General features: G+C 43.1%; 2 protein-coding genes across 2 annotated transcripts; one reads left to right on the top strand and one right to left on the bottom strand.

Annotated features, from left to right (window-relative positions):
• Positions 1-30,641: 30,641 nt before the first annotated feature.
• On the top strand, positions 30,642-31,870 carry NPY2R (neuropeptide Y receptor Y2; the record flags this gene model as incomplete). The annotated part of the gene is made up of 1 exon (XM_080673969.1): positions 30,642-31,870. The coding sequence occupies one exon, from the start codon at positions 30,642-30,644 to the stop codon at positions 31,785-31,787; it is 1,146 nt and encodes a 381-aa protein (XP_080530095.1). The 3' UTR covers positions 31,788-31,870.
• An 11,531-nt stretch (positions 31,871-43,401) lies between these two features.
• LOC308251653 (phospholipid-transporting ATPase IK-like) lies at positions 43,402-60,350 on the bottom strand (the record flags this gene model as incomplete). The annotated part of the gene is made up of 26 exons (XM_080675396.1): positions 43,402-43,611; positions 44,915-45,042; positions 45,239-45,377; positions 45,556-45,789; positions 46,324-46,407; positions 49,113-49,336; positions 49,423-49,663; positions 49,932-50,016; positions 50,240-50,315; positions 50,853-50,964; positions 51,091-51,255; positions 52,090-52,220; positions 52,298-52,486; positions 52,842-53,236; positions 53,322-53,512; positions 54,050-54,138; positions 54,457-54,615; positions 55,662-55,744; positions 56,209-56,279; positions 56,413-56,485; positions 57,054-57,115; positions 57,436-57,537; positions 58,612-58,725; positions 59,169-59,260; positions 59,703-59,770; positions 60,262-60,350. The coding sequence occupies 26 exons, from the start codon at positions 60,348-60,350 to the stop codon at positions 43,402-43,404; spliced, it is 3,606 nt and encodes a 1,201-aa protein (XP_080531522.1).
• Positions 60,351-68,137: the final 7,787 nt, after the last annotated feature.

A 68,137-nucleotide genomic window follows, 5' to 3' on the forward strand; every position in this document is an offset into this window, starting at 1 on the left:
GAACACCCCACTATCTTGATGTAAACGCCCTGCTTTTAGCATAAGGCACACCGTCTGGCCCACACTGATAAGACACAAGTTGTTTACTACCGGCTATATAAGCATCTGACTTTCTTCAGTGGACGTCTCCTGCCTGATAGAGGAGGACTCCACATCGCTCCATGAGAGGAGCCCCTGACTGACTGCTCTGCTGTGCCAGCCTGAACCAACTGCGGCCGCCTGTCTGTCTCCGTCTTCGTCTCCCTCTTTCGGTGTGCATCGCCAGGTGGCCTTTGCTGGAGCCTAGAACCCACTAGGAATAGGTAAATAAACCTTGTGTGATTGCATACTAATTCTGGCTTGTGTGTTCATGTGTTCCGGTTCGGCTCAGCTGTTTAGACATTGAAGTACCAGGGGATAGGCCGTTATTGCTGACTCCTGGTCACCTGCATTTGTCCCACTAAGTCTAGACAGATAATTAATTAATAGGGGCATAATTGGGACAATAGTTATACAGAATAAGCTAAGTGATATACACCGTGTCTAAAGCATTTATTATTATATAGTTCAATCATCTGCTTAGAGGTCTGTATCTATTACTATACTATCATCACCATGATGCAATAGATCTTTTCATAATCACCTCTTTATCCCTAGCACCTGCTATAGTGTCTCAAAGATGATTAGGAAGGGAAATATGATTGCTCCTGAAAAATATTAAACTGATTATATCACATCTCTAATTAAAATTCTAAGATCTTCGAGCATATATAGGAGGTAGTCAATAAATATTTTTTAAATGCAAGTTAGGCTTGCCCTAAGCCAGTTTGGCTCAGTGGATAGTGTCAGCCTGTGGACTGAAGGGTTCCAGGTTCAATTCCGGTCAAGGGCACATGCCCAGGTTGTGGGCTCGAAGCCAGTGTGGGGTGTGCAGGAGGCAGCTAATCAATGATTCTTTCTCATTATTAATGTTTCTATCTCTCTCTCCCCCTCTCTGAAATCAATAACAATATATTTTAAAAAGTATTAAAATGCAAGTTAGGCTTTTAACATGCTTCTTTGTTGACAAATTAATAATTTTCCTTCATCTCTATCTTTCACAGCTCAAACTTATTAAACTCATGTATTAATTCATGAAATATTTATTGACACCTAATATATGTCTGGCATTTTATGTGCTAACATTCTAACAAGGAAAACAGGATTTAAAACAAATGCAAATATAAATACCTTATAGAATAGATAATACCATGCAACAATGAGCATATATCATGAGTACATTAACCAGCACAAGGGAGCATATCTTACCCAGGATGGAGCACAAGGAAACACTTCAGCAGTGCTCAGTGTTGTACTACGAAGCTGTAATTAAGGGGTAGAAAAGGCAAGAGGAGAAGCGGTCCTGGTAAAAGAAGCAACATCGAATGGATTCAGAGTGACAGGAGACTACAAGGCACATGGAGGGAGAAGGTAGTTTGTAGAGGGTGAGGGGAGTCAAGTACACTTGCCTAGAGAGATGAGGCAAGGACAGGTTATGGCCAGCTCTGCTCCTGACACCAAGGTGCTTGTGATTGCTCCAACAGGGGGTTACTTGGAAGGTAACAAGTAGAGATGAGCTATGATACAATGTTTGTGTTGGACCAAACTGGTCCAGAGCAGTAAAATATGGCTATGGTTATATTGTCTTCCTTCCATCCAGATGTAAATGTTAGAATATATAGGAAGAGTGATATGAGCTTTGTTGCTTATTCTGAATAGGAAATAAAGACTAAACTTTTTATGCATGCACATCACTTCAGCACTGTTTTCTTCCTTGGGAGAAGGGAAGGTAGTTTTGTTGATGAATTACCCTTGTCAATTATTTAATACCATGGTATGCACCCAGTGACTTCTCAGTTTATATTAGTTGATGCTCATGAAGTAATGATCAGTAAATGCATATTTTAAATGCAACATGTTTTTCTGCCTACTCTGGGTGTTTATACTGCATAGATTTTTAGAAGTTCAGTTGTGAGAGAAAATTATTTCTCAGTTTTATATTGCATTTAAAGGGAACATAATCCTTGAGTCTCTTAAAGGTTATTTCCAAAACTCACACTTGAGGGAATTTATTATGTCTTGTGTTTGTTTAAACATGGTCTCCATTGTCTTTCACTTCGTGTTTATTTTTTTTTCCTGAAAATTTCAATCTTGAGTGCTGAGTTTAATAAATCAATTGTTTAATAAAACTGAGATATTGGATGACTAGTGGAAGGCTCCATTGCTGCAAGCCAGAGAAGGAGAGCATTTGCCTTCTCACATGTGACTAAGGACCACACTCCACACAAAGAAAATTGACTGCAAACCTTATCTTTATAAAGGGGAATCCCTAGTCATGTGTAATGTTTTGGAATAGATACCCCTGCTAAACAGATCCACATATGTCACTTTTCTTTTATTGGGAAATCCAAGTTCACATGTGTGGAATCACATTGTCTGATGTGTTGTTATGCATGTCAGATAACAGAGTATAAAAGTTCCATATTTCAGGTAAAATGTCACCAACTTGGGCTCACCCTTATACTAACCAACTGTCCATGTATCAACCACCAATATTCTGGAACCTAAGAGGGGAAAATATAGAGAAATTTTCATATAACCAGGCAGAAAACATTTGCAGAACCAGAGATGGGACCTCTTAGTAGAAGGTGAGATAAAAACAATAGAGACTACAGTCTATGGGTCAGAAGTCCTGGGATTGAATATTAGAGGTAGGCTGAAGGAAATGAAATTTTTTCGTCAGGGCAAAATAAACAGATAATGTTTTTATATCTTGTGACAGCTGTTAGACTACTATACTGATAATGATGCTAGAATACATAGGTGAAGAAACACATTTATTGTCAATTCTATTGATAGTGTTCAGACCCTCTATATTTTTACTGATTACTTTTCAGATAGTTCTACCAATTTTTGAGAAGGCCATTAAAATCTACAGTCATCGATATAGATTTACCCATTTTTTCTTTAATTTCTGTCAATTTTAGTTTCATGAACTTTGAATTTCTCCTACTAGCTATATACACATTTATAATTATGTCTTTCTTATAAATTAACTCATTCATTATTTTGAATTATTTTTAAAATACCTGATAATAATCTTTGTTTTAATATTTTTCACTTTAACTGATTTTAATGTACACACTCAGACCTCCTTAAGCTTACTGTTTGTATGGTACAACTTTTCCCATCCATTTATTCTAATACTAGAGGTCCGATGTACAAAATTCGTGCAAGGGGCTTGGCCTTCGCAGCCCCAGCTGCCTGGTGGCCCCACTGCTTGGCAGCCCCTCGGCCCCGCCTTCTGGTCATTCCGGAAGGTTGTTCTGCTGTTCAGTCTAATTAGCATATTAGCTCTTTATTATATAGGATATCTATGTCTTTACATAAAGCAACTCTGCTAGAGACAAAAAAATAACATCATCTTTTATATGAAAACTAGTGGCCCGGTGCACAAAATTCGTGCACATTAAAGGGGAATTAATTAGAGGAAATATTTTAATATTGCTATTTGCCCTTTCTCTATAATAGAAGTGTGAGAGATTAAAGGAAATTAGTAAAATGTATATGAAAATAATATATAAATTTATTAATAAATAAACAGTAACAAAAGGATATAACAGCAACAGAGGCATGATATAAAAACAACAAAAACATGATATGAAAACAACAGTGATGCAAACAATGACTGATAGAGTGATTAAACTTATTCTAATACCTTCCTGTACACCACATTAAGAGTGAAAACACTTTCAGAGTGCTTGACTAATTTCCCTTCGGATGAAATATTTAGAACTTTAACTTTAACGTCACATTCTCTTCGAACTTGAGAGAAAGCAACATATAACTGACCATGTTCAAAAATGGGTTCAGGTAGAAATATTCCTACTCTGTCTAGAGTTTGTCCTTGTGATTTATTAATAGTCATCAAAAATGCTGGCATCACGGGAAACTGTTGCTGAATCAATTTAAATGGGAGGCCAGTGTCAGATGGGGACAAATCAATCCTTGGAATCAGAACAACCTCTCCCTCTGCATATCCTGTTAATACTTCAGCTTCGATAATGTTAGGTCGTAATCTTTTGATAATAAATCTGGTACCATTACAAAGACCCCATTTACTATAAGATTTCTCAATAGCATGATGATTGCACCCACTTTCAATTTTAATTTATGACACGGCATTCCCAAAGGAGTAATACTATTAAGAAATTGGATGGCAAAATTTTCCTTTTCATCATCATCTGTTGAGTCAGTGGAATCATCACTCAAATATGTGTGAAAATCTCCATCGAGTATATCCAAAATTTCTTCATTTAATTTTTGAATGTGCTCATTTTTTTTTGGCAAAGAATTGCATGTTTAGATATATTTTTAATATTATCTATAAATGTACTATTTCCAAAGGTAGCTTCACTAATAGATCCATTACAAATCATTTCACAGGGGATTTCAATAATATCCATTCCTAAATGAAAACTGCTATCAAGTTTGCCACCTCCAAGTTTTACTAACCATTCACTATAAGCAGAATCCTCTGATCTCATATTTGTTGTATGATACAACTTTCTGAAACATCCCCAAACAGTACAGTACTTTAAACTCGTTTGTACTATGGCTGATTGCATAGCATGCGGTACAATACTGAGACATTGTCGAAAATCCCCTCCAAGAAGGAGAACTTTCCCACCAAATACAACATTGAAATGAATAATTTCTCTTAGTAATCTATGGCATTTATAGCATGACTGGATGCCATGGTGCACTCATCAATAATGAGAAGTTGGGCCCTAACCGGTTTGGCTCAGTGGATAGAGCGTTGGCCTGCGGACTGAAAGGTCCCAGGTTTGATTCCGGTCAAGGGCATGTACCTTGGTTGTGGGCACATCCCCAGTAGGAGGTGTGCAGGAGGTAGCTGATCAATGTTTCTCTCTCATCAATGTTTCTAAGTCTCTATCCTTCTCCCTTCCTCTCTGTAAAAAAATCAAGAAAATATATTTAAAAAAATAATGAGAAGTTGGGCCTTTTTAATAGTTTTAGCAACTTCACTGTTTCTATCGAGTCTAGAAATTGAAGTTTCATTTAATGGAATTGGTAATTTATATTGGGAATGAAAGGTTCTTCCACCGAGAAGTAAATTTGCAGCAATTCCTGTAGATGTTGTGGATAAAACAGTACCACCACGACCTCTAATATAATGTATTAAAACTTTATACAGATGTGGGGAGCAGCTACAGTGTTTGGACAGGTTCAAGCCTTGGACTGATGAGAGGGCACAGTCCTCTCATTGCCACGTGCAAGTCCCAGCTTGGAGGGCAGGGCCCTCCCTGCACAATTATAGCTAACAGCTATGGTTGTGGACTTGAACCTATGGTCTGAACACATGCCTAAGTGATGTGGGCTTGATAAGAGTTCAGATGCATGTAGTTGAGTAGGATTGAAACCCACGAGAATGTTGTAAACATCTTGATCACGCCCTTACTTTGCCTCGTGGCATCTGCTATAAAATAAAGACATGGCTTGTGGGCGCTCTCGCTGTCTCTCAGAGAAGCAGCGTCCCACCAAGACCCAGCTTTCATTCTCTTGTCTGTCTTTTCTAAGGCTTTCACCACTCAGGGTCACCCTTGGCCGTGCAGGCGCAGCACATACAGATATGCAGGTGAATAGGATTCCTAGCTGGCAGGCTCCTGACAGCAAGCTGGCCACCTGTCGATTCCGTGAGGAATGGGGCTCCCTCCTCCCTCCTGCCAGGGTCCAGGGTGCAGGTGAATGGGGTTCCTGGCTGGTAGGCCACTGACAGCAAACTATCCAACAGTGGATTCTGTGAGGAATGGGGATCCCTCCTCCCTCCTGTCAGGGTCTGGTTTAAAGGCCAGCCACGCCCCCTGTTGGGCCAGACCCAGAGTTCTACCATGCCGTGGCCTCTCCCTCAGCAACCCAGGACTGACTGCCGCTGGGCGCTCCTGGGGCTCTGAGGGTGGGTTCTTCTCTCAGGCCTGCAGGAAACAGCTCGGGGAGGGCGCAGCCTTTGCCAAGGCGACCACTGCAGGAATGACTTCCTTCCGGTTGGTCGAACTTCTGCCGTGATGGTGTTACACCCAGGGTTTTTATATAAATAGATATCTTGTTTTTATTCTTCATTTTTGAAGGCTATTTTCACAAGAGTATAGAATTCTGGGTTGATTACTTTTCTTCCAGCACTTTAAAGATGGTTATCCACTCTTTTGGTCTCCATTCTTTTCTATAAAATTCTTGTTGATAATTGTTTCTGTATATTTAACATGTGAATTTTTTTTTCTGATGGCTTTCGAGATTTTTCTCTTTATCATTGCTTTTCAAAGGTTTATCATGTAATTAGGCATGTATTCTGCTTGACATTTACTGAAATTTTCAGATATGTAAATTAATATCATTCACCCCAGCAATTTGCAGGGTGGAGTATAAATTACATAGTTACCTTCTGAAGAGCAATTGGAAGGAAAGGAGATTTTTAAAAATCTGTAGATGAGAATTGAGGAGACTGAGAAGGAAGTGATATATTAGGTAGCTGATTTCAAACAATAAGGACTATTACATAGAAGAGGAATTACACTTCTCTGCGGTGCCAATGAGTAGAACTAAAATATAAAATATACAAGAGGAGGTATTTTAACTTTGAAAAGAACTTTTCATACATCAAAACTCTTTGAAGACAGAGTAGGCATCCCAAATTGAAGTGAGCTCCCTCTCACTAGGAGGATAATGGAGAGACATTCCAGTTTCTCAGTGAGGATGATGTAGGGACAATTCAAATATCAGATGCATGGTGGGGTCAAGTGAATTTATGTTTCCCAAAATATATTCTTATAATATTTAGGTTTTGAGCCATGTGGAGAATCAGAAAAGGCTTTAAGAAATAGAAAATGATTGTCAGGAATTGTACAAAGGTAGTTTCTGGTACAAATAGTTGAAAAAAATTATTTTCATATACTCATTTGTTATGAACCAAAATGTATTATTTGTATTCCCTTTACTGAGTAATGTGAAAATCTTGCCCAATACATTTTGTGTAAAATGAATAACCTGAAATGCAGAAAGACTTCTGATTTATACAGTCCAACCAGTAGAAAACACAGCCAGGCTCTGGGACTGCAGAGCCTGAAGGGGATAGAGCTCCGGGTGCTGTTTGTCTGTGCACAGTAGAATAAGAACCTGGAAAATCTAGGGCTTTCTGTTGCCTTCACAACCGTATTTATTGGCATGCTTTCAAGAACAAGTAGCAGAATCCAACTGAACAATAACGATACAGAGGTCTCCCCTGTGGGTGCCTGAAACCACAGACAGTCCTGAACTCTATTTATTGCTATGTTTTTTTTTTCCTATACATACATACCTATGATAAAGTTTAATTTATAATTAGGCACTTCCTATGTATTTATTATGTTGCACATCAAGAAGCCCAGAGAAAAGCAGTTCCAGGTGTGGAAGATTCATTGGCTAATGCTGTCGGGTATCCAGGTAGAATTCTCTGTGATTCCTTGTGGCTTTCCTCTCATAGCTGCAACCTGGCTGAGCAACACAAACAAGCATGTAAACGGGCTGCAGCCGCCGTATGGATATTAGATATTGTTCTCACACCACAATGTCTAGTGGCAAAAACAAAACAAAACACAACAGTGTAAATACCTGTCTTGTGTTACTTATCAAAACAGAGGGAAAGCTTCCTAGGAGCCGCACAGCAGGGTTATGCTCCAACAGACGCTCACCGCTCACCGGACCTTGCCCTGGCACACTGGCTTGTTTCTTTTCAATGCAGTGTCACCCCCTTGGGCAGGAAGCCGGCTAATAGCGTTGTCTCCCTTGGAGCAGGGCACAGGCCACACTCATCCACTTCAGATGAGGCTAAGGAGGATAAGGGACGAAGAACAAACTCCCAGGAGTTTAAGCTTACCACCACAGAAAACAATGGATAAAAATTTCCTCCCAGAGAGTGGGATCAGTGTCTACTCAGGATACAGTCATTTCTGCTATAGCCTAACACAGTGGTCGGCAAACTGCGGCTCGCGAGCCACATATGGCTCTTTGGCCCCTTGAGTGTGGCTCTTCCACAAAATACCATGGCCTGGGCGAGTCTATTTTGAAGAAGTGGTGTTAGAAGAAGTTTAAGTTTAAAAAATTTGGCTCTCAAAAGAAATTTCAATCGTTGTACTGTTGATATTTGGCTCTGTTGACTAATGAGTTTGCCGACCACTGTCCTAACACATGCGTTCCTTACATCCACTGCGCTGTGCAAAATCCTGCAATAAAAACCCAGGGCTTATGGGGAAAATGGGGCTAAGGCACAACGCTCAAAAACTTTGCCAGTGACATACGAAAAATAAAGAGATAGGAACCTGATAAAAATGGCGCCACGGTTTTACACGTAAGGGGTCCATAAATGCTACAGTAAACTCAGCACTGCTCTTGGAAGATGACCCGCAGTGCTTGTATAAGTGGGCCTTGGAAGGGTTGCAGCTTGTGAGTTGTTTTTTTAAGGGAAAAATTATTACTAGGTAAGATCATGGCTAAGTGTGTGGGTACAAAGGAGACTTTTAGGATTCTAGTAAATATTGTATGTGTAGACAGGTGGTGGTTACAGAAGTGTGTTTACTCTGTGATAATTCATTGAGCTGTATTCTTACAATTTTGGAGGATATAGCTCAATGTGCTGTCTCTTTATGCATATTTTACTTCAATTAAAAAATAAAAAAGAGAAGCTTTACCTCCAAAATGCGCCTTCTCCTACTTAAATGTACTTACACAAGTACAAATATATTTGTTTTCTTTGATCTTATACAAGAAGAAAGTAACTTTCATTGAGTGTATATTGGAGGCATTAGCTGGATCTTATTTTCCTCTGGCTAAAGGTATTTGGATTCCAAACACAAAATTTGAAAGAGAAGAAAATCCTTACCTGTCAATCATCTCCTCCCCATGGTTCAACTGTAAAAAATAATTTAGAGTCCTAGCTAGTGTGGCTCAGTTGGTTGAGCTTTGTCCCACACACCAAGAGGATGCCGGTTTGATTCCCAGTCAGGGCACATGCCTTGGTTTCCGGCTTCAACCACAGGTAGGGGGCATGCAGGAAGCAGCCGATCGATGATCGGTGTTTCTCTCTCTTTCCTTTCTCTCTAAAATCATTAAAAGTGTATTAAAAACCATAATTTGGAGGGTAAAAAAATCAGTGAGTAAATAGCATACTATTTTTCATGGACAAATAGCAAATCCAGAATGGAGAAATCACAACTTCAAAAACTTTGGTAAGAATAGAAAATATAGTCTTCCTTAGTCTGTAGAAAAATCAAAATGAAATAGTTAATTCAGATTTCAATAATTTGTAATAACAGTGACAAGAATAGCTAATATTTTTGAACATTTACCATATGTCATGTACTGTGTAAATTATGTGTAGCTGCATAACAATATTAACGCAGACTTAGCAAGTTAAAAAAGCACACATGTATAATCTCAGTTTCTGAGGATCAGGGTCTGGGCATGGTTTAATAAGGCTTTTGGCTTTAGGGTCTCCAAGAACTACAACCAAAATATCAACCAGGGCTGTTGTGTCATCTGAGGATTAACTGGGAAAGGCTCTGATTTCAAGCTCGCTTGGTTGTGGGCATTATTTACTTCCCTGTATGCTGACAAATTGAGGGCCTCAGTTCCCTGCTGGCTGTTGGCCAGAGTTCTCTGCTCTGTGGCCCTTCCCAATATGGCCCCTTGCTTCCTCAAAGCCAGCAAGGAAGCGTTTCCTCTCAAGACAGACATTACAGTCTTATATAATGTAATCATATACATATAATCACATACTCTCATCACCCTTGCTATACTCAATTGGCCAGAACCAAGTCAAAGGTCCTACCCACACTACAGAGGAGTGTATTGTATGAGGCTATGAATGCCTTGGTGGGCATTTATTCTTCACAATAGCTCTATAATGTAAGTTCCATAAATGCCCCCATCATACTGATGAGGAGATTCTGGTCCTAAGAAGGTTAAATACCTTGTCCCTCTATCTGTGTTGGCATTGTGATTCAAATAGAGGCACCTAGAAATTAAAGTTACTTGCCTTAGGGTTAAGGTTTAATATTCCATAATTAATAAAATTTTTATAATAAAGTATATTACAAAAGTGGACAATCTTTTTATCTACTTTAGAAAAGATATATTTTAATACATTATTAATAGATTATTCTTATCTATTCACAGAAGTGGTATATGTTCTCTCGCAATTAAAAAAATAAAATTCAGCCTGAAATTATATTTTGTTGGATTATTTATACTATATTAATGAAAAACACAGATTTCTAGTATTTTATTAACAAATTCGTATTTGTTATAAGTGTGTATTTTAATGATATAGTTTCACATATAAAAGATATGTTTAAACCAAGAGATTGAACTTAATATCATATTTTTAAAGGGAAAATGAGAGACAGAGATGACCGGATTCTAAGCATTTCAGTACTAATTAGCTGTAGGCTATGTTTAAAGGGGTGTGATAGTACACACTGGAATCATAAGAAGTGAATTCTTACTATGTTAGCCATTTGAGTTCTATGAAATAGAAATTAAATGACAGAAAGAGAGGCCTTAGTATAATAAATTATACTTGTTGCAAAACACAGTTTACCAAGGTACAACACTCATTAGTAGACAATTCGAAGTATTTTGCCCAAATAACCATTAACAGAAAGTGCTGACCCCTATGTTGACACTAGCTTTCACTGACAGAAAGTATCCATGGGGAACATATTGACAGGACACGTGTAGGATTATCTATTTAAATTAGAAAAAATATTTTATAAATAAATGGCATTACAAACAAAACAAAACAAAAAAAAAAAAACCAGCATTATGTTAAGCAGTGAGTAATAACTTGTCACTGAAAGTAAATCTCAGATTGGCTAAATGATTTGCTCAGGTGTATAGAGCAAGTAAAAAACACAGCGGTGCTTTAAACCCTGGCAATTGGACTCTGGAAAACCCTCATCCAGTGCTTTTCAACCCTGGTGGTGCTCGTCAGAATCACCGCACAGCCTTGGCAAAATATGAATGCTTTGGCATATATGAGGCTAATTATATTGAAATCCCAGGGTCTGGAACTTAGGCTTTTATACATATTTTTACAGTACTCCAGGGGATTCTAATGTGCAATGAGGGTCAAAGAGCCTGATTTTATGCTATATATTTTCTTACTCATGCCACGAAATTTTAGTACACTATCAGATTCTCTTAGCTATGTCTCCTTTTCTCCTATCTTACTATTTGTTTGTTTTTGGTTTTTGAATTTCATAGTTAAAAGGACATAAATATTATGAATTTGAAGAACCATATTCATTCAGATTAAGCCACAGACACAAATTGTCATGGCAACCAATCCAACGTAAACAAGAAGCAGAATGTGTTTTCCTTTTTTAAGCAGCACTGTTTAGTTTTGATTAATTTGATTTTACACCCTTTGTGTTCTTTAAAGGACAGATTTCATTTCTCCTGGAGCCCAAATTCATGCCAGTCACATGGATACTTTTTTAACAACAGTGCTCATATCCTATATAATAAAAGTGTAGTATGCAAATTGTCCCCTGAACTGGGAGTTCTTCCAGGAGTTCAACCAGCGGGCAGGGCAGGCTGAGGGAAGGTAGGGAGGCCTTGGCTGGTGGCAGGCAGCTGGGGGAAAGGAGGGAGTATGAATTTTGTGCACTGGGCCTCTAGTGTTTTAATAAATGTTTTAATGCTTCACAAAACAGGAACTTATTTAAATTGCCCAAATCTTTTTTGGATTAAGTACAATTTAATCATTTGTTGAAATGTCAGCACAAGCTGCAATTTTAGGGCATCTTGAGGTGGCTTAGCTCATTCCTGAGAATTAGATAAAATGATTTTCCTGGCTTTCTGATAAGAATTTCATGGTCTTATTCAAGAAAACTCTAGGTTTAAATCATGGAAATAGTAATAACTAACTGTCATTGGTGTTGAAGCAACTAAGAATCAAGTTTGCCTTAATTAATTAACTTCAGATAAAAATTAACAACCATATATAACTAGGTACTGTGCTAGGTTCTTTTACTTATTATCTCATTTATTTCTCACAAATTTTATTCCTATTTTTCAAAGGTTATTGTTTCTATTTTGTGGAATCATAGGCTCTCCTAGCTGGTGAGTGACAGATATATCTAGACAGGGATATTCGGAATAGCATAGGATATATATATATATATATATATATATATATATATATATGTATGTGTGTATATATATATATATGTGTGTGTGTGTGTGTGTGTATATTTAAGCATATATATTCAAATTGAATATACATATATATTCAAATTTGTATTTTTGAATCTGTTTTAAGTCTTCAGATCAAGATAGATTTCACTAAGTACACAGTCTAAGAAAAATACTTTATCATGTAGAGCATAAAGGAAGACTGTGGAGGAAAATAAATTTGGGGACTTGAAACTATGCTGACCCATTCTATGAAATAAAAGTTCTCCTCTGTCCCTAAAACCTCTGAGACATAGCCACAATGAAAAATGATTCTGAGAACAAGAGCAAGAAGTCTGGAAAAGTCTGTTTGAGGAAGTACAATTTGGAAAGTTCAAGAGAAATAAGGCTATGAATGCTAACTTTCTGATATTTGGATATTGTTGTGATTTAAATAATTATCTATAACAACCTGAAAATCATCCCCAATATCAAATTTGGCCTTGACTTACTTATTTTTGATCATTATTATTCTTTTATTCTAAGGGCGTCAAGTTGCACAGACTCAAACTGAGTTATTATGAAACTATTCCCTAAAAGATACAAAATATTTAGATCTTTAAAAATGGATTTGAATCTTAATGAAAGGAGATACCTCATTCTATCTCAGTTTTCCACAGTTAGCTTGAGAGTCTTGTACAGAATATGACTGAAATGTGCAGCGGTAATTTTAGAGCATCATTAAGGCAAATTTGGTTAACCAAGTACCATTTGCAGATAAACTAAGTGCAGTTTCATATTGTAATTCCCAGGAGTATGAAGAAAGAAAAAGTGATGTCAAGTTCTGTAAAATCTGCTGAAGTATTTGTTAATGCAGAAGGGAAACGCAATCAGTGAAAAGTGAATTATTTAAAACATTTTTAAGCTGAAGAGAAAATAAGATTGACCTAGGTGAACCCTAATTAAACCCCAATAAAGAAAATAGTTCCATCTGTATTAAAAACAACCTCAGCTCTGCCATCTGATCATGGCTTTTAATATCTAAATCTACAACCTTGTCTTCAGTCTGCTTTTCTCAGAATTGCTGAGAAACTGGAGAGATAATTTTGCTTCATATGTAATTAGTAGATTTTAATGTTGGTGAAGACAGTTATAACTGACCCTTGAACAACTAGGGTTTGAACTGCGCAGGTCCATTTAAATGGCTTTTTTCCCCCCCCAATAAATACCTGTACTATTACTATGTGTATTGATCTACACCATCTTATTTCATTGACTTGAGCATTCTCAGACTTTGGTATCTACCAGGTCCTGGAAGCAATCCCCTGCAGACACTGAGGGACAACTTAAGTTTTGGAGGACTCAAAAGTTACACACAAATTTCTGACTGTGTTGGAGATCGGCTCCCCTAACCATTGTGTTGTTCAATGTAATATCTAGATGATAGTAACTTGTCCATTTTTATGGGTAATTTTTGTTAAAGGCTAAAGTGTAATTGCTAACAAACATCATAAGATAGTGAACTACTAATTGTTCTTGGGTTACATGACCATGAAAGTGATGTGTATTAGTTTTTTATTTGCTGCAAATGACATAAATTGAACTCACACCAGTTTTAAACTTAGTGAGGACTTTTTTTCTTGACCAGTATATGGGCTATTTGGTTGCTATTTTCCATGATACTTTACACAAATGCGTATTTGAGCTTTTAGGGTAAATTGTTCTACAAATGTCAATAAAGACAAGTTGGTTGCTTTGTTGTTTAAATCTTCTGGAACTTACTGGTTTCTCTCTACTTATTTTATAAGTATTCTGAAGAATGTGGAAATAGGCAACTGTAATTGTATATTTTTCTTTTTCATTTTAGTTCTTTCAGTTTTGCTTCATATATTTTAAAGTCTTTTTGAAGCATATTGGGTACATATGCATTTAGGATTAGCATGACTTCTTGGTAAATAAGAACGCTATCTTTATTTTAGATGTTCCTCTTTGTCTATGTTAATATTCTTTGTACTGATGTCTGCTTTGACTGATATTAGTTTTTAACAAATTTTGAAAACTTTCAGACATAATTTCTTCAAATATTTTTGCTGCCTCTCCTCCTTCTGCACAAATGTTAGACAACTTGATATTGCTCCACAAGTCACTGAGTCACTATGTAACTTTAGTCTTATTTATTTTTAAAAATATATTTTTATTGATTTCACAGAGGAAGGGAGATAGAAACATCAATGATGAGAGAGAATCACTGATTGGCTGCCTCCTGCATGCCCCCTCACTGGGGATCGAGCCCACAATCCGGGCATGTGCCCTTGACTGGAATCGACTCTGGAACCCTTCAGTCTACAGGCCGATGCTCTAACCACTGAGCAAAATCAGCTAGGGCTAGTTTTATTTTTGTTATCCCCCCCTCTTTTTTTTGGCTAGTTTTGGTTGCTTTACCTTCAAATTCACTGTTCTTGTTTTTTTGTTTGTTTGTTTGTTTTCCTGCAGAATATAATTTGCTGGTTATTTCTTCTAGCAAATTTTTATTTCAGATACTGTATTTTTCATATCTAGAAGTTGCCTTTTTCATATATTACATTTCCCTCTTAATTATGACAATAAGATATTTCCATTTACATCCCTGAGAATATTCAACATACTTAAAACATACTTAATGTCCTTGTCTTCTAATTCTATCATATTTGCCATGTCTGTGTCTGCTTCTATTCATTGATTTTTCTCCTGGTTATGGGCCACTTCTTCCTCTCTCTATGTCTCTTTTTGACCCAATGCCAGATATTGTTGAGTGCTTGATTTTGTTTTATGCCTTTGAATAGTGTTATATGAGTGCCTGATTTTGTTGTATACCTTTGAATAGTGTTATAATTTGTTCTGGTAGGTAGCTGAGTAACTCGTGGGACAGCTTGATGCACTTAAGGCTTGCTTTTAAACTTTTAAAAGCTTTCCTAGCCCTAGCTGGTTTGGCTCAATGGATAAAGCGTTGGCCTGTGGACCAAAGGGTCCTGGGTTTGATTCCAGTCAAGGGCACATGCCCAGGGTTGTGGACTGATCCCCAGTAGGGCGTGTGCAGGAGGCAGCCAATCAATGATTCTCTCTCATCATTAATGTTTCTATCTCTTCCTCTCCCTTCCTCTCTGAAATCAATAAATATATATATATTTTTAAAAAGCTTTCCTAACTTGTTTAGAGTATCCTCTACCCTTGGTAATTATTGTTACCATTTCTAAGACATGACCATTTTGGAATCTCTATTGATTGTTCCAGTGAGTCCTCTAAACTCCGGCTAGTTGGAACTCAAGTCATTCTCAGCCCCTGCAACATGGGCTCGAGAATTTTCATCTTATATTTCTCTGGTAATTGTTCTCTCCAAGGAAGCAGTTCTTTTTCTGTTCTCATGAGGCCTCACTATGTACGCACAGATTGGTGTTTGATCAAAGACTCAAGAGATCCCTTTGCAGATTTTGTAACTCTTTCACTGCTAAATTCCCTTTTTATTGATATTCTGTCACATAAATTCTTGACCTCCCCAAGCTCTGATCACAGTTTCCTCATCTAATTGAGGCCAGTGGACCATGTTTAGAATTTCCTTCCATCTGCCGCACTCTGGAAGTTTTCTCTGGGAAGAAAGCTGGAGGAACCCTAGTGCTCACTCATTTGGTTAATTGCCATCAGAGACCCCAGTCTTGCACTGTTTTCTAATCTATAAGTATAGTTTTTTCCTACATTTTGTTCAGTTTTCTAATTGTCCACAGCAGGAAGGTAATCCCAAACTCCGTGGCTTCAGTATGGAAGTGGAAATGGTGCTCTCAGTAAATAACATTTTCTGTTTTTCTTTTAATTCTTTATAAGCCCCGCATATGCAAATTAAGGAATATTTTTCGCCCTTTTAGCACAAAGGGTGCTGACGTCCACTTGCCATAAAAAGTTTGCTTGGAGGCAGTTCCTTATGTATAAGATGATGATTTGGTATATTTTTCTTCATCTTAAAACATAATAATCACTCAGTGGGATAGATGGAATTAATTTATTTGGACTTTTTCACCATCATACTTCTCATATGGCTGGCAAGTTTCATTTTTCACTAATTTGTGTGGAATTCTTTCTGTTGTTTTGTAAGAAACAATGAAATCTTTATCCTTCTGACTAAATTATTTTTAATATTCCAGGGGGAAAATGTGATATGCTAAGTCTTCTTTTAAGTATGGGAACTTCAATCCATATGTTTGATTTTTCATGAGTATTCTTTCTTTTCAAAACATTAAGCTTCATTTCATAGTTACTGTGAGAATATTAGAAATTGTCCATTTTTGTGCAAAATTAGAAAACCTGATTTTAAATATTTGTTTGAATATTGACATTTTGTCCTTATATTTGACATTTTTAATTATGTGATAAGATAGATATATGATAGATAGGAGTCTGGATAGATGGACAGATAGATTCTCTGTGACAATGACACCTATAAATTTGAACTAATGAAATTACTTTATGGTAACTTAATAAATAAATAAGCAGCCTAATAGTGCTGAGATTTACCAAAATTGTGAGCAATTTTTAATAAAGTTAAGAACATAAACAAATTACACTATCCTCTCAATTTATATGTCTCACACTCTTCATGTGCTGTGCCTATTTTGTGAACCTGATACCTCTCAGTACATATTTATGGCCTAATGGGGGCAGTTCTCTATGACAAAGTGATGAAAAATATGAGCTTATTTCCAAAATTATTCTTCATAATAATTGGCTCCATCCCAAAGTGAAATGTTCTAGCATTCACCAGCTAAGGGAGGCCCTGAGAGACAGCTGAGAAGGAATTACCTCTGTGTTAGAGGCACTGTGTTCAATCCTGATGATACAATTTCAAACAGAACACCTGGTTTTCACGGGTTTTCCTGTAAGAAGAGATGTCCAAAGGCATGACTCTATGTACATTTATGAGCAATTTCTAATGATTTTTGAAGAATTAGAAAAATAGTGATAAGGAGACTTGCAGGAGGAAGGTATCAATAGGTATCTCAGGAAGGGAGTAGGTGGGGAAGAAATCTGTGAACCATGTGAAAGCTTGCTCAAAGACTGGAATCAACCAATAACCAGGTGGATAAGATGACCTGCTCATGCTCGCTTAATGGGTTTATGAACAAAATGCCTTTGGTGATACGAATTAAGGTTACACATGGGCTCACAAACATGGATTGCCTTTGCAAAACACTACATACCTCAAAGCTTTAAATTATTTTGTAAGAATTTCTTTAATATTTGCTCCTGAGCCTAAGGACACGTGGTCAGCAAGGATATTAAACACCTCCAAGTTCTTCCAATCCATCTGTAATCTCTAAAAGGTTGTATTAGTACCATTTTCCCTGTGCAAAATTATCCTTTGATTTAACAACTCTACCCACAGAAATCTTACAAATACTGTTGGAGCTAATTAAGAAATATAGGGCATAACAAAAAACCCCAACTGTTTCTAGTTCCCTCCTTTTATAATGTGAATGAATAAATCTCCTTTATTTTCTATTGTGTTTTAAATAATCAAGGGCATGCTGCAGTCAACTTGGAGCACAGAAAATTATTCTACATTATCTACAATCTGGGCAGATTTCATAGAAGGTAAAATAAGCAAGCAAAGAAATATTTTACTATACCTTGCTAAAGGCAGACAGAATGCTCAGACAAAGTTAGAAAACCATGTTCTAGATGCATTAATGTAATTGGTCCCCAATTTCCCCTGCATTCTGACAGCCATGCCTGTGGGCAATGCCTCACTCTTGAGCCACCATGTGAATTGCTTCTACCCAGTTGAAGAAAGCAAAGGTGATGAGTGATCTCTTCCATGATTATATTACATAAGATCAAAACTTCTCTTTTGCTAGCAGACTCTCTCCCTTGCTGGCTTTGATGAAGTAAGTAAGCCTCGAGGTAGAGAGGCCCATGTGACAAGAGACAGTCATGTAAACTGTGGACTTCTGAGGTTATATATATCACATTGCAACTTAATTACTTTTCACACCTCAGCTCTTTAATCAGATTTTAAGCCCTTTAGGGCAAGAACTGTAATTTATTTATCCCCTTATCTAGTGACTGGTGAAATACGTCCCTGAGTCAGAAAAACATCGCCTTTTCTTAGCAGTTCAGGAATACCTACTTTCTTGGCAGTTTAGGGATATCTACTTTTCTGAGCAGTGGAGAAGGGTGACTTGTGCTTAAAGAGGACGTAAAGAAGGAAGGAGAGACCTGTTCAGTCTTCTCTCTAAGAGAAGTAAGAACTAACTGCATGAGGCAACGATGAATCAAGAAGTAGGAAATTGACAGAGATTAATAAGAAAGGAGAAGAGAGTTTCAATAGTTTGTGTAACAGTAAGTTAACAGGTTAAAAGAAGGAATATTTTGGTAGACTATCTTTTCATGTTCCCAAATACATACAAATGTGCAAGATACATTGATTTACATCTGTGTTAGAGGCACTGTGTTAAATCCTGATGATACAATATGATAAAAACACACACAGTGCCTACCCTCAAAGTCTCAAGGTATAGTTGGGAAGATATTTCATCAAGTAGTAAAATAATCACATAAAAATGTAAAATTGAAAGTGCTACAAGTGTTGAAGAAACATAAGGGACTAAGAATTTTCAGATAGCCAGGCCAGTTTGGCTCAGCCGTTGAACATCAACCTATGAACCAGGAGGTTATGGTTTCAATTTCTGGTCAGGGCACATGCCGGGTTTCAGGCTCCATCCCCAGTGTGGAGCATGCAGGAGGCAGCCAATCAATGATTCTCTCTCATCATTGATGTTTCTATCTCTCTCTCCCTCTCCCTTCCTCTCTGAAATCAATAAAAATACATTTAGCCCTGGCCAGTTTGGCTCAGTGGATAGAGCGTCGGCCTGTGGACTCAAGGGTCCCGGGTTCGATTCCGGTCAAGGGCATGTACCTTGGTTGTGGGCACATCCCCAGTGGGAAGTGTGCAGGAGGCAGCTGATCGATGTTCCTCTCTCATTGATGTTTCTAACTTTCTATCCCTCTCCCTTCCTCTCTGTAAAAAACCAATAAAATATATTTAAAAAAATACATTTAAAAAATACTTTAAAAATAGTGAATCTCTGACTTCTAACTAGAAAGTTAATTAAACAAAGAGATCTATCCCTAGGAATTTACAACAGACATTTATATCTTCAACTAATTTTGTCTCGGAAACAAAATGTAGTATTACATTAAATTAGTATGAGCCATGGGAAGGGAAGAATTGCCCAACAATTTCTGAAAACGTCAAAATTCTGAATAATTCAGGTAAAATTCCCTCTGTCATTCTCATTTATTTCGCCCTTAAAATTTTTTCATTTTATTTTTATTAAATTTATTGGGATAAAATTGGTTAATAAAATTATACAGGTTTCAGGAGTACAATTCTATAATACATCACCTGGAAATTGTATTGTGTGTTCACCACCCCAGATTAATTCTCCTTCTGTCACCATTTGTCCCCTTTACCCTCTTCTACCACCCCATACTCCTCTTTCCCTCTGGTAATCACCACATTCTTGTCTGTGTCTATGAGGTGTGTGTTTTTTTTCCTTAATCCCAGCACCTTTTCACCAACTTCCTCCAACCCTCCTTCCCTCTAACAGCTGTCAGTCTGCTTTCTGGATCTATGAGCCTGTTTCTATTTATTGGTTTATGAGCAGGATGTCCCCTTAGCTTAGTGCTTGTCAAAGGTAGATGTACATTTGAATTATCCGTGAAACTTGGTAATTGCAGAGTGCATCTGTTACCCCAAAAGACTTCTTGGCTGCAGTGTCTGAAAAGGAGTCCTGGAATCTGCATTGTTAGGAGGGGCCCTGGATGATTTTAACGAAGAGACCCCTAGGATCACAGTTTGACAAACATAGTCCTAGTTTAGATCATTGTATTCCATATTTGTATTTTCTCCACTATGCTTATCTATATATATAAAAGCCTAAGTGACCGAACAACCAGTTGACTGATCGGTATGACACGCACTGACTTCCAGGGGGCAGACACTCAATGCAGGAGCTGCCCCCTGGTGGTCAGTGCGTTCCCACAGCCAACTTCCCGCGGCCGGCCAACCTTCTGTGATCCCTCCCCACAGGCAGCCAGCCCCGATTGGGACTGGGTCAAGATGGCCCCAATGGACCCCAATGGGCACCAATCGCCAGCCAGGCCTAGGGACCCTACCCATGCACGAATTTGTGCACCAGGCCTCTAGTCTCAATATACTCTTAGTATTATACCCATGTTACAATATATAATCCTTAACAGGAGGTAATATTTACATTTTCTGTATGCTTTCCCTGTGACAGATAACTTAATTAAATAATTGGCATCTCCAAATAAAGCAATTATATTATCAGATTTCTATGTACTAGGAAATGAAGAGCAAGATGAATGAATCAGTCAAAAGCCTTATTATAGCTATTTTTTATACTGCCACAAAATAGAAGAAATAAAGATGCCAGAGGACAGAACTGCCCTAAGATTACACAGTTCTCTATTATTTGCTCTTAGTTATTAGTCTTGAAAGAATAACTCAGTAATAATAAAGAAAAGTAGAATAAATATCAAGACATGAAATTTTTATTAAAATATGGTCTAGATGTTAATTGACTAAATTTCCAAGAATTCAACAAAAACCCTGAATAGATCACCCATGCATGATAAAATCTCAGTAAAACGTTGCATATGTTGCTTACAATTCTGCTTAATTACTTTGAATATTTAAAATTTCAAAACAAAAATAAAATCTCTAAATCCATAGAAATGAAAATCATTGCAAATGATACCTATGCCCAATTTCAGATTTAGCATTCATTTCACTTTGAATGATTAGTTGCTGTTCTTCAATGAGACACCTGTCTTTATCACATACTGCGCACAAACATTTTAAGAAACTCTAGCCTATCAGTTTGTTTAATTCAGTGTTTGGTGGCCATTTCTTGCTCACTCACACATTTGCTGGTCCACTTGTTACAAAAAAACAAGTTTGTAATGAAGCAGAAGGAAGTAGAAGTAGTACCATCAAAACAAACATGATTAGACTAGCTAGGTTTTTAAAAGTTTTGTTTTTTTAAAAGAGAGACATTTTAAAAGTTACAACACTTTCAGATCCATTCATATAAACTGGTCTCTCTTTTCTTATCTACTTGATGCAAACACATCATATCTGTTCAGCTATTTACTTCTGTCTCATTGTGCCTTCTCCTTACAGAAATGAAAGGTGGGCACAGATCCAATCAGAAATATCTCTACAATCAATTGAGAATCAATGTGATAGCCAAATGGCCTATTGACCAGGATACCCAAGGTCCATAATTTTTACTATAAAGGAGTGTTATTGAAACTTCAAAAAGAATTTCTGTAAGATGGACTTAAGCCTAAGGATAAATAATAACTAAGTTTATTGAACATTTAAATAAAGCAAGACAGAATCTGTTTCAAATATACTGAACCCTGTAACTACCCATTAAGTTAGTTTAATTATTACTGTTTCCTAACCGAGGCCTTGTTAGCAGGCTTTGTTTGTTTAGTCCATGTTATTTTATAGCTTCCCCGAGCTTCTCTGACATTACTGGGGTTTAGAGAATTCCTCTGCCTGGGCTTGCTGCCCTCTCTCCTTTGGTCCTATGCTCTTCACCCCTTCCTCAGATTTCTCCCACACGATGGTATCTTGACTTAGGGAGCTTCCTTCTTTCTTCTTCTAGAATCAGTTTCCACATTCCAGCTGCACTACGCTATTTCTTTCTGTCTGTGATTGAAGTCAGGTTGATCTGGATCGAAGTTTATTTAATAATCTCTCAGGAAACTGTGACATTCACATGAGAAGAAAACTAGCTTCTGGCAGAAGGAAACCAGGAGGACATTCCCCCAAGAATCAAAACATACTTATTCTTTTCAGTGGGTTTTTAAAATAATTAAAAGTCAGCAGTTGCACCAGCCATATTTCAAGTGCTCAAAGGCCACGTGTGGCTGGTGGCTACCTCACTGGATGGTATGGCCATAAAACATTTTCATCAAGGTAGAAAGTCCCAGCTGGGCAGCATTGTTTCAGATAATGTAACAATGTAACATTGTTTCTTTGCTCTTTTTTCTTTATTTTTGTTGTTGACACTATTACAGATGCCCCCATTCCTCTCTCACTTGCCCTCCTCCCCTCAGCTCTTTGCTGTTTTTTGTTTTCTTTAACTTATACAATGGCTATAAATTACTTTTATTGTCAAACTAACAATAAGATTATTTACACCTTGAGGGAAGCTTCCTTGCTTTCAAAATAAATTTAGGTGAAAGGAAATCCATATCATGATTTACTTTATCTAAAAATATATCACAGCCCTAGTCGGTTTGGCTCAGTGGAGAGAGTGCCAGTACGTGGACTGAAGGGTCCCGGGTTTAATTCCAGTCATGGCCATGTACCTCAGTTGCAGGCTCAATGCCCAGCCCTGGTTGGGACCCCTGTGGGAGGCAACCAATTGATGTCTCTCTCTCACATTGATGTTTCTCTCTCTCTGTCTCTTCCTCTCCCTTCTATTCTTTCTAAAAAAATCAATGGAAAAATATCCTCAGGTGAGGATTAACAAAAAAATTTAAAAAATATATTACAAATGGTGTTCTATATGATGTTATCCAACTTTTTCTGGTTAAACAGCGAGCTTCTCAGAATTTTCTTCATTTTAACTATCCAAAATACTGAATTGTTCAGTTACTCACTAAGTTCTTTACTTCAGAGTCTCATTGAGAACATCTACTCATCCAGAAGTGAAGAAAATTACTTGTTTAGCAATTAATTTTTAGTTGTATTCCTTTTATATTTATGTGCTCAGAAGAATGGTGTATGTACAGGATAGAGGAAATGGTAGTAGAGGCATGTTTGGATATTTTAGGACGTTTGTCAAATATCACATGCTAATATCAGAAGCTCCAATGTTGGAAACCCATGGGTCTAGGTTGCACATATTCATCTATCCATCCATCCATCCATCCATCCATATCCTTATTTATTTTGGTCTGCACAGATATGTCCCACCTGGGGGGTTGACTTATTAAAAATTAATTTCCTTCATTTAAAATTTGGAAAAAATTTAAGAACATGGATTCTGCTTATCTTAAAATGTCAGATCTGACAATACTGGATCTAGGGTTGTGCAGGCAGCTCAGTGGAATATGAGAAGCAGCCTCCTCCTTCAGCAAAGTATGCTCTTGTGGTGTCCAGGGTGTCAAACCCCACCACTCCGGACTGTCTCCCACAGCCTCGTCTGCTGGTGTATTTATGCCATTGGCACCAGCCATGTAGGCATCTGAGTTTGAGTCTGTTCCTTATTCGAAGAGCAGTCAGCACACAGTCTGGTTAGATGTGGTAGTGCCTGAGGAACTAAATGATTTGATGCAAGAAAAATCAGGCAGCGATAACCCTCTCCTATCCCAATTCGGATTCATCAATATTTCACCACCACTTCCACAAACTTCTATCAGTGTCTAAATTGGCTTTATGGGTGTTCTTCAAAGTGGTTCATTGTTACCATAGCACACAGTATATGCACATTAAAATATATACACAAAAATATCATGAGTTTATAGTTAAAACTATCCACGATAATATGACACACAATAAAGCAACTTTAATTTCAACAGATTTAATTACTCATTCAATTCTGTTCTTTGGAAGACATTAGTCAAAGAGGTCACTTACTCTTATTAGGGCTGCTGACTAGATGTCTGTGGAACTATGTGAATCATCTAAGGCACACATATGTCGATAAGGAAGTGAGCAAATATCTGTGTATGATTGCTAAGATGCTTTTAAAAGAGGCAAAAATGTTTTGTGCAATCAATGTCAGTGAAAAATCAGTTGATTCCTGCAAAGCAATTACTCCAAAGGCCAGCACTCATCTGTTCTTCTGAGTACTGTATTTATTTTTGTGGTTGTTGTTTCAAGCCACTTCCACTTTCCACCATTGCACTTCTTAGTACACAGTTCTTTCTTCACTGGTGCAAAGATACTAAGAAGCATGGAACCTGTTGCATAAAACACCTGTCTGAGCAGGGAATATTTACCCAAAGTAAAAAACAAAACAAAACAAAAAAAAACCTACAAAAGTATTCTAAATGGAGCTGTGGACAGCATCTTGGATATATCCTGTTCTGTTTACTGGTGTCTTTTGGCAACTGAAAAGCCCAAGCTGCTGCATTTTAGAAGTAATTTCTATGCTGCTATGGGCGCATTTCCACATTAAGATCCTTTTCAGAACAGGCTGTGTAGAGATGCCTTACCAATACACCATTATTAGGGAGGGTGAACGGCCATGGGATTGGAAATTCAATCCTCTTGAGGTTAGGCCTTAACTGATATTTTGGAGAGAGTATTTTTTTTAGTAGTTTAATCCTCTCCCCGCCCCCCTCCCCCCTCCCGCCTTTTAAATACTTCAGAGAAATTCCAAGTGAACCAGTGTGATCGTTCTCATTTCAGAAACGAAGAGACTGATACACAGAAGGAAAGTAACGTGGGTAAAACCCCAACAGGGGAGAGTTAAGAAATAAGTTGGTTTCCAGTTTCAGGCTTTGGTTTTCCTAACTTGATAGGGTCTGCTGTCCCCTCCGAAAATGAACATGGGAAAGAGAGACTGGCTGTAAACTTCCAGAAGGAGTGGCTCTGAATAAAGAGTTTTGGGGAGGACTCCGGAGACACAGACCCCATAGCTCTGTGGGTTGGCTCCAGGATCCTGTTTTCCCCGATCGCACTAACAGGCTGCAGGCGTTGTTAGCACTGGGCTTCGCCACGAGGAGACAGGAGCTCATGAGGCAGCAATGGCTTGGGAAATGACCCAAGAGCGAAGGATCTGAAGTCAGCTAACTGGATAAAGCGCCTTTTGGTTTTATTGGTGACCCATTGTTTTCCTCTTCCTATTCTAGCTCTGCCTGGAGCCAGAGCGCACGCCACGCCAGCTGCTGCTTTGGAATCGGAAGCCGCGCTACCCAACTTGACTTGTCAGCAGACACCTGTTAAGAACATCGCTGATCTTGGGCTACAAGGATCTGAACTCGCTTCACCTCCGCGACCGCCCATTTAGAGCTGCATCAGCGTCCGGCGTACCAGCCCTGGAGCTGAGCGCCCAGGTGGACACGCGCGCAATTGTGCGGCGCTTTGCCCTGTCTGCGCGGGTCCAGCGCTCCACCTCTGCTCCTTCTGCCTCCCACGTCCGCCTCCCGCCAGCTGGAGCTGTGCCTGCCGCGCGCGCCGCAGCCCCTCTCCCGCAGCTGGATCTGGCCTCCCGCCCGCGCCCGGGACTCTCTCCTTTCCCAAGCGGATTTGGTGAATCCCGACCCGCGTCTGGGGGGGAGGGGAGGGGGGACGTCCAGCCTTCCCGGCTCGTCTCTCGCGGAACTGAGGAGCCAGCCGACAGCAAGGCTAGGGGTTCGTGGGAGGGAAAGGGGGTGGCAGTGCTACAAACGTTTCCGAAGAGTATCAAACTTGAGAGTCGCCCAGGGGAGAGAGAGTAGCAGTTGCAGGTGGTGGTGCGGACCCGCGGGGAGGCGCCGCGCTGGGCAGGGCCCTGCCGGGAGCGCTTCCAAGCTCAGGAGGCGGCGGAGAGGCGGTGGTCGCAGTCGCCTGCTCCCTCGCCTCGGATACTTCCCATCCACGCCTCTCCCCTGCCGGCCCTTCGCCCCCACCTTCCGCACCTGTGTCTTTTTCTTCGCGGGAGGGGTTCACAGCCTCTCCACCCTCCCCACCACTTCCTCCGCAGCCTCCTCACCTCACCGCTCACCCCACTGCTGGGCCCCGGGCGCTCTTGGCTGCAGACGTCCGTGCGGAGCCCCCGGGAAGCAGCCAGCCTCCCGGCGACCTGGACTGAGGGGCGCCTGCCCTGCAAGGTCAGGACGCACGGAACTGAACTTGCCTTCGGGGACGTTCCAGAGCCTTCGGTCACACGTCTTGCTTGTGCTTCTAAGAAGAAAGAAACTCGACGGCCAGGTCAGTAAGTCCTAACTCTGATTCACCTTCTGGGAAGAAAATCCCACAAAGAGGCGCTCAGGTGCTATGAAGGGGGCGTGGGGGAGGTCCTCATGAGTGTAGGAACTTTCCCCCCTCATTTAGGTCAAAGGTGATACCATCCCCAATTCCTATCTTCCGAAGATGCTTGGCCATTTCCTTGACCCTTCCTTCCAGAATAGCAAGTTGTTATTGTTCTTGCCTCTTCTTTTTAAAATGAAACCCCTGTCTAAAGGGGGGGGGGGTCCGTATTGGGTTCTCCCAAGCTGTTCAAGGACAAACACATTTATTTAAGCGTTCACTGGTTTTCCACGTCGGCTTCACCCACTGGTAGGAGCATATGGTGGATGGAGGAGAAGGAGACAAAAGTAAAAGCCTTAAGACTTTTTTTTTTTTTTTTGCAAGAGGAGCACATTATTTAAAGTTAGTGACATGAAACAGACAATGCTGTTTTCAAAGAAAAACCACAAACTCAATTGGAAGAGAGATACTGAAGCCCTTTAGCAAATGTTTTCAACTTTTTGCTTATTAGGCAAACAGCCATGTCTTGTACATAGCATTCTTGAATGTCCACTTCTCTCTCTCCCGGGACCAGCAATTATAAGGCGCTTGGCATGATTTTTGGGCTTTTCCTTTGGGAAAAATTCCTGGAAGGTTTTGTGATTGATAAGATGCTAAGTTTTATCAAGGCCAACCTGTGACAATAAGCATGCCATTGTTAAAAGTTCCACAAATTTAAATTTATAGTTAAAGCACAGACTGGTTTCTCACTGAGATAAAGCTCTTTGAGTCTCCGAAGGAGGGTGGGTAGGGACTTGAAGCCATTTTCCTGTTCTATAAAGAAATATCACTATAACAGAATTTCTAGAGAGTCACTTTAAGGTAAATATTCAGTTTTCCTTAAGTGTCTTGAACGATGAGAATGGTGTTGGTTCAAGGAAAGGGTTTTCCCTTGTCTACTTCTCCGGTAATGTTTGTGCTCCTGAGTTTCTAACCTGGCAGCTCTCTCTCTCACTGTCCTCTTCCGCTTTTCCAGAAGTGCTCTCACGAAGTAATACATTCCCAGGTGAGCTCTGACCTGGCGGAAGTCCAGCACCCATATGCTAATAGCTTGTAGAACATTAACTGTTCCTACAGCGAAGCTTTAACTAAAGGGGTAAAATAAAGAAAATGGGACTATCAAGGAAAAGAGGTTAACAAATAAAATATGGCCCTAATATCCTTCTATCTCAGGCTCAGTCTTGATTTAGTTTGCTGCAAACCTCTAACTCAGACGTTTGGAGTCTTGTTAGCTCTCTTAATGAATTGTCTGGACTGACTAATCCACTCTGTAAAGTCTCTCTTAGTCTAAGAGAAATGGCACAGCCTATCAAATATACACGCCAAGATTTGGCTGGTTAGTTTCTCTTTTCCCTAATTACTAAAGAGGGGAGGCAAATGCAAATGAGGACCTGTGCTTCTTGGAACAGTCTATTTAAAATTTATACAAAGAGAACTTGAATATATTAGTAAAGCAAATATGTGAGTACATGGAAATCTCTCTCTGCATTATGGCTTCTGTGTGTGTGTGGTGTGTGTGTGTGTGTGTGTGTGTGTGTGTGTGTGTGTTAAGCCCTTGAGATAGAAAGTTTCCTTCTGAGTATACTGACTGCCAATTTTTTAATCTTCTAATCAGGGATTGGTTTAAGAGGGATCTTGGCATCTTGGGACAACTTTCTTGTAGAAGTGGTTATCTGACCAAGAATAAGGAAATAATTACAAGGATGGCATATCAGAACAAGGAGTTCTGTACAGGCAATTACAGTCAGTAAAGGAAAGGATCAAAATTACTTGGTGTTTTGCTGCTCTCAATTATTCAGCAAGATTGTGTTTTCCTTTAGCTTCATATTTGTTTTGCCAAAGTATGGAGCACCTTTAATGTGTTGGATGGTGTGCTAAGATTTAAACAAGGGGTGGGAATGATCCAGTTTCTGTCTCACAGAGATTGCTGTGTGGGCAGGTGGAAGGGAAACAATTGCAATGTGACAGGTTGAGCTTCGGGGTTAGAAGTGAGCACAGGTTGTTGGGGGAAGTGAGTGAGAGGTTTCCCACTTCAGGGCAGGATGGGCAGAGAGACAAGAGAAAGGCTGATGTGCTGCTGGAACCGGAGTAGTTTAGTGCAACAGAAGCACAAGTATGTACTGGGATGTCAGGAGAGATGAAGCCAGAGGGGTAGGCAGGGATGAGTCCAAGGAAAGCTTTGAATGTCATACAGTGGCGTTGGGATTTTCTTCATATGCCAGTGTTATCAACCTGTGGTGCAGAACCTTTAGTGGGAGAGCACATCAATGAAAGCAGCAGATCCAGCGAAACAGAAGCTATTCAAGAATATATCAAGGAAAAGAGGTTAATAAATAAAATATGGCACTAATATCCTTCTATCTCAGGCTCAGTCTCAATTTAGTTTGCTGCACTAAAAGAGAAGGAATTACATGCAGTGAATTGGTTATATAAGTAATGAAAGCCAAACGGGATGTTGAGGATGCCAAGGGATTAGCAAGAGCAAGGAGTCATTGCTACTTCCAGGCAGAGGGACATGGGGAGGAGGCAGTGTGACTGAACCCCAGGGACCAGGGCCATCCACTGGGAACAGAATCACTATGGGTCAGCCCTGCGCCAACCAAAGCCATGGATGGGCTGCGAGGCTCTGGTCGGAAGAGAGGGAGGGAGAAGAGAATACAGTGGCTTCTGCCTTCCTCGTGCCCTCTAATCACCTGCCAGGACTTCCCATTGGACATTCATTCTGATGAATCATGAGCCTGAAAGTATAGCCTATAACAGTCAGCCCTCCAGAGGAAGGGTGGGAAATGGGGCTGGGGCACTGAGGCCCAGCCAGCCATGGTCTGTGGGATGAATCAACATGACTCACCAATGTAAGTAGATGCTGTTATGATGAATACAAAACAAATTCATTTAAATGAGGTTCTAAATTAATGGTGGAAGCCTTTTTTTCATTATGAATATATTCAACAGGTACCACTACTATGATCTTGTGGGTGTTTTTATTGACTTGAAAGGGGAACTATTATTAAAAGCCAATATATTATTTTAAGAAATCTGGGAGCATAAAGGAAGTAATATGATCACGTTTGAATTTCAGAAACCCCATTTTACTATCCAGTAAAATGTCAGAGCCTAGAATAGAGGTCCTATCCTGCTGTCTTTTCCCCCAACACAAATTCTTATTCCTGACATAAGTTTTTAACTGCTTGCTCAATGCAAGGATGGAGCTATGCCTGGCATTTAGAAGATGCTCAATTATATTTGTTAAGTGAATGAATGAATGAGGAAGGAAAGAAGGAAGAAAGGAAAGAAGGAAGGGAGGGAGGGAGGGAGGGAGGGAGGAAAGGAGGGAGAAGGAGAAGAGGGAGATAAGATAGAAGACTATTAGAGTAATTATGGTAAGAGAGCAAGGGCAAAACTAATGTAGTAGCAATGATAAGAGGACCCCTGGGAAAGATATGTGAGAGATCAGTGTGAGGGTTTCTTAAATGTGGGGGCTAAAGGAGATGAAGAAGCCTAGAATGGTAACCTGCTTTTGAAGTTCACTTGGCTTAATGGATGGTGAGAGCATTGACTGCAGTTGGGCATGCAGAAGAAAAAGCCTTGGATTGGGGGCTGCCATTGGGGAAGCAAAGTGTGAAAACCTTAATATTCAGGGGTTAGAGAGAGATGTAGATTTAGACATAGTTTTTGCATATTTCCTATGTAGGATTCTGCTGTATGTCAGGTAGAATGTTTATTTTAGAACATGAAAAAAAAATCCAACTGCTTTGAACAGGTTACCTATTTTTAACGCTAACCCCTACATTAGGAACGATGGCTAAGAAAGAGAATCTGCTCACTTTACCCTAAATATTTTATACTCCCAAAGTTCAGGCACCAGGCCAAAGGTTTCAAAATTTGTTTCTTTTCTGTGTAGTTTGTTGCTATATTTATAAATTTAGAACAGTCAAGATATTGAAGGACACTTTATTTTTCTAATTTAAAATTAATTTGATGAATTAATAGAAGTTATAAAATTAATTGATAAAGTTTCTAGTATTCATTTCATAAAATGGATTTAATCAGTTTAGTGGCATTCACATAGGTATTACATTTTACCATTGTAACATACATGTCAAGGACCTGATTTAATTCATCCATATTTAGACTTAGACAAAGAATAGACACATTAAAGGGCCTGTTTTATTAAAATACTCGACTATGTGCAATTTGAGATATCAGAGGACAGGCATTCTGAGCCCCCACCAAAATGAAACCAATCCTTTTGTGATATTCCTTTTTCTCACCCTTGCTTCATAGTTGTTCCTTTTTTGTTTTTAATTGTAGATTCTTGTTCCTGAAAATGGGCCCAATAGGTACAGAGGCTGATGAGAACCAGACAGTGGAAGAAATGAAAGTGGAGCAGTATGGTCCAGGGCAAACCACTCCTGGAGGTGAGCTGGCCCCTGACCCTAAGCCAGAGCTTAGAGACAGCACCACGCTGATGGGAGTGCAGATTGTCCTCATATTGGCTTATTGCTCCATCATCTTGCTTGGGGTGATTGGCAACTCCTTGGTGATCCACGTGGTGATCAAATTCAAGAGCATGCACACAGTAACCAACTTTTTCATTGCCAACCTGGCTGTGGCAGACCTTCTGGTGAACACCCTGTGCTTGCCATTCACTCTTACCTACACCTTAATGGGAGAGTGGAAAATGGGTCCTGTCCTGTGCCACCTGGTGCCCTATGCCCAGGGCCTGGCAGTACAAGTGTCCACGATCACCTTGACAGTAATTGCCCTGAACCGGCATCGTTGCATCGTCTATCACCTGGAGAGCAAGATCTCCAAGCGAATCAGCTTCCTGATTATTGGCTTGGCCTGGGGCATCAGTGCCCTGCTAGCAAGCCCCCTGGCCATCTTCCGCGAGTATTCACTGATTGAGATTATCCCTGACTTTTCGATTGTGGCCTGTACGGAGAAGTGGCCTGGTGAGAAGAGCGTGTATGGCACTGTCTACAGTCTTTCCTCCTTACTGATCCTGTATGTTTTGCCTCTGAGCATCATTTCTTTTTCCTACACGCGCATCTGGAGTAAACTTAAGAACCATGTCAGCCCTGGAGCTGCGAACGATCACTACCATCAGCGAAGGCAAAAGACCACCAAAATGCTGGTGTGCGTGGTGGTGGTGTTCGCGGTCAGCTGGTTGCCTCTCCATGCCTTCCAACTCGCTGTGGACATTGACAACCAAGTCCTGAACTTGAGGGAGTACAAGCTCATCTTCACCGTGCTCCACATCATTGCCATGTGCTCCACCTTTGCCAACCCCCTTTTCTATGGCTGGATGAACAGCAACTACAGAAAGGCTTTCCTCTCCGCCTTCCACTGTGAGCCCAGGTTGGACACCATTCACTCAGAAGTGTTCGTGTCATTCAAGGCTAAAAAGAACCTGGAAGTAAAAAGGAAATATGGCCCCAATGGCTCTTTCACAGAGGCAACCAATGTCTAAGGAAGCTGTGGTATGAAAATGTATGGATGAATTCTGACCAGAGCTATAAATCTGTTTGGGGACGGCGCCTAGGTGCATCCTGATTTCCCATTTTTAGGAAGAAAAAGAGCATCTGAATGGATGCTCTTTGGTGTCATTAATGGAAACCTCCTTGTCAGAGCCATGGTGAAAACACACCTATTGGGAGATAGGACAACAAAACTTTTCACGTACAGTTGTATGGCCGGAAGATAGAAATTACGGAAATGCTTGTGAGGGTTTCTGGTTTCCCAGAGTGAAGGACACCTGAACAAGGAACTGGGGTTACCAGCATTGCTAAAAGGTAGTGGCTCAATAAGTTGACTTTCAAATCACATTGGGGAGTAGGTTGGGGATGATGTATAATTAACTGCTCTCCCCTCATCTGATGAAAAGATGACCAAACACCAATTTCCCTAGGGAGCCACAGGCTCTCCTTTATTGTATTTTGTGTGTGTGTCTGTTTTAAGGAATTTTCCTATAGATTAAATCCACTAGGAAATACTACAGGTAAATGTTGCCACCTAATTGTATGACGTCAAGTAAGTAAACTGAAATTTGCCATATAATTAGTGTTTTGGAAAATGATGGGGGAAGTTTTTAATACTCAGCTGATTATTCTTAAAACCAAATGCACGTTTAGTGGAAAGTTGCTTCAACTCAGAATCAAAGGTTGAAGTTCTCAGAATTATAGAAATGTAAACCATCATTTGACTTCTCATTTAAGTTGTCCCTGCTTTCTATATATAGATACCATTTTGATAACCAATAAGCATGCAATGTAATGCATTTAGTGATTTAATTAATTAATATTAATTATTATATCTTTTGAACATGTATTATTCCTATGTTGGAGCTGAGTTTGTCTTCACTAGAAATTAAACCAATTAGAAAATAATTCTGTGGCATTTAAAAAAATTTTGTGGTTATTTGTAAGCAATTTTTGCACAGGTACATAGCTCTAATGTGTTCACAGAACACTAGTGTTTTTTTGAAATTCATTTTCAATGGACTCTTTCATGACACAGTATAATTTAATAAAAATGGAACCCATCTGATAAGAACGCTAAAGACATTGGACTCATTCCATTTTGCAAATGTTCTGTTTGGACCAATTTCAACATAAATTATGCTCTTCTCAAAATTATTAGCTAAGTTATTTTGATAACATGAGTATATACCTAATAAAATTGTACCTACACAACCAAACATGCTTAAAACCCTATTATGTTCATGACAAATAATTGAGATGTTAAAATAATTGTAATTCTTTGAATGCTCTTAAGGAAGTTTCATTGCAATTGTATTTTTGTAAATAGAGTCCTTAAATTTAAAAAAAAATTCCTTGAGTAGTATTACACTTAGTTACAAATATTAACTTTTTGAACTGGAGAGTTTTATTTTATGGATATATTTAAAATTCATACTTTGGCTCTTTCTGAGTTACTTTCTTGCTAGAAATGAAAGACTGCTCTTGAAGAGGACAGCACTTTTGGAATACAGAAAAAAGAATAAAAAATATAATTTAGATTAGGTAGAAGACTGATTTAAAAGTAAGCAAAAATACTGTATCTGTAATATATCATATAAGTAAAGATTTTTCTGTTGCACTTGACATATATGTCCAGAAAGAGGTTTTTTTTGTCCTTTAAATAGCAATTACTTTGCATAAGATATCAATAGAAAATTGTGGTTAAAAGTCTTTTTGAGAATTCTTGCACTGCAGGAAATGTGTATGCTACTGTATTACTGGTTGTAGTTGTAAATTATTAGAATTTAATTAATGGTTCAGTAAATATATATGATCTAATTAATTCTGTTAATTCAATAAAAACATTTTTTATATAGTGATTTCATCTGTTGAAATAAATAGAATCTGGGAAACTAGAGAAATTGAGTGATACTTTATATCAGTTCCTATTAAAGATGAGATTGTAAACCTTTCACATAGTTAAAAACAGGAAACTAATGGTGGCTTCTCAACAGTTAGTCCATTTCTCTTTCCATTTTAAACATGAACCTGAGTCAATGGACTCACTCCCACGTCTGATGCCTGAATCTTTATTTTTATGCCAGATCTCTCATCTGAACTTGTATTTGTATCAGCTGACCTGACATGTGCACACAGCTGTCTCTTTAGCAGATCAAAACCAGGATGTCTGAAACAGAACCTTCCATTGTGATGCACATCCCAGCCTCCTCCACTTTGCTTTCTTGTATGTCCTGCCCCAGTCACTTCACTACTATCTTCCCAGGTCCCCAGAGCCTTACACTTTAGAGTTACCCTTGGCTCTGTCCCTTTATCACACATGTCCAATTAATTCCCACAGTTCCTTCTAATTCCTACATGTTTCTTGAATCCATTCACTTTTCTCTATCTCTATGGTCCCTATCATAGTTCAGGCTGTGATTATCTCCCCAGACCACTGTTATCTCTCATCTGGTTTAATGTAGCAACTTCCTAATTAGTCTCTCTATTATCTTGTCATCTTCCCATCCAATCCAACCTTTACCCACTAGCCAGAATGATTTTTCAAAAACTCAAACTTTATGCTGTTTCATTGCCATCAGACAATTCTGGCAATCTTGAGAATTGCCCAAATAATAATTTCTAGTTTCAACCTCATCCTCTCCTCTCAGTACCTTGTTGGATTATTCAGAATTGCAATGATGTGGATAAACTTTCGTTTTCTTTTTCTATTATGAAGGCCAATGTGTTAAAGATATTCTCTAAACCTGAAGATATTAGGGGTGTTAACGGTACCTAGTTGAGATGAAAATTTGTTAAGTATGATTAGACATTTCTAGCACATATTTAGGTACCTATCGTTAAGCCTGAGTTGCTACATTAAAGTACCTTTTGAATGATATATAAATATCTTCAGCTTCTTCATGCTGAGATCCTCACTTTCATTCACACCAGAATTACAATATTTAATCCACCAGAAGCAAGTTATAAGATATTATGAACCAACCCATTTGCTTGAATAGCAACACCAATCAAAAATCTTTTAACAAACTATTTAGTTTTGATTTATGCCAGATGTATAAATGATAATTTGAATGCTTAATATAGAACTTAAATGGAAATGCTGAAGAAGTCTGTAATGGCAGAAATGTAAGATGCTTTACAGCTCATTTTATGGAATTCATTCTAAAGTACATTCTTTCAGCCCATTTATTTATATGGTATTGTAACTCTGATCTCAAAACCTATCCAGTCATAATAACCCTTTGTTCATTTTACTTCATGTACTGTACTGTTTTCTGCCTTCATCTGTTTCACTCTGAGACACACTCTGATTAAGATAAATACTTTCAGGAAATCAATTGTTCTAAATCTCCCGCCCTCCCTCCCTCTCTCCCTCCCTATCTCTCTCCCCCTCTCTCTCCCTCCCTCCCTCCCTCCCTCCCTAAATATATTCTCAGTTGTGCTGCTCTGGTAGTCAGTAATGACATCTTTTTTTTTACTTTTCCTATTTGCAATGCCCTTCTAAAGACAAGAACATACACCATTCTTTCACAAGCAGCCCTTCCCAGGGCAGCCTCACCTCTGCTCCTGTTCCCCGCTCTTGCCCAGTGGTCCTAGGACAGTGGCCTTGCAGCTCCCAGGGTGCCCTTCCCACCGGGCTTTGGAAACGCTGCCTGCAAAATCCTTCTGTTCTCTCTTTCCTTATTTGATTCCTACTTTCCCTTCGTATTTCAGTTGAATCATCACTTTCTTAAGGAAATTGTTTTGCTCTTGAACTAATGTATCTTCCCTGTTACATGCTTTCACAGTGTCATGTACTTTTCACAGTCATAATTTTAAACTTATCTGTGAGATTGACTATGTCCCTCAGTAAACTGGGAATCTCTGAGTGTTAGCCCTGTGCTTCTCTCCCACCTGGCCCTTTTCAAAAAAGACAGACCATGTTTTCTTTTTTGCTTACCAGTTTATTTCTGAATACTGAGCACATAGTGTCTGGCACACAATAGACCTCAATAAATATTTGTTAAATTAATTTCGACTGGGTAAATCTAATGGGTACCAATTTTTAAAAATATATTACTGTAAAATTCTGAGCTACATTTTTATAACATTCATTTAATCTTTATAAAAAGCATATCAAGTAAGAGTTATCCAATTTTAAAGATGAAGACATGGAGACTTGGAGATGTTGAATAAATTCACCAAAGTGTCACAGCTGATAGGAGAGCTAGACAGCTCCGACTCCAAAGCATGTGCCATTAACCAGTCTGACCTGTGATTTTACCAAGTTCACTGCCCGGTTTTGTTTCCCCCTTCAGCCTAGATTGATTTATCTCTTTACTTTTAAAGGACTTTCACTTGAAAAATATACTTGATTGACTCAAAACAATTTCCTTCATAGGTACATGTTTTTTTCAGAAGACACGTACATCCTCGGCAAAAATAAGTGCTGTTGTGGGTTCTATGTGTGTTCGAATGTTTACTTATATCTGTATATCTGTGTCTGTGATTGAATATTTAGACCATAAATGCCAGAAACTCATGAGTGTTGATAGGATTTATTCCTTATCTATATATATAAAAGCCTAAGCAACCATTCAACCTGTGACCATTCCACTGGTTGACCAGTCGCTATGATGCACACTGACCACCAGGGGGCAGACGCTCAGCACAGGAGCTGTCCCCTGGTGGTCAGTGTGCTCCCACAGTGGGAGCACCACTCAGCTGACTGATGGGTGCCAGACACAGGGCTTATGGCTGGCGCCATAGCCTGGAGGCCGCAGCAGAGGGGCAGCAAGCCTACCGAGGGGCGGCGGCAGGCATAGTCAGGTCAGGATGAGCAGGAGCGGCAGGCAGGAGCTGCAGGCTGCGTGGGACTACTGGTTTCACCCAATCCCCGCAGGCCACACTGAGGGACCCCACCAGTGCACGAATACATGCACTGGGCCTCTAGTCCCAATATAAAGTAAAAAGAGGCAGAAAAGGATTTATTTTATGGTTTAGCTTTTATATTGTAGATAAATCAATAGCAATGCTAAAAATTTCAAGCTACATAATCCTATAGAAAAATATGTGTTTCATCTCCAATATAATTTTCCAGTACTGGTTCATTACCAATAAATGAGATTTTCAACCCTTCATCTGTCTGTCAACTGTTTAAAGCAAGAGAACACTGAAGTATAGGCTTACTAGTTTATATTCTTAATTTTAAGTTAACCAAAGCAATGAAATCCTCCCAGGCCATTTTACTTGGAAAATACCAATCTCAATGCATTTTTAGAGACTAAGAAGTTAATCCCAAGCCATTCAGAGAATGGTGTGATTCCCACGAGCATGCTACCGTGAGCCAAGCCCTCTTTTTTAGCCCATGGGAGCATAGCCACCTGTTGCAAATAACTGGAGCCACCACTAATTCCCTCAGTCAGTAGTAGTCAGAATACTTGTGGCTGAGGCTGGTTTCCCCACTGGGCTTGGTGGTAGCACATGTTCAGCAAGGCGAGTAGTAATTAAGCTGTGTGAAGTCCCACTTCTCAGGCTGAGAGGTACAAGGGCTGCAAGTCATTTTAAACCCATTAGTGGGGGAAGCAACAGCAAGTAAACACTTGACTGCATTGGGCTCTGCTTGATATATTTTAAGGTGAATGAAGCCACAGGGGTACTGCATTAGCTCTAATGATAGGTCTTGGCTAAGTAACCTCAGTCTGCATTTGCCAAATGGTTAACTGCTCTTATAGTCATTTCATAAATGCTCACTCACAAGGGGCACACCGGAGTCCACCCCCTTTTGCACTTTCATGCACACTCATAAATGTATGAGATTTTCTTATCATTGCTTCAGATTTCAAAAGGAGGAACCATTCTTTATGGAAAATGCAATATTTCTTCAAGGGTGTGAGAAATGCTCCTGGGAGGACTTCTGACACCAGAGCCAGGCTGACCACAGTCACTACCCTGGGCCCTTGGTGCCCACATAAAAGCCAAGGTGAAATAGTATCTTCATAAAGGTAAGACTGGAGTTACCTGCAATACTCTCACTAAAATACAGTCTGTTTGCAGTTATAATTCAAGTGTTCTGCTGTCCCCACTGCTTAGGCCACCTGTAGCATTAGTCCTTTCAGCTCACGTAGATGGTTCTCTGTTCATTTGTAGACCTTGTAAAACGAGGATTAAATTCTCAGTAGACCTAAGGCAACCAAAGGCCTGGTCCTGTATTTTTCAGAAAATGGTTGTTTTTGTGTTTTTTTAAACTTCTCATGTTGAAGCCAAAGCACTTTAATCTTCCTAAGGTGTTTACAGAGTAATGAGGCACAAGTCTCCAGCTGGTGGCATGCTCTCAGTTTGCTACCCTAACCAGGCCCAAGGCTAGGAAGGCTGGAGGCAGAGAACTAAGGTGAGATGTGGCTTCACCAAGGACCTCTTCCTGTTTCTCACCAAGAACTACACTTGAGCTTGGGCATGAATTAGTAACCATATTCCAGCAGATGGCAGCGAAGTATTTAGCACCTGAGGTTAAATACCAGGACATAACCATTAATATTTTCAAGAGACTTTACTTTGCTTAGAGTGATTTTTTAAAAAATACATTGAAAAATAAACTACCTTTAAAATCATTTTATAAAACTTTTAAAATAATAAGCTTTTTCTTTATATTAGAAAGTTAGAAATTTAGTAGTTACATGTGACAATAAGTATTTTTTAATAAATATTTTTAGAAGATTATATAAGCTGTTTACCTGCCAGTCCATTTTCTACTCCCAAACTCAGCCATGATCTTGTTAATAGTTAAGATTCTTTTCCATACTATTTTTCCTGTGCACATAAAAGTGTTCACTTACGTGTGTTCAATAAACTGGCTGTGTTTGTTTTTTTTTTCATTTGAATATCCTGTAATATTAATCAGCAGCCAAATTGTGCGTAAGTCCATGATTATACAATTATGTATATTAAAAAACCATTATTCATGTCCCTTTAGCTTCTTTTCAGTTTTGATGAGAAGCCTTGAATAAATGTTGTGGCATACTTACTTATTTTGGATAAAATCCTAGGTATGGAATCATTGAGTATATGGACATTAACTATCTTTATACTTAATGCCAAAAATGCCTTCCAGAAAAGTTTTTACAACATACACTGCAATACACAGCATAAGAAAAGTTTTTACCTAAAAAAGTTTATTATTTAGCTACACTTATTCCCTCCATGTAAAATGCAATTTTGTTGGCGAAATTTTTCTTCTTCTTTTATCCTGTGCAAGTAAGTGTATTTATTGTCTTCTTTAAATATAATTTCATATATTGGTACAAATAAAAAACAAAATGTCAAATAAAAATATAAATTTAAAATTTTTTTTTTAGTTTTAAACAGAAAACATTAAGAATTAAAGGAAGGAGGGATTATTTAAAGAAGATATTCTGTGTAAAAATAAAACTTTTCACATTTCCTGAATTATATAACTACTAGAGGCCCGGTGCACAGATTTGTGCACCAGTGGGGTCCCTCGGTCTTGCCTGCGGGAATCGGGCTGAAACCAGCTCTCCGACATCCCCCAAGGGTTCATGGATTGTGAGAGGGCAGTTCTTGGGTGTTGCACCCCAGAATCAGGCTCCCTCCTCTCTGGTTCTGGGTGTGTTACCCAAGAACCGCAGCTGCCAAGTCACCGCAGCTCGGCAGCTCCTGCATTGAGTGTCTGCCCCCTGGTGGTCATTGCACATCATAGCTACTGGTCGGATGGTTGAACGGTCAGATGGTCACTTAGGCTTTTATATATATAGATTATTTCTAGCATTGAGAAGAAACTAATACAGTTCTCTTAAGGAAATCCATTAGGTCACAGGAACTAAAAATAACATAAACCAAAGCTCTTCATGTTGAAAACAGGCTATGATAAATGTTAAGGCATTACTAAATATTTTATGTAACTTTAATGGCATTACATTTGCCCACTCATGAGTTCAATTATCTGCATTTTATATATACATACTATAGTCAAAGTTAGAATAAACTTTAATAAAAACTTTGTGATGCGAGTTTCTTAGCCTTAAAATAAACTTGCAATTTCTGATGCTTTTATTTCTTGACCTGTATTTAAATGTCAGCTTTTCATTTTATAACAGCATGTTTATGCAACTCCTAGTCAACATGGCTTTTTTTGGAGAAATGTATAAAGAACGTTCCCTGTAAAATCTGATACAAATATTTTTTTCTGCATTATATATTACAATCTCTTTTTTCCTTCTATAATTGAAGGCCACAAAATTTTTCTTTTCTTTTTTATTATTTTTCTGAGATTATTTTAATTTTTATATTTAACTAGATTTTCCTTTTAAAAAGCCAATATTATATCTTTCAGATAAAGACATTTTTCCTATTAATTATAAGTGAATCTGGTTTGTTTCTGCTTCTTATTCGCTTTGTTTTAAATTTTGGAGTCGATATGTGTCTGAGGTTGGTAGGTGTTAGGTAAAACTCAGTGATGTATGTTAAGTTATAGATAGTACAAACTTTGTAATTTTTTTATTGCAAGTTTGAACTCACATTTTCAAAAATGACAGCACATCTGTTCACAACAAGGTTTACTGAATATTTTAAGCCCACTGTTGAGAAATAAAGATTCCTTTCAAAATATGACTGCTCATTGACGATGCACTTGGTTACCCAAGAGCTCTGATGGAGATGGTAATATTAATGCTGTTTCTTTGCCTGTTAACACACCATCCACTTTAAAGTCTTATTGTTTAAGAAATACATTTTTAAACCTTCATTGTTGGGAGTATTATAGCTGTCTCCCCTTTATTCCCCATTGTCCCCTTCCATCAGGTTCCCACCCAGCCCCAGGCCTTCACCACCCTATTGTCTGTGTCCATGGGCAATGCATATATGCATATAAATTCTTTGGTTAACCTCTTCCCATCCCTCTTCTCCCCTTCCCTCTGAGATTCATCAGTCCGTTCCATGTTTTCATGCCTCTGGTTCAATTTTATTCATCAGTTTATTTTGTTCATTAGATTCCACATAGAAGTGAGATCATGTGATATTTGTCTTTCTCTGACTGGCTTATTTCATTTAGCCTAATAATCTCCAGGTCCCTTCATGCTATCTCAAAGGATAATAGATCCTCCTCCTCCTCCTCCTTCTTTTTCTTCTTTTTACAGCTGCATAGTATTCCAAGTGTTCTTGGAATCACTTTTGCTGGTCACATCTAATACAACCCCCATGGCCAGTAGAGGATTTCCCCATACACGGTGATTTCAGCCCCTTGAGAGCCTTCTTTCTAGCCCCTGACCTGGATATGAGACCAGTGGCTTCCAGGTATATATGCCCCCTCCCTGGCATTGTTCCAGTATTCTGAATACTTAGTCACAGAGGTCATAATTCCCAAAATCTGTCCTTGGATTTCTTTCTCTGGAATCCCAGTCTGGAGTACAAATAGCTACTCTTTCTTTTTGGATAGAGCTCACACTTGAAAATACCTTTTGGCCAGAACCTGAAGCGGATCACCTGACTCGGTGCCACAGGCCTGCTGATGGTCTTTGGAGAATGTCTGAGGAAAGTGGCAATGTTTTACAGCTGGTTGCAATTTCAACCACTGGTGCAGAATGGAAAATCAGAAGCCCATAGTCTGGTGACAAGTGGAGTGCATGCCTGATTCTAGCATCGTTTGGGTGGTTTTACTAGAGTTCAGAACCCCAGTGATGCTGTGCAACCCCGTCAGTGACATTGGCTATGCTCTGACAGTGTGGCAAGTCTTTTGCCTCTGAACAGAAGAGGAAATTTCATTAAATTCACTTTTCTTGGAGTATAAGAAGCAGGTGCCCACAGGCCCGCCTATAATAAAAGGGATCAAGGTGGAGCTATGACATGCCAGAGTAGGGGGGTCTCCCACAGCCTGAGACAAAGCAACCTCTAGCCGGCCACTCTGCAGAATAGATTTTCCTAATCATTTTATATATCACCATTTACTCTTCTGGAATATAACTCAAGACCAAATGGTCAGAAGGCCTTAGGACCAAAGGAACTCTACCCCATCCCAACTTCTGGGAGCAATATATTCTTGGGTTGAGTCAAGATAAAACATGGATTGAAGATGGACAAGGAGTAAATAACAGCAATATTCAGCAGTGCCCCTCCAGTGTGTGCCCTGGGGCAAGCCGAGGCCATATGCCATCCTTTGAGGCCAAAAGTGCATTTAGGATGTACTCTGGAGAGCTGGACTCACTACTCTGAATAAGGCTTTTTCAGCAGGAAGGGTTATGTGGGCACTGGTGCTTTTTATATTAGAAATAAATTGAAAATCTGGAACCAAAAAAACACACAATGGCACAGCTTTACCCTCATTTCTGTCCTTAGTACATGAGCATCAACATAGTGTTAAAGACACTTCCTTATAAGGCACTATACACTTCCTTATATGGCTCTTCCTATATTTAAGCATATTTGAATATTTTTTATAAGTAGTATAAATTCAGAGGAGAGTCTTTGTTTATAGCCCCATCTTTTAGTGGGCAGAAAGGAAGCATTGACACCCTGAGGATTTGGCTGAGCAGCTTTGTATTAGCAGGGCATCCCAGGCCAGGGAACCCATGGGTCTCTGCCCTTCTCCCAAGACAGGGCTATTGTCAGTGACAGGTATGTTAAAGATGTGCCATTTGTCCTTTATCCAAGCAATGCTTACTCAGCACTTGCTCTGTGAAAGGCATTGTTAAACACTGAGAAATAGTATTCTCCACTTATTTAGGATTTCACTCTTTTACCATAGCATATAGTTTGTGTTTTGATTTAACTCTATTAACTATTGATTTCTATGTTCTGTTCTCAGAATTTCATCATCCCTAATGCCATTTCAAATTGTCTTCCAAACGGGTTTGAGAACACACACAGTTACAAAATTCAAGTCGACTCATCAAAGTCTTAAATAGAGCAAATAATCCCAACTGACATTTAGTCATAGTTTTGTTGGTCAAGATTAGGGTGAGTGGTTGGCTTTATGAGAAACAAAACCTATACCCTTTTTTAATTCTCAACTAGACAAACTTGGTCTCACCCTGAGGTCTTTCCATGCAGTTCTGCAGTGGTGCTGGGACCTGTAAATGTCAAGGCAGAGGAGCCCTGGCTGGAGCGCAGCCCTGCTGCCACACCACACCTGGCCATGCCACATGGCTTTTGAAGAGCTACCTCCCTCACCTTTCCATACCTAGACCTTCCCATCCGTAGAATGGGGTCAATACCACCTACCACCTCACAGGGGTGTTGTGAAGACTTAGAAGAATGTCAAACATTTTTAATATTTAGGTGAGTGATGACATTAATGGAATCTATACTGTGTAAGAGTTACACGAAAATGGACATTTGGTAGACTGTACCGGACACTGGAAATGTGTTGTTCAAAAGAGCATTTTAATAACTCAAAACAGTATTAATGTATAGACTTCATGGCCTAATTTTTTCATTATTACATATACCAAATAGGGGGCGGGGGAGGACTGCCCTTCCACAATCAAGGAGGAGCTCATCACAAAGATGATATCCTCAGAGGATACCTTTCCCCTTCAGTGCTAGAACCTATTCTCCCCCAGGAATGACATTTCCCACTGGTACCAGGGTGACTCAATGCTCATGGACAATTCATCAGACGGCATCTATGCTTGAGGAATGGTCTTCATCAGATGTGTATTTGTTGACCCCTAGTGACCTTCGCATAATTGTGCCCTGTGTGATGAGGTTTGCATAGCCTTCTTGGTGGGAGAAGGCATAGCTTGAGCGCCGGGCCCGTGGCACCATAGCGATCTCCTCAATTGGTACTTCTTCCACCTCCTCTTTCTCCTCCTCCTCTTCTTCCTGCAGAGTAAAGGGGCAAGCAGGGTCATCAAGATCTCACACTGTGTTGGTTGCTCTTGGGTTACCTGCTCCCAGTGGCCACCATTCATTGACCAGGCTCTTCCATACCCAAGTTGACCCAACTAGAGTCCTCATTGGGACCTGATTCTGGATCAACTACCAAGTGCCTTAAGTGCCCTCTTTTGTCTAAGGCAGGAGAAGTTAACCATGGGGCAGCCATGTCTTCAGCCTGTGTGACAAAACATGGCAGGTCTGTGGCCATATCTTGGTACACTATTCCAGTCAATTCTGTAGCCCAGCCCAGCAGCTTGTCCTTCTAGGTTTCTGTTACCTGAGCCAGTTTAAGTCCCCCAACATTTTTTTTACTGTGGTAAAATAGACATGGAATGTCCCATTTTTAAAAGTATAGCTCAATGTCATTAAGCACATTCATTCACATTGTTGTGCAACCATTAACTCACATCCATCTCTAGAACTTCATCTTCCCAAATTGAAGCTGTTCCCATTAAACACTAACTCCCCCAGCATCTGTTCCCACTATCTACTTTCTGTTTCTATGAATCTGACTCATCTAGGTACCTCCTCCTATGAATGAAACCACACAATATTGTCCTTTTGTGATTGACTTATGTTACTGAGCATAATGTCCTCAAGGTTCATCCACATTGTAGCAGGGGTCAGAATTTCCTCCTTTTAAAAGACTGGGTAATATTCCACTATGTGGATGAACCACACACTATGTTTATCCATTCATCTATGGATGAACAGACACATTTGGGAGTGGTTTTTTTTTTTTAAATATATTTTATTGCTTTTTTACAGAGAGGAAGGAAGAGGGATAGAGAGTTAGAAACATCGATGAGAGAGAAACATCGATCAGCTGCCTCCTGCACACCTCCTACTGGGGATGTGCCCGCAACCAAGTTACGTGCCCGCAACCAAGTTACGTGCCCTTGACCGGAATCGAACCTGGGACCTTTCAGTCCACAGGCCGACGCTCTATCCACTGAGCCAAACCGGTTTTGGCTGGGAGTGTTTTTAATCTCCCTTTGCCTAAACCTTTTCCAGGTCATTTCTGTCATCTCAACCCCCAAGTCCTAGATAATTCATAGTGGAAGTCTGATGAAGTCAGTACTGGAACCAGGAAGTACGGTTTCCTTTCTGGGGTCCCAGAGCCTATTACTTGGCCCCTCATGAGGGCACTGGGTGTGCATCTGGGTCTCCAAACTCCGAACCCCACCTCTACATCTCCTTGGAGTCCCTGCTTCCAGCAATGTTCAGTGGGGACCCCAGTCACCCTCACCTTGAGACGTAGCTGCTTGAGGGCTTGGTAAATGACACGGAAGGCCAGTACAGGCAGGGTGTTTAATGACACATTCAGCATTATCAGCAGCGGGATGTAGGGGTGAAATAACACGTTTTGTTCAACAGCTGGAGGAGACGGGGCAGGGTCATGGCCTGCCTCAGGGTTTAGCCTCCCCAGAGCCTGCTCCAGACCCCTCCTCTTCCTAATACCCACCTCCTTCCTCACCCTTAATCCCCAGGGTGCCTTTGTGAAAATTCTCTTACAACACTGGTCCCACCCATCTCCAGGGCTGGCCACCCTATCTCTTACTGGGAGGCTCACACAGAAAAGGGAAGGTTGTGGGGGAAATTGTGAAGAGCCAGAAGCTCTGGCTGGCCCTAGTTACGACTATGTAGAAGCAGAGGCTGAAGAAAATGGCCAGCACGGTCAGGACTGTCCAGTACTTGATGATGAGGATGACCTGAATGGGAAAAAGGAGTGTTAAACCAGGGGGGCCAGAATTCCAGGCAAGGCTATGTGGAGGAGGTTGAAGGGTGGCACCTGCTAAGGCCTCTCAGGGAGGGTCACCAGGTGATGAAACCTCAATGGCTGGTGTCCAAGGTCCCACTGGGAGTGGGAAGGGAAGCAGCCCTGCTTACCTCCATGGTGACTGATAGCAGACCTGACAGGGACATGACAGTGGCAAAAGACTGATAGTCACTGATGGGCCCAATAATGTCATGGCTGATCCACAAGGTCATGAAGAAGTTGACCAGGGAGGTTACTGTGCCATGGGTGATGGCTTGGAAGAAGACCCAGTAGTTGAAGAGCTCATCCTTCTGGCCAGCAATGTACAGCTCAGGCAGCTCCAGACTCTGCTCATCGCTCACATCCTGGAGAGGGGGTGGGGGTGGAGGAATTCTGGAGGTTGGTTTCCCAGGAACATGCACGCTTGGCATGCCTGAACCATGCATGTGAGAATGATGAGATGGTGAATTTTGTTATCGTTTTACCAGTTTTAAAAACTTAAAAAAGAAGAAATGCTAAGTCTCATTCCTCAGGTCACACCAGGCAGCCTCAAGTACTAATTGTTAGCCCTCTGTGGTTGGTGGCTCCTGTCTGGAGAGCATAGGCATGAGGCGCTTCCATCATCCTAAAGGTTCTACTGGACTGACAGGTCTGGATCACGCAGCCAGACCCCTCTTAAACAGGAGAACCATCTTTTCTGATCTCCCCACTGTGGGATTGAGATTTGGGGGAGGTAGCTGGGCAAGAGAGCTTCATCCACTATCAGGTTGGGCTCTGGTGGGAACAGTAGTACTCTCCCAGCCCCATTCCCACCCTAGCCCAACCCCCCAGGGGGAGAAGGTGGGGCAGAGACAGGAGCATCTCCAGGGAAAGAGGAAGCAAGTCCTTGGCCTGCTCACCTGCTCAAACAGTCCAATGTACAGAACCGGGAGGGTGGTGTACAGCAGGTTGAAGAGCGCCAGGAACCAGCCTTCATACAGAGGCTAATGGTGGAAAGGGATGGGAGAATATGGTTAGTTATAAGCTTTCAGATGCCAAATGGCCAGAAACCGAAATGCTCTTTACCTGAGGAGACCACTCGAGTTAGCTATGCACCTGGGAAGGATTCCTAGTGAGTTAGGAAGTTGCATTATAATCAACGGGTGGGTTATGTTTGGAAAAAAAAGAAAACAGAATCTAATTCTTTTAAAATAGAATCATTGCATGTTTAATATAAGAGCTGTAAGTAAAGAGCTATAGGAGGAAATATGGTTAAAAAGAATGGTTTTTGGTCATGTTAGATTTAGAGAGACATTGATAGGTAAAAAAGAGTTGGAAGAGACCCCAGCAGACAATGAGCTCAACTAACTCTCTTTCCAATGCCTGAATCCAGTCTAGTTAAAGGATATGGAGGACAAAGGGTTTCTGTTCCAAAAGCATTTTTTAAAATGTGGACAAATAGGGACCATATGCTAACCTGACAAGCTTAGAGAAAGCCTGTGTGGCAGTCTTGCAAACTCAGAGATCTAACATAACCACAAAGGATGGTCTAAAATAAAAACTTTAAAAACTAAAAGCAGTATATGGTGGGTAGTCATGTCCTAGGCCTACATCTTCCCTGACGAAGGTCAGTCTTTACCTTAACTGAACCTATGGTCTTTTTGCATGTATGATAGCATATCTTTGGAATGTCACAGTAATTTTCCCTTTTCCAGACCACTCTGTGGAGACCACGAATCCCATTGTTATTGAGTTAATTGTTGATTAACTTTCCTGTACCCACCTATGTAAAAGATGTGTCTAACATTTTACTTTTCATTCAGTTCCTGAGGTTTCCCTGTTTTGTTTTCTCTCACGCACCTCCCTAATTTATCACCAATAGATTTCATGTAACCCACTTGGATCTGCTCTTTTGATTGTAATATATAAAATGAGGTGCAAAACTGCCATTCTCTGGAGCTTTATCTTAATCTGCTGAAATTTTGCTTCCTGGCAATTGTCTACAGTTTGGCTCAAATAAACTCACAAAAATTCTCTATAGATTTGCATGTTTCTTACATTGACAAACATTTTTTAAAAATATTTTATTGATTTTTAGAGAGAGAAAGTTAGGCAGAGAAACATTGATGTGAGAACAAAACATTGATTAGCTGCTCCCTGCATGACCCCCACCAGGGATTGAGCCCAAAATCTCAGCATATTCTCTGACACAGGAATTGAACCAGCAACCTTCCAGTGCATGGAACAACGCCCAACCAACTGAGCCACATTGACCCAGAACCCAAAAACCATTTTAAACCATTTTTGCAAGTAAGCAAAAAAGTAATGGTCAAGAATTTTATAAGAATCAAGTTTCTCACTGCTGGAGAAGTGTCATAAATGAGTACCTGGAAAAGGCTAAGCTGAGCGTTGTCTTGTAGGATTGGAATCAGAAATATCAGTTTAATATACACAAGCTAGATGGGTAGACATATAAATAAGACATAGAGATGTGTCTATCCATGGGCTAATATGTGTACATTTCCTAAATCTGTCTACTGAGAGGATAATAGCACCCAGTGGCACCAAGCACATACTGAGCACTTAGCTCTTGGTGTCTAACACTACCCTTCTCTGATGAAAAGAACCAGATTTCCTTATTCGAGGATTGGGGCAAGGAAAGAATAAAATTAGCCTGGAACCTCTTGTAGCGCCAAAAAAATGAAGATATGCTTAGGGAAAAAAACAGGCCGGGGACAATCAGAGCAATGAAATACACAATAAAAAATACTCAGGAGTCCAAACTGATAAAAATGATGTCCTCAGTAAGACTAGGAACAAAACAAAGATGCCAACCCTCACCATCTCACTGGGAGTTCTAGCCAGAGAAATTAGGTAAGAAAAGGAAATAAAAGGCATCCAAATTGGAAGGGAAGAAAAGGAAAACACTATATTTGCAGATGACATGCAGGAAATCCCCAGGGATCCACCAGAAATCTCCTAGAGTCAATAAAAAGAATTTAGCAAATTTGGAGGGTACAGATCAACACAAAAAACCCCCATCTGTTTCTACAAAAGGGAATTAAGAAAACAAATTCCATGCACAGCAGTATCTAAATGAATAAAATACTTGGAAACAAAAAAGTAAAACAAACAATTATACTTATTCAAGGGTGCCCTCTGGTAAAGCTCCCTCTCAAATGCCTGGATAACAATGACAGCAGCTTATTCTCTATCACAGCCATCTATTTTCAAACAATTTCCTTATACCCATGGGAAACCATCACCCTATGACTCTTCTAAGGCTCTAGGAGGCACACTTATTCTTCACCATGATACTGTCAAGAGTGTCTTAAAGTTAGGACCCAGACCCCAGAATCTTACCTTCTCTGTGGTTCAAGCTTTCCCTCTTTCCCCTGCCTAGAAAGATTTACCCTTTGGAGCATCTGCTGCCCTGCCCTGGCTTCAGAGCTCAAATCTGTCAAACATCCCTGAAAATGTCGGGCTCAAAGCTGACTGAGCAGAAACCATCTCCTCCCTTTATCTATACTCTATACCTCTATGAATGCAGCCATAGAAATGATTGATTGGCCCTGTGACCTCAGGCAAGCCCTGCCCCATGAGGACCCTAGAGTGGAGTAGGCAGTGCCCACCACCCTTCTGGAGGCCATGGGAAGGGCACGGAACCCCAACACAGAGAATCCCCAAAGGCCTGTTGCCTGCAGCGCACCTGAGCAGTGAAGCCACTATAGAAAGCGAACCAGATCTGAACCATCATGATGGCCAGCGTCTTGTAGATGAAGTAGCGCAGGAACTTGCACACTCGCATGTAGGACCAGCGCCCGTGCACCAGCAGCAGTCGCCTCAGGAAGCGGAACTGGGCCAGCATGTAGTCGCTGTTCTGCACCGCCTGCATGCCCTCCTGGCCCGCCAGCCCTACACCAATGTCCGCAGCTGCAGGGGCATACACAGTATGTTGGCCCTGGGCCACCCCCAGCCCACCACAGGCCTTCCCCCCAGACCCAGTGCCCACCACCCACTCTTGATCATGTTGACATCGTTGGCGCCATCCCCGATGGCCAGGGTCACCACCTTCTGGTATTTCTTGACCAGCGCCACAATCAAGGCCTTCTGCTTGGGTGTCACCCGGCAGCAGATGACTGCTGTGCAGCAACAGGCCAGTTCCACAAAGGCCCGTTCCCGCCACACCTCTGGGCTCTGTGGGGTGTTGGAGTCCTTATTCTGCAGCATCGGCCCTGCTGCACTCTTCATCAGCTGGTCCTGGTCAGTAAGGGAGGGTGGGGGCGAGGAGGTACATCACTCTGCCTTCACCCCTCCCCTTAATGAACATCTCCAATTGGCCTCTCCTCCCTCCTGGCCTTCTGTCCCAAACCCCAGTGTGGACTTGACCACATGGGCTCCAGTCCCTCTGAAAACCATATCCTAGCGTGGCTTTCATTTTGGCTTTTCCAACAGCCTGCCCCCACTAGTTCCTCCCAGTTCCCTCCCCCATGTTAGGGACCCCAGTCAAGCCTGAGTTAACACTGACCAGAAATTCTCCACTAACGATCATGGCAGTCATCTTGATCTGAGGCAGGTTGTTCTTGGTCTCCTGGTAGGCTTCCAGGATCTCACTGCAGGGACCCAGTTGGGGCTCAGCCATGCCCAGGAGCAAGCTTCCTTCCATCCTCTACCTCCAGCTGTGCCTCAGTTTCCCCTTCTGGGAATCCAGCCAGGTGGAGGCTGAGGACACTCTGCTGATCCCCAGGGCCACACCTAGGTGGCTATGGGTGTTCGCCATCCCCACCTTCACCCTGCCCCCAACCAATTCAACTGCCCCCACCCCCAACTCCTTACGTTATCTGCTCCTCATTCAGAATGTGCATGTTCTCAGAGAGCAGCTGGCAAGCATAGCCAATGTTCACCGCAGTCTCTGCAAACCAGCCCAGCTCAGCCCCCTGCCTGTGGCCATGTCCAGGCACTCAGCCCACTCCTGGCTATGGCAACTGGTTCAGAAGAGGGTACAACCCAGGCTGGCCAATGAGAGCTTGCCCTGAGATTTTGGCCTGCAGCTCTGAGCAAAAGGGTCTGCACTCTGGCTATCTGGGGCAGGGGCTAAGGGATCATTAGACCTATCCTGCTAGGGCACTTGTAGGAACCCACAAAAATACTTTAAAATCTGAATAAAAAGTATGTTTTCCAGCCTGGACATTCGTCTTTATAACAACACAGCTGTAAAATGTTATTTTAAATATTTTGTGTATGTGCCTCCCACCCACAGAAGCACTAATTCAGAACCTACTGGCACCCACCTGAGGGAGGTGCCAGCAATTTTAATCATCCCATTTTCCTTTCCTAGGACAAGGTGGGGGGCAGGACTGAACCCAGACCAGTGGGATAGGTTGATAATGTAGTGCTTGGGGCATCTATGAGTCCTTTCCCACCCATCAATGGCCACCCTGGGACCTACCTTGCTTGTCCCCTGTGAGTACCCATACTTTGATGTTCCCTTTCTTGAGACACTGGATAGTTTCAGGAACACCATCCTGAAGCCTGTCTTCAATGGCTGTGATTCCCAGCAGCTGGACGGGGAGTGGGCAGGGAACAGACTGACTGAGCGGGGACCCAGCTAACCCCAGCACAAATGGGAGATCCAGGGTCCCAGAGCCAGGGTGCTGGAGCCCCCTCACTTCTTGTGCCATGCCCACCTGGAGGTTCTGCTCTATCTCCTCGTACACCTGGTGCAGGGCTTGGGCCCGGTTCTCAAGAAGGATCTTGGCTTCCTGGTGCCGCTGGTACCACTCCTTGTACTGGTCCTCTTCCACCTTTTTGTAGGCCAGGCACAGTGTGCGCAGGGTCTCCTCAGCAAAGGACTGGGGGCGGGGTGGGTGGGCAGGTGCCACCCTGTCACCTCTGTCTCCCTCTGCTTCTTTCAGCCCCTGCTCCCTGTGCCTAGGCTCCTTGAATCTTGACTGCACTTTCCCATTTCTTAGAGACTAGTTGCCTGCCCTGGAGTCCTGCTCCTGACAGAGCAGAGCACTCTGAGAAGTCCTGAATGAGAGGCCAAGAACATTCTTTGCACAAACCCTGATCCCTCTGCTGGGTGATGCTGGGGATCCAGCAAAGCCCTTGGGCAATCTCAAAGGGTCAGAGCTGGGCTATAGAGTGATAACCTGGTATTACATGTCAGCCCCATATTAGGGTCAGGCAGGAAAGTCTCTCTGGAGGTGGCAGAGCCCTAAGGACCAAAAGATCCTGAGTGACAGAGTGGAGGAAGGCATCCAAGCAGAGGGAATAGTGTGTGCAAAGGTCCTGGGGTATCACATGAGTATGGGAAAATTGGGGTCCTGGGGAATGCCCTGGGGGCAAGGAGAGTTAGTCTAGAGAGGGCAGCAGGACACAGCTTCGAAAGCTTGGCTGAGACATTTGGGGTTCACTCATGGAGACAAAAGATTTGGGGCTGAGTGTGTTTCAGAACCCACGCCTGACTAGAAAAGGTTTGAGCGGGCTGGGAGGATCCAGGGTCAATGCCTAACCAGAGAGGGTCACTGTGTCACTTAGAAAAAAATGCTCTCTCTGTGTAGGGTAAAGGGCACAGCCTGGCCAACTGTATATGACTATCCTGTGTACCTGAGGCCATTTCTTTGCACACCCTCCCTTCTCTTTACTCCCTCTACCAAGCCTCCCTCCCTTCTCACAGGACTCACAGTTAAGGCCTCTTCTGTAGCTGCTTTCACGGTCCTCCCTTTCTTATATACGTCTTTCTTAAGCAGGCGTTCAAAGATGACAGTGTCTGCGCCTTTGGTGTAGAGGTAGATGGAGCCCTCGGGTTTTCGGACTGTGAAAGGAGAGACCTGGCTACCCATAAGTGCTCCCATTCCTGCCCATCTCCATCCCTGGGCCAAGGGCGCTCACCCAGCACGGACATCCGCTTTCGGATGCTGTTGAAGTCCATCATGGCCAGGACCTGGTATACCCGCTGCTCCCCCAGCTCCATCACCGTGATGCTGTCCTGCGTGCGTGCCAGAAACACATAGCCGAAATTCCGGGCCGCTGTAACCAGTGCCTCCTCATCAGGGGATGCTGCCTGGTAGAATAGCTGGTCTGGCAGGGGAGGGGCCATGGGATGGGATGTGGGAGGGGCACATTTGCTGAGAACGTGCTGTCTTTTTTGGGAACCTACCACCCATCTCCAATGGACACAGTTGGTGCTCACCAGATATAAGATAATGGTCTCTTGGGCCAGTACAACCTCTAAGCCAAATAAAAGAAGGTGGGCACTTGGGCCCCCATCTTGGGACCTCCCCTTCCCAGCTCAGTAACAGATCTCCAGCCCCATGCCTGAGCACCCACCCTATAAGGTGGGTAACAGGACCCCTGGGAGTTGGGATGGACAACCTTGAAGGCCAGACCACCATCTCAGAAGCTCCAGTGCCTGGGTAGCCAGCAAAGTACTCACTGTCTTTCTCCTCCACCATCACTGTGTGGCAGATGGCCAGGAGACGCCAGAACTCCCGCACCATCTTGTCCTTGTTGTTGCGCACAATACTCAGGAGCTTCGAGTTTCTGAACAGCAGCTTCCCATCGGCAAATGCGTTCCAGAGGAAGGGGTTCTCTTTATATGAGGCATCCTCCTGTTCTGGGCTGTAGACAGTGCCGTTGATGCAGCACTTCTTGAAGGTCATGATGTTCTGTGTGAGTGTGCCAGTCTTGTCCGAGAAGATGTACCCCACCTGGCCCAGCTGGACATTGAGACTGGTGCTACGGGCTTTGGCAGGCAGGTCCTGGGGAGCATAGTACATCTCCACGTCCCAGTCAATGAAGATACTGTTCCCCAGGTAGATGAATTCAGCTCTGCAAACACATGCTGGGTCACACCCTGTCCTGTTGCCCACCTGAGCTCCCACTTCTCGCTAGCTGAGCAGTGTCTGGGACTCACGTGATGAACATGGCCATGGGCATCATGACACTGAGGAGAATGATGAAGCTCAAGAGTATGAAGAAAGTCTCAGTGGTCAGACTATACACGTGCAACCCAGGCACATAATAGTGCTTGGTCTTGAATTCTTTCACCTTGTTCCAGAAGCCCAAGGTTAAGGCCATAGAGATCAGCACCACGAATATGCAGATCTGCTCAGCAAAGGGAGACAGTAGAGCCTGTGGGGGAACCCAAGGCAGCAACGACACATCACAGTGTAAAAGACAAACAGGAGAGGGGAAGCACCCCCACCCATCAGCATTGGGGAGGAGAGCTGAGAAGAGGTGGCTGGGAGTCCTATGGGGAGGGATCTTGCAGGGGTTTTGCTGGGTTTTGTGGCTGCTATTAAAAAAATTATTACAATGACTTTTATTTAAAAAGACAGTTGATTAGGCTAAAAGTTAAGAATTGTTAAATAAATGTCCACGGAGGGTAGGTGAACATTTTATTATCTCCCGTAGGTTTGGAAAAATTTCAGGATTGAGAAATTTTTTAAAGATTTTGATTACAGTAATATTTTCTGGCCCACAGACCTCTGTTTGTAGGATCAGGCTGCACACATTTTACAGAGAAAGTAAACTAAGGCCTGAAAAATGACAGCCTGGACTTGTCTATGGGAAGGGCCCTTTCCCTTCCCTCTTTTGTGTCCCTCAACCCTCACCCCAGGGCAGGGGCTCTGTGAAGCTCACCATGATTACCAGCTTGTTCATCAGACGGTCTATCTTGGTCCTCTTCAGATGGACCTTGCCACAGTTCCTCATGATCTTTGTGTCAAAACCTGCATGGTTTGCATCCATCCATCTGTCTACCTGCCTGTCCATTCACCTCACCCTCCATCCCTCTGTCACCCCACCCCTCTACACATCCATCCACATACCTGACTAGCCACCCATCCAAGGGGGCTGGCTCAATATGTTTATTTCCACAGTTTTAGAACCCAAGGCTCCATAGAAGCTGTGCCAAGAGCCCCACATCTTGTGACAGCAGACACTCAGCAGGTAGGCCCTGGCCTTGTGACTTCTTGCCAACAACTTCAGGGTTCTCACCCACCCCCACCAGAGCAGCTCATGCTGCAGAGGCCCTAGAGTAGTCATACCAGCATAGATGACCATTCCATAGCAGGTGTCCGTGTTTCGAATCTTGCAGCCACGTAAAAGGATGTTGCCACTGTCCAGGGAGTATTTCTTGCCCTCCCACTCCAGGTGCCCCGTAAAGTAGTGCATTCGACTGTTGGGTTCCTCACACACCACCTTGCCTGTGAGCAACAGAGCAATCAAGGAGCTGAGAGGCATGCCTGGGGTAGGGCCATGCTTCTCAATGCAGGGTAGGGCAGGATGTGGGGAACACTTCCCATCACTTTCTGGCTCCAGCCACCCTCACACTGCCCAAAACTTGTCCCACTGGCACTTCCATCCTCCTGCCATGCAGCCTCCTCTCCTGGATGCTCCAAAAGCTGGTTCTATTAAGTCTCAGGGCCTTTGTACATGCTGTTCCCTCTGCCAGGACTCGCACCTCCTCAAGAAAACCCTCACTTCTGATCCCTACCCCTACCCCCACTACGCCCCCTTCCTCCTAGTTACAATTCTGAGAGGTCACTAGACATTTACTCCTGCCAGTGGTTTCTCGAATACCTGTGAGTTCCAGCCTCATCTCCATCATGCTGGGGACTTTGGGACCCAGACCAGCATCCGGCAGACAGTGCCTAGTTCTCCATGTAAGCTAGGCTTTTCCTCAGATATCATGAAAACAAATGCAACCAGTGCTTGAATATCAGGAACAAAAGGGTTGTGGTTCAAGAGAAAAGATTCTGCTCCAGCACCAATTAGAGTAACTTGTTTTTGCAACAAGACAGGAAAAAAAATAATGTGTCCCCTTGCTGGGCCTTGGGCAAACAGTACTTGTAACCCACAGGTGTGAAATGTCTCACTTTCCAGTTGGGAAATAAAAATATACTGTAATGGGTGAGTCAGTTCCCTATCTCTGTACACACAACATGCTGCTTTTTTGATTAAACAACCAAAAACATTTAACGTGATCAATGTTTTAAAAATAAAAATGCCTGATAAAAGAGTGCTGCATGTTTTGTAACAGTAAAAGAAAACACCCGGACTGTTACATGGATTCAAAGGACATGAAACAGGCCTGGATAAGCTAGTCTGTTAAAAGCTATTTCACCTCCCTCCAGCAAATGCCATTGCCATTCCCCAAAACCCAGTGAGGTGGGGAAATTTCATGCCCACTGTACAGAGGGGCAGACAAAGGCCCAGATGGTTGGATGGTGGATGAGCTGCTACCTCTTACCTTGGAAGGAAGCCATACTCTTTACAGTGGTCAGCCCATGATGCGTAACTAACAGGGCCTGCCTATACTTCAAGTTGGTCTCCCTGGTGATGAGAAGGGGAGCGAGGTAAGAGGTAGGAACAGATAGCACCCAGGCAACATGTCCTCAGCCCCTTTCAAAAGTCACTCAGACATTTTCACTGAGCCCCTACTATGCATGCCAGCTGCTCATCAGTAGGCTGAGGCCCAGAGAGGGAGAAAGCCTTGCCCAAAATCACACAGGGCATTTTCAAAATGGCTGAAGCCAGACTCCAGGCCTTCTTTTGGGCAGGTGTACTTGGAGCACAGTAGGGCTTCCAGAAATGTTGGTGCAAAGAAAATGGGTCCCTTCACCTGATTTAATGTTATTGCCCCCTGCCAGCTTGCAGGTGCCCCACAAATGCTCCCAGAATGAATGACCTAAATATCCCAGTGGACTTGGGGAGTCACATGTTGTGGCTATTGGGGAATGAGGAAGGCCTTGCTGGCTCCCATGCCCCCAAACCCCTACTGATAACCCACATCTCACCCATCGATGTCAGCTGTCTCCACATAACACAAGCTGCTGGGCTCCGTGCTGGCCAGTAAGAGCATATCGGCCTGGGGTGGGGAAGGGAGGGATGGGAGGAAGGAAACAGCATTGCAGGGGTGGAGAGGAGAAAGACAAGCGGGAAGGCAGGCCCTCCCACCCCCACACTAAAAGTGGGAAGTTCTGGGCCAGCTGACAGCTCACCGGGACAATGTTTGTGTCATGCAGACGGACCAGGTCCCCCACATGCAGGTCCTTCCACTTTTTACACAGAAACCTATGGTGGGGGGGGGGGGTGGCAGGTGTAAGAGAGGGCCCCAACCAGGCCCATCTTTGAAACCCCTGGCCCTCTTGCCACCCTGAAGCTGAAAGAACTTCAGGAAGTTAGGGCTACAGATGCCTCCGTGGTGCTTTGCTCCCCTGTGTATCCACCTACAGGTCTTTGGGGGAGGGGGGTTCTTAGCCCACATAAGAAGTACAACCTTCCCTAACCTTGCCCCCTTCCCCCAGTTCTTTGTCCAAGTCTCTTCAGAACTTCTCTGCCTCACTTTTCCGCTGAACTTTCAGGCCTGCAAGGGTTAACAATCAGGTCCTCAGCCTCTGTCCTCATCACAGGGCACAGCCCCAGGCCTGGTAGACAGCAGGCATCTAATAAATAATGGCTGGGTGCCTGTCACACATCAGACTCAACCAAGATGTCTGGGGGGCATGGAGGGTTCTGGGCACTCTGCTGGGCATTCCTCCCTGATATGTACACACACACACACACATACACACACACACACACTTGTGCTGGAGTTCCCTTCCTCAGGATAAACTCCCCAACACAGCACTAGAGGCCTCACCTCTCCCCCACCAGCATCTCGCAGGGCCTGTTGTTGACGGTGCTGTCACTCCTATGTCGCCCCTGAGTCAACAGGGATGGGTCAGAAGAGTAGCCCTGCCCCAGCCTTGCCCCCATGCCCCCACTCATCCTGCCCCCACACCACCCTGGTGAAGGGCCTAGGTGCATAGCAGTTCCAGCTCATACACATGGCCCCTATAGTGAGCCCACACCAGCCACATCTGTCCAGGGACCCTGGTGGGGGAAGTGGGAACTGCTGGGACAATAGCTATTGGCAGCAAGGACCAAAGGGTCATGTGCCTGCACCTGTCCCTTGTGGAAGCAAGACAAGGACCCCATCCTGCCCCCAACCCCCTCCCCAGCAGTCCCATGACTCTACTTACGATGTCATCCACCAGGTCTCGGATGGCCCGGATGAGGAGGAGGCAGACAAGTGGGGCAAAGAGCGTGAACCAGGGCATCGTGGAGATCTCAGGAAAGACACCCTGACAGACACAGTGGTTCACACCGACCCACCACCCTGATACTCCCCACAACTGCCTCCCCCTGACCTCCCATCTAGCCCCTCAACATGGCATCCTGTGTCCCACCTGCCAACACCACCTGGGCCCAGGGCCAGCCACCTCCCCCCACAAACCTTGGGACAATGGCCTATTTCCACACACTGCCCAGAACTCCCCCCCTAGCAAACTCATCTCCCTTCCATGCCCAGGTCCCATGTCACATCTCCCAGGAACCCCAAGCATGTTCCCTCCTCAGAGCCTTGGGTTCACTATTTCCCTCACTATAGTTCTGATTTTCCCAGTCACCCTTCAGGCCTGAGCTCCAAGTGAAATGCAGACAAGCCTGGCTGGGAGAGTGGGTCCCCTTTCCATCACTGGGCCCTGCCATGTGTTTTAATGAGAGTGGGTGTCAGGGCAACTGCTGGGTCCTCAGTTTCCAGCGTAGGACCTGTACACAGTATGTTCATGGGATTGATGAAGAAAAGGAGAGGGTCAGACCAGAATGAGCTGTTGAGTAGGGGGTCAGGGTGCTCTGTAAACTGCCCACCCAACTGAGACAGGCCGACATCTGCCCTTCTGGCAGGGCCACCCAGGTGCTGGGAAGTAGCCCTGCAGGTCCCTAGAACCTGCTCTCAGCCCTTTCCTCCTCACCCTTTGGAGTCAGCTGGGTGGATGGGGCCAAGGGGGTCATGTGGCCAAGGCTGTCTATCCTGGGGAGAGGCTGCACTCTCCTTGGACCTGAAGGAGCCACTCATTCACCTTCATTGCTGAATGTCTATTGAGCACCTCCTGTGTGCCAGGCCCTGGGCTAGGCAGGGGGACTCAGCTACCGCCCAGTGTGTGAGGAGCCAGACACTGCCCCACCCCCGCCTCCCTATCCAACCAAACAACCAACCTCGGAGACAGACACACTTATCCTCCCACCACCACCAAGTCTACAGAGCCATGTGTCAAAGGTGGTCAGGTAGGGCTTCCTGGAGGAGGCAATTCCAGCAGGTGGAAGGAATGGTGTGTGCACAGGTGCTGACCCCTGAGGCCACCCCCACCCTGCCCTACCTGGAGAATGATGATAAAAAGGAAGTAGGAGTTGGACATTCGGTGGAACTGCTCATACAGGTTTAAGGGCAGGAAGGAGAAGAAGTTGTACTTGGCTGTGTGAATGATGTTGCCCTAGAATGAGAGCCAGCATGGGGGCACTGCCCAGGTCAGGACTCCACCTTGGCCTCACCCCACCCTTTAGCTACTATCAGCAATAACTGAGCACCCAGTGCATACAAAGTCTCAAACCAGATGTACTGAGTGCTAGCTGAGTGCCAAGCCTTGAGCCAGCATTAATTGAGCCCCTACTGGATGCAAAGACTCATAGAAGAGGGCTGTGACCCCCGTATTTCTCAAAGTGAGTCACACACATGAAAAGATTTTAGGTAGAGCCTGATGTACTTTGAAGGTTTAATATTAACTTATTTTAACGCGAACGGGATGGGGGAATGGCAAGTAAACACAGGACATTCAAGCACCAAACTGGTGATTTGCTCATGATTAAAACTGGGGGGTGGGGGGGAGAGGCTGAGTGGGAGGAGGGAGGAGAGAGCCTTGGGGCTGGGGCCACCCACCTTGTACTTCCTCCTCTCCCAACACAGGAAGGCCTTCTCCTTGAACTGGTTGTTGTAGGTCCTGTCATTGGCCTTCACCTCCCAGGTGAACACTGAAGAGGGAGAGTGGGGAGTTGCAAGGGGTGTAAACCTGCCTAATGATCCCCCAGAGGAGGCTCATGGGCACCTGGGGAACCTGGACGCCGGGGAGCCTGGCTCTTGGCCACGGGTGTGGGAGCTGGTCGGCCACCAAGTGTGGACAAGGGCCGAGCTGCTCCGCGGTCTGGGCGCCATAGCCCTGAGGGCGCAGAGCACAGGCCCACCCCTTCTGCAGACGGGGTCAGGGCCCAGCGGCTCCCCCAGCCTGGGCAGCCCAGCCACAGCCCCCAAATCCAGAGTCTAGCATTCAGTCATAGGGTTTGGAACTAGTTGGAACCCCACGAGAACCCCGTGGTGAGTCTGCCGAATGGGTTTGGGGGTCTCCCCGTCAGCTACACCTCTGCCATGCTCCTTGGCTTCCTCCAGGGACCCCACCAGCGGCCCCACAGCACGCACCTGCCTTCTCCGCCTCCTCCGCCTCCTCCCGGGGCTCCGCAGAGGGCAGGCTGCACACGCTGGTGGAGCTGTTGGGGAGAGGCGCCCAGGTCACACCGGAGGCCCAGCCTTCGCAAGACACTGTCCATTAGCTCTGCCGTCCCCAAAATGTCACCTCCCACTTTCAGGGCTCCCCTCTCTCCGGCTGCCCCGCCCCCCTGCCCGCCACTGAGCCCGCTGCCCCCCCGCTACCCCCCCTTCCCACATGGATACCATGCCTCCCCAGCGAGGGGCTCCCTCCTTGTTGACCCCCTACGTGGGCCCGGGGTCAGAGGTCATGTCACTTAGTGTGGATACAGGGCCAGGCTGCTCGTAGGTCTGAGTGTGATCTCGAGGCCGTCATCACCATGATGGAGGCAGACATCAGGCTTTCCTGAGCCCGGAACCTCCCCACCGCCTAGTTCATGGTCACTCCTTCCATCGGGAATGCGTCTCACAGCCGCCACCCCCCCCCCCCCCCCCCCCGCCCCGCAGCAGTTCCCCAAGTCCTGCCCGCATGCCTGGTCTAAGGCCTCCTCACCCCTCTGGTTTCCGCTCGGGGTCCTCTGGCGGGCTCAGCTTGAACAGGCACCTCTTCCGGGCTCCCCCTGTGCCCGGGCTGGTCCCCATCCTGGGTTTCATCGCTCTCTCTCCTCGGAGCTGCTTTCGCTGTCTGGGCGGCTGCTGAACTTGGAAACCTCCGGGGGGGGGGGGGGGGGGGGGGGGGGGGCGGGGCGGCCAGGCCGGACCTAGCGGAGCCGTTAGAGCCGCTAGAGCCGCTAGGGGGCTGTCAACGGTCAAGCCGCGAGCTGCGCAGGCACGGGGCGGGGCTTAAGGGCGTTGCTGGGGGCGGGGCCATGACGAGTGGGCGTGGCCTCAGGGGCGGGGCCGGGGGGCGGGGCTGGGGCCGAGGCTGAGTCAGGAGTGGGGCCAGCATAGGGGGCGCTGCAGTGGGTCAGTGGGCAGGGTCTTGCACAGTGGGGTGGGATGGAGGGGGTCTTAATAGGCACCAGGGTATTAGGGTCGGGACCTGGTAAAACTGGGCCTGAGTAAGGTGGATTGGGGCCAGCGGAAGTGGGGCAGGGCCAGGATGGGACTGGGTACTTGGGTGGGAGTCTGAGCCGCCTGGGTTTTCTCACCTATAAGCTGGCAGAGACCATCCCAACGCTAGGACGAATCCCAAATGCCATCCGGCTCCGTCCTGGTGTGTGCCCACTCAGCCGCAGCCTGGGCTCTTGGTGGGGAACTTCCTGAGGGAGGGGATGGGAGTGGGAGGCAGTGGTGAGGCTGGGGCAGCCTCCAGTCGGAGATGGGGAACTAGAGCCAGGTAGGGCCAGGGCGGGAGGTGCGTGGAAGGGGCCACTACAGTTACCAGTTATGGTCCACTTGAGAGCTGGGACTCAGGGGGCGGGGCAAATATGGGGGCACAAGGGAGATGATAAAGTTCCATGTTTCACATTTTCACTTTTAGGAGCTCCCAGAAGGGCGGAAGTTAGGAAGGCAGTGGGCTCTAGGTACCTTCCCTACAGCCCTGGGGTCCCTCACTTTGGCCCAGTACTGACCCAACAGATGGGGTGCCTGTGTTTGACTCTGTGCCCTAGTGTCTTCCCCCCACCTGAGTCTGGGCTCCCCTTGAGGCACTAGCATCACTGATGAGCAGATGTTGGGTGAGGGAATGAGTGACAAGCGGGGATTCCACCTTCCCCATTAGAGCAGCAACCTCTCCATCACATTTTTTTGGAAGCGGGGTCTGCATGCCCTGCTTGGCCTCCTAGGGGTGCCAAGTAAACCTCTCCTTTGATTATTCATTCTCATGCACCCAACAAATGTTCATCCAGCCCTACCCAAGTCGTTAATGAGAAAGACCCCGGGGAAGGGGCTTTAGGAGAGACCTTGCTGGGTGCAGCTGTGAGGAGCGGTTTGGGATCCTGACTTCCTCTCTGGGACAGTAACAGCAGGGAGAGGTGCTTCCTGAGCAGCGAGAAATGGGTTTCAGCCTCCAACAGCCAATGGGCTTGGCAAACTGGAAAGGGTGCAGACACCACACAGAAACGGGTTTCTGTGAAGCCACTGGCAACCACTTTAGAAAACTCCTGTTTAACAAAAGGGGAGGGGTAAAGTCAATGGTTACAAGAACAAGCCCCAGAGGGATGTAACAGCCACAGGGGCCTGACTGGGCCACGCCCTGTCCTCCCCCAGGACCCCAGGACCTGGAAAGGAAGCCCTGATGCAGCTGTGGCCTAGGAAATCCCTAGGGGAGGGGCTCTGTGTCCTCAGCGGGGTCCTGCCCTCTTGACCTTTAGCAAAAGCCAGAGAGACAGGGTAGCAGTGTTATGCTCAGATTTCAAGATCCCCAAAGACCACCAGGGAGCCGAGTCCAATGCAAAAGCAAAGAGCCTTTATTCAAGCTCGAGCTCCGTCTCTCCACCTCTACCGACGCAGCGGCAGGATGCAAAGAGCCCTGAGTTTCAGAAGTACAGCAACTTTATAGGGCTTGGGGTCGGGTGATGGGGTGATGCTCGGACCACTGAGTTGGCTGATTGCAATTGGTCGGGTGAGGGCTAGGGTCCAGTTACACAAAGACAGGATGAGGGCCAGCATACTTTTGGCCTTTGGTTATTTCCCTAGCATTTCTTATTGGCTGATTTAAGGGTGGGTTGGGAAACTGTCTGTGGTTTTTTTTTTCATTTTTTTTTTCTTTTCAGAAAGGGGTCATGTCGGGGACATAGTTACACAAGATGGAGGACGGACGCAGTACAAAATGGAGTTAGTCCTGCTCTGCCCTTTCAGCAAGGGCCTCCTCCTGGCAGACTTCCAACACCTTTATGCTCCTAACATCAGGACCTGGGGACCACCACCATCTTCTGTCCCACAAGGCTTTTTCTGGCTTCATTTTTCACTTCGAATAAATTAAAAGCAGAATCCTGAACAGCCCTGGCTCTCCCACCCCCAAGAACCAGAACAACACACAAATAGGGTAGGATTCGGGGCACTGGGCACACACATTTCCAGGGATGGGCAAACAGCACACAGTGGACTGTGGCCACCCTGCCCTTTCCATGGTAGCTTCTTGGACATTCAACCAGACTTGGCTGCCGGCTTCCAACAAGGGGCAGGTCCTGGCCAAAGGGAGCAGCTTGGAACCAGAGCTGACTTTCCTGCTCCCCCATTGGAGCAGGTCCTGCCACAGAGACAATGTCTTCCTCAGTGTGTGGCTCCATACCTGGCATGCCAGGATATCTAAAATCCATACATTTACCATACATGTATTCTGTCCCGGCCTGGGGGTGGTGGAGAGGGGGTTGAGACATTCGAGGCCAGAGAGGATTGAGGCATTGAGGGGAGAAGGGTTGAGGCATTGCTGGGGAGAGGGGGAGGCTGTGGGCCTTCACAGATAGCTCCCAAGTGAGGGCAGGGCTCCACATGCTCAAGAGGTTCGGAGACAGAAAGGAAACGGGGGTATGTATATGACACTGAGCCAGGGCTAAAGTAATGCACCGTGGGGGCGTCAAAGGGTCATTGCAGGAAGATAAGAAGGGCAGATATTTTGTAGTTTCCCTGCTACATAAATAGGTAAAAAGTCAGTTCTGGTGATAACTGTTGTTGTGAGCCAGGCTTCTGATTTAAATTCTTCTAGATAGTTAAGATGGGGAGGCAGAAGTTTCTCTTGAGCCCACTGGGTCTCAGTTACCTTTAGCACAAAATAATCTGCATACCATAGAGACACATCCTGGGTGGCTCATTCTGAACCCGACACCATGAATGAAGAGAAATACTATAGACAGAATCAGAAATACAATTCACTCAGCTCTTCAAACGTCCTTGGTAAATAACTGATACAGTGTAAGTGTGTTTCCTAGGTGCAAAATGATAAATGTGCTCAAGTAGAAATAGAAAAGAAAGGCCCTCACCACCCAACCAACTCTGATCTAATCCCATTAAATAATTTTCCATTTGTTTTTGCATTCAATTAGCTACCAGTGTAAAAGTAAATGATGCAAGCAGTCTGCTTTTATTTAGAATGAGTGACTATTTTATTACTGGATATGTGAAAAAACATTTTTGTAATATGCATGACATGGATTTTATGGTTCAGAAAATGAAGAGAAGTAGAAATATATAAAAATATAAAATATTTTATAAAAAGTTTTTCAGTACGTTCCCCATGACTGTTTAAATATTAGAAATACTTTTGTTGGTATATCTGTTTCTCTACATAAATATCTCACTAGAAATTAATTCCTGAATCCTTTTTTAAAATAACTTTTTACTAGTGATGCTTATAGGATAATGAATTAAAATTAGGTACCATAATATTTTCTTGCATTTGAGTGACTTTTTATGCATTTTTGACAAATGAATCTAAATTACTAAGCAGTTGTTACTGTGGTTAACAGTAGATGCCTGAATTGTATGACTTTGATTTTTCTTGTGCTTTATCAACCTCACTGATTGTCCATTTTTAAAAATTTTCTTTTAAGTTAAGGTAAATTATTTCACACCACATAAAATATGATATTTCCTAACTTAAATTATGTAACACACACTAAGAGCTAGAATTAACAACAGTGCTTGTGGGGGAAAGATGAAAACTAAGATATTAGGCCATACGGGAGGTTTCACACTTGCTTCTTTTTGTACAACTGCCTACATACAAGCACAGAGCATGAACTAAACAGAAGGGTCTAAGCCTCTCCTGGTAGTAATTGAATCATGGTGCCTGTGAAATATACACCAGTGTATATACCCTCAAGTGGGTGACAAATACTGTGGATAAATTTAGGCCCCTGATCAAGTCATGCTGATATGAAGGCTGGACCTGCCAATCAAGTGTAACCATGTGGCTTCAGATACAAAGGTATTGGCAAATTTTGTTCCAAGATATTCTGGTGTTGCTTTTGCTTTCTGCTGAAAACAAAATGCTTAAATATAGATTTCTATTCTATAAAGTTTCTTAAAGATCCATAGTTTAAATTATATATATGTATATATATGTATATACACACACACATATATACCTGACACACAATCATAGTATAAATGATGGATATATATATATATATATATATATATATATATACACATTATATATATATATTTGATACATATGTATAATGCTTTCATGAATTCTGTTACTTGTATTAAATCTGCTCTTCAAGTTTTCAAAGGTGCTTGGCATTCTTAGCTATATTTGAAGCTGATTAGTGTTAATAACATTCCATAATATTAATATTAACAAGGCCTTGACAGATACTCTCTTTTTTGCCTTTATAATTTTTCTATAAAAATATTGCTGTTTAGATAAGAAGAGTAGTAATCATATAACTTTAAACAACAGGAGCCATATTATCATAGCAAGCCAGAGACTACATGGCAAGCACTGTCTCAGTAAGATTCTGTGACGGCAAGATACTCTGGAGACTGTTCTGTTTGAAGGAAGAGGCCATAGAGTCCCTTTCTTTGGAAGATAAAGAGCAATGCTGCCATCTAGTGTCTATGAACTATAAGACAAGGGTTGATATTTTCCTTTATGAGCATCAATTCTAAATGACCTGGATCACACTGAGGAGAAAGACAAGGACCTGGGCTACAGAGAAGTAAAAGGCTCAGCTTCAGTTTACTGTCTGACCTTACAGCTATCTAACAGAGTGTTTACATTTGTGAGAAAGAGCAGAGTTTGAATGACTGTTTATTGCTGACATTAAAATAACTACCGGTAGTGATTTCCATAATCACTTTGTGTGGACTCAGACTTCCTGCCAATGGAGACAGCTGATCACTGAAGAAAGAGAAAGAGAGCTTAAGGAAATGGTGTCAGAGGCTGTGATCTAAGCACTCATTTAAAAGCCCTGGAATGGCAGACATCCCTAGGATGCCGACTGCTGACCATGAGTACTCCTCTCTGTGGGAAAGACCTCGCGCAGAACTTTGCCCTGCCTTAGACTCTGTTCCATAGCCCACATTCCCACAACGCTGCAGGACTCACCAGAAGCCAATTGGATATTTTCATCTATTGTAACTGTCTCAGTCCGTCATCAGAGAGAAACCACTGGCCAGGTTATCATGTAAACAGGCCATAAGATTACACAATCTGAGGAATCTGGGCCATATCTGTTTCACCCAAGTTTAAACATTTCTAGAAATACCTACAGAAAATGAATATGATTCAAGGAGAATATTGTGTCTAAATTTCTTCTCTCTAGATCTGGTTTCATTGAGGTATACATATATAGTGGGTATCCGATATCTTTGAGTGTCCCAGAGGTAAACTTCAGCACCAGAACTATGCCCCATTGTTGCCTCCAAAGTACACCTAACTCCCCACATTGGGCTCTGCTGACCTTGAAAATTCACAGAAGTTTCCACTCTCACTTAGGCAACTATACACCAAATGATAAATGAGAACTAGGCAGGAAAAACAAGCAGCAAATTTCTCTGTTGTAGGGAAAGTGTATATTTTCTTAATAATTTACTTATCCTATATAATAAAAGCCTCAAATGCAAATTGACCAAATGGCAGAACGACCTGTCGAACAACCGATCACTATGACATGCATTAGGGGACAGACGCTCAATGCAGGAGCTGCCCCAGCCCACAGACCCCAGGCCAGCCAAGCAGAGAAAGGTAACCGGCGGCGGTGGGGGGGCAGGGCCGGCGAGTGGGTGGCACCAGTCTGGTCAATGCAGATGCCAGTGGGGGCCCTCCCGATCACCCCACTAGTCGCCTCACAGATTGGCCCTGATCACCGGCCAGGCCTAGGGACCCTACCCATGTACACATTTTGTGCACCGGGCCTCTAGTTTGATCATAATGAGCATGTGTAATTCTTGTCCCTCAAATATTTTTCTTTCTTGAGATCAGATGTGTTTTCCATTATTATAATTTAATAATTAAATAGAACAACCGTTATGTTCTAAGATGACATTTGTCAGATGGTCTTCACCAATTGCTCACAAAAGCTCTACTAAGGAATTCCTCCTGCCTATTTGGGTTGGTGCCAAGGACTCTGTATCAAAGGAATGGCAGTATCTCTGACCAAATGGTATGGAAAATACATATCTATACTAATAAAAGGATAATATGCAAATTGGTCACGACACCCTCACAGTAACAACCGAACAGCAGACTGTGTGGGGAAACCAGGCCCGCAGGGGGGCAGTTGGGGTGACCAGGCCAGCAGGAGGGGTGGCAGTGAGGGGCGACCAAACAACTGAGCAGCAGGCTGCATGGGGCGACCAGGCCAGCAGGGGGGCAGTGAGGGGTGACCAAATGACTGAACAGCAGGCTGCATGGGGCGACCAGGCCGGCAGGGGAGGCAGTTGGGGATGACCAGGCCAGCAGGGGGGGGAGGGGACAGTTAGGGGTGATCAGGCAGGCAGGCAGGTGAGCAGTTAGGAGCCAGTGGTTCTGGATTGTGAAGGGGATGTCCGACTGCCGGTTTAGGCCCGATCCTGAGGATTGGGCCTAAACCGGCAGTCGGATATCCCCCGAGGGGTCCCAGATTGGAGAGGGTGCAGGCTGGGCTGAGGAAACCCCACCCCCCGTGCATGAATTTCATGCACCGGGCCTCTAGTCTAAGCAGAAAGATGGAATTTGATATTCAATCCAATGTCACCCTTCATGTATTTGGATCATAGAGAAGCAGCATGGTAACTATTCCAGAACTTTGGGTCTGAAGACAAACTGCCTGGGTTCAAAGTTTGTTTCTGCCATTTACTGACACTATTGATATTTAACCTTGCTGGGTCTCAGTTTCCTCATCTGTTGTCTTTGTCAGTGCAGGCTGCTGTAACCAAGTGCTATAGACCGGAGTGTTTATAAACAGAAGACGTTTATCTCTCACAGTTCTGGAGGCTGGAAGTCCAAGCCCAGGGTGTCAGCATGGCTGGGTCTGGAGCAAGCCCTCTTCCAGGCTGCAGGCTGCCAACTTTTCCTTTTATCCTCGCACAGTAGGGAGCAGAAAGAGGAAGCAAGCTCTCTCATGTCTCTTATAAGGGCACTAATCCCATTCATGAGGGCTCCACCTTCATGATCTCACCTAGTTCTAAGTACCTCCCAAAAGACTTAACTTCCTAAGACCAAAACATGAAATTGAGGGGACACAAACATTCAGGTCATAACATGTGTGTAAGAATAACAGAAGTGACCAAATTAGAAGATGCATACACATCGCACATTTAATAATTATGTGGGTAATCGATGTGTACATATATAGTAGCTACTTCATCTCACTTTTGTTCTTTCAGATTTTCATTTTTTTTCCTTTACCCCCACAATTATATAGAAAAACAGAATTCACATATTTTTTAAAGATGGCCATATTTTGAGCAATGTTTCAACATGATCTTTCTGTAAAGAGATTTGTTTTTCTGCATCTAAAAGTATATAATTTAGCAGTATAAGGTGAGTGAGATAA

This window comes from Plecotus auritus (genome assembly GCF_963455305.1).
Source record: "Plecotus auritus genome assembly, chromosome: 6".
Lineage (NCBI taxonomy): Eukaryota > Metazoa > Chordata > Mammalia > Chiroptera > Vespertilionidae > Plecotus > Plecotus auritus.